The following is a 72,089-nucleotide window of genomic DNA, read 5'->3' as shown; positions in this document are numbered from 1 at the left end:
TGCTGACCGGCAGATCGGGTGGCTTGAAAAATCGCATGTGGTCGCCTCAGGTGCACGTCAAAAGTTGCAGAAAATACAATCACATCGTCCAAGTATACTAAACACGTTAGCCATTTGAGGCCTGAGAGTACCGTGTCCATTAGCCGCTAAAATGTTGCCGGTGCGGAGCACAAGCCGAAGGGAAGTGCCTTAAATTCACAGAGGCCCTCAGATGTCACGAATGCAGTTTTTTCTCGGTCTATTTCGTCAACTTCTATTTCCCGGTACCTGCTCCTTAAATTCATCGACGAGAAATAACGTGCATGTCGCAGTCTATCGACGGAATCGTCTATACGAGGTAGCGGGTAAACGTCTTTCTTGGTGATGTGATTGAGCTTGCGGTAATCAACGCAGAAACGTGGGCTGCCATCCTTTTTTTCTTATTAATACCACTGGTGACGTCCAAGGACTCATCGACGGCTGAATAACGTCGTCTTCAATCATTCTTTTTACCTGACTTTCTATTGCTTCACGTTCCCGTGGGGCCAACCGATACGGGTTCTGCCGTGTGGGCCTGGCTGTACCATCAGTGATAATTCGATGTTTGGTCAATGGTATTTGACCAACTCTCGACGTCGACGAGAAGCAGTCCTGAGACTGACGTACAAGCTCCAGGAGGCTTTGTTTCTGCGCAGGCAGCAAGCTTGGGCCAACATCGATGGATAGATCTGGAGGCACGGGAGGCAGGCTGGTGGAACCACCTTGCTCTACAGTGAAGCATTCTGTGGCCTGACAACTCTTCGACGTACGCGAGTGTCATACCTCTTGTAAGATGCCGGCGCTCATGGGTAAAGCTTGTTACGAGAACTTCTGTGCGTCCACAGTTAATGTTGACGACACGTCTTGCAATGGATATGCCATGGCTGAATAGCAGTGCCAGAATTTGTTCGGCGACAGCGTCGGAGTTGCTCGGTATGTCGCATGTCACCGGCTAAAGGGAGCAGGAGTGCGGTGGGATGGTCATGTCATCATCGGCGACGCGTAAAGGTCTACGTCGCTACTATGTAGAGAGTACAACTGAACCTGGGCCCATACTAAACGTGACCGACTTGTCCGGAATGTTTATAACGGCACCGTATTCACGCAGTAAATCCATTCTCAAGATCAGGTGTTTGCAGCACTCCGGCAAAACGACAAATATAGCAATGGAGGCCGAGGCACCGATATTAATTCTAGCGGTAACTTTGCCTGTGGGTGTCATCAACTGGCATCCTGCAGTTCTTAAGTGGGGACCCGTCCACGAAGTCTTGACTTTCTTAAGGCAATCGGCGAGTTTTGGGCTTATTATAGAGAAGTCCGCGCCAGTATCAACTAGCGCTATCACTGGGCGTCCGTCTATGTAAACGGCGAGGTCGGTGCTAACAATTTCCATTGGAGTCGGCGACGTCGTATCGTCCGGTCGTGCTGATGGCGTTGGGGGTATTGCAGCATCTCGACGGGCGGCAGCCTTCCCCTCAGCGGTCGCTGCTCTTAGTCTCCCCGACGAGGACTACGGGACCTGCCCCGGACTACATCGGCGTAACTGCGACGGTGCGGTGAAGTGCACGGTGCAGGTGACGGAGAGCGGAGTCGACGATACGGCGAAGCAAATGGCTGTGCTGGCGTGGATACGCTGGTATCGCATTGGTTGTCCCAACGAGCGCGATGGAAGGTGGTTGCAAATGCCTGGTATCCAGGGTCACGATACGGGCAAAAACGGTAAATATGGCTGGCTTCCCCGCAATGGAAGCAAAGTGAACGTCGGCCGACGGAGCGCCACAAGTCCATCTTGCGAACAAGTGGTCGACTAACGGGCGGCCTTTGCGACCAAGTTGTAGTAGTCGGCGCAGGGTAGTAGGACGGCGTTTCCACGGCCGCATTAAGCTGTGGGGTCGGCGACGGCGGCGGGTGAAACGGAGGGGGTTAACTACTCGTAAGCACGAGGCAGGGATGACGAGCTGTGCGGCGCTGGGGTTGGATGACGGACGGCCGACGCGTAGTTTGTAGACCGCTGGTCTGGTAGCGATTCGGACCAAGAAAACGCTTGCCTGATTTCTTGCCGTACAACCTCTACGACAGAAGCCACCGAAGGTTCTTGCGGAGTCACCACAAGGTTGCGAAGCCCCTCCCGAACGACCTCGTGGATGAGCTCACGCAGGGAACACTCACTGCCGGCAGTCAGTGCGCTGATAGAGTCGTTGCTCGGTCGGTCGTGCTGGCGGCACCGTTGTTGAAGGGCTCGCTTGATCGTAATAGCCTCCTTGATGAACTCCACAACAGTTGTAGTTTCTGTAGTTTACAACTACAAATCTGTAGTTTTTCGCCCGAAAAGAAAAACCCGTTACGATGGCCTAAACCTCACTTTTGGTTTATCTACAGTTGATATCGTACCTGTAGTAAAAAGCCTGGGTGTTCTTTTACAAGAAAACGTACTTTGGAATACAGAGACGGAACATATTCACTCTAAGCTCTCTCGCGCCGTTGGCATTTTATCGCGCCTGCAGTTTCTCTTGCTGCTAGATGTAAAACTCCTGTTATAGAATTCCCTTTTCTTATCAACATTGACCTACTGCCACGTTGTGTGGGCTACCACTACAGTTTCTAACTTATCTAAAATACACAGCTACAAAAGAACATGTGCGAATAATTACAAACGTACCAGGTGACTTACATAATAAACACAATTTTTATGTCATACTTACTCCCACAAGACATAAACTACTTAGCACACTGAAATGGTGTGTAATTATTGCATTATTACAAGAAATATATTCTTTGCTGGTATTGTATGATGGCTCTGCTGTGTGAGATGTGTTGTCTGTGCTGCTGTTGCATTGCAAACGGCGTGCAAGCCTTGGTCAAGCTTCAAGATGGCTTTTTGCTTGCACACCCACATCGTCAACTTTGTAAACTGTCTTCTCTCTTAGTGCTGAAAGAAAGTGACTTGACTTGAAATATGCAGCGCAATACCAGGAACGGACACCGAAACAAGACGCAGACGAAGTACAACACAGAGGTAAACGATTTCCGTTGGTATGTGCTACGCTGTCGAGCAAGGACAAGGTGGAGTGCGGGACACTATATTATAGCACTCGCGGCTGCCAAGAGCGATATTCCTGGGAACACATCCTTCACAGCGGCGGTGACCCTTGCGACGATGCCGCCACCCGTCCCGTTGGCCAGGGACGAAGCAGCTCAGCTTGCCGCAGCGTTCTGCCACACTCCGTGCCTTGTCGACGACCTCGGAGAGGACGTTGCTCCCAGCGCGTTGGTAGAATGCATTTGGCAAGCTGTCTTCAGCGTGTCTTGCGGCGTCGGCGCTCTGATAAGACTCGCCAAAATGCCAGGCCCCCCACGTGCCCGGATGTGATGTGTCTGCGAGACGCAAAATTTTGACCACGAGCGTGTATGTCTCCAACATTGCAGGGGCCGCTGGCGGAGAGTGCGTGCCAGGAAATTATACTGCTCGATGAAACGTTCGTCACAATTTGCACACCGAAACTGCTGAAATTGCTGCTTTCTGCACTCACTGCGTAGTTCGTGTCTAACAAATTGGAGCGTCGGGAATGCTGCTATTTTCTTATACCGGGTGATTTATTTTAACGTTAACCGAACTTTGTTTTTAAAAATATCGCCAGTTGCACGTAGCACGAATCTGCTTATTCAGCTGCGTTACTCGAAGAAGTGGACATTACATACACTAAAAATCAAAATGTATAACTGATTAACTAATATAGTTTCACTAGTCAACTCTTGAACTATACTTTAGCGCACATAATGTAATATACGAATTGAAGCGTGTGATCTTACGCGCTCATGCACTTGCAACTTAGCACTAGTTTTAATATAGGCGCTCAAACTTGCGGTAAAAATGCACTGTTGTTCCCCTTGCTCGCTTTATTCTAGCGGACAAACATGGGGCTGTCCGTTTCCCTTCCGTATATATAGAAGCCTATGTATGGACAGCAGACGGGAATTCCACTTTATTTACAACTTCACTGTGGACGACGTAAGTACGAAAAGTTAGATGAAACTCGGCGTAAAGTTAGAGTCGTTTTAGTGGCTAATTTTGATATAATGTTTTTGATAGTTTTGATAAAACAAGAGTTACAGCCGTTTTCTGTAACCATACATGGCCGTCTACGGAGGGAGTATACTCCCTCCGTAGACGGCCATGTATTGACAGCAGACTGGAATTCTGTATAACGTTTACAACTTCACTGTGAACTACCTAATTATGACAAGTAAATTAAACTAGGCGTAATGATAGAGTCGTCTTAGCGGCTTATTTCAGTATCATTTTTTTCTCAACATACCTACATTAGATTGAGAGCTACAGAGCATTCACGAGAAACTGGAGACGAAAATGTTTTCGTGTCTACGCGGCGCATGGACGGACGGACATCGACCACCAGCATCGCTGTAAAACGTGTATGCCTGAAACCGTAATTTTCGGGCATTTACCGCTTCGAATACAAGTCAACATTTGGGCTGTTCGTACCTGCTTGATTGGCAGCTCGGAAACCGTTTGTATTGGCTGTATTTATCTCGGGGGATACAACTGAAGGTTAAACACGTGAGTGACTAGTTCACTGTACTCCTGCCTTACACTGTCACTGTATCTGCTTCGAAATATTTATACGTATTGAAGTACCCCGACAGTTTCAGCACTTAGAAGGCTCCTAACTGTTTAATGCGTTAGCATTCTTAGGGCAACTCACGGACTTTGCGGGGGCTATCTACCTACCTATGTAGGTATGTACGTACTGTACATACCATTTCACAGCCTGAGTCCTCTCTCTGGCGTAATCTTCCTTCGTGTAATTGTCGCATACTTGGCTATCACTAACTGCAGCCTCTCTCTCTTCTTTTTCCGTGAGTCCGAGTATAAGCGCTGCCGCGCTCTTTGCCAACTGAAGCTAATCTAAGTCAATCTAAAAACTTTGGCTCTAGCCCGCTCCTGGAACAGGCAACTGTCCTCCCTGAAACGCTGCTTTCCGCAGATGACGACAGGTAGCGACAGAAGTTTAGCTTGCGCCGTCGCGTCAGCAGCTCGATATCCATAAGCGCAGACAAACTTGCACTTTTTTCTTAGAAACCAAGCAATTAACTGTGCCAAGTGTTATACTAAACGAAGTCGACGCCGAAATGTGATGGTTCTGCAAAATTTGAGCAAGAACAGTGCAGCGGCGAGCGCAAAATGTTTTTTTTTTTTTTTTGAACACGCGCAGCCAAATATTCAGGACCCTGTACACCGAAAGGTATATATAGGTTGTGCTGTATTTGTTACAGCGAACACGCTAGTCCGGTCGGTGTCTTTCACTTCTTCAGTTAGTGCATTTACACTATCTGATAACTTATCTATTACAAGCATGTCTTGAATATGTCCTGAATTTGTACCATTTTATTTACCGCGAAGTGCTTTAGCCATCTGTTATCCTCTTCGCGCCACGCAATTAGTAAAGCTGGTTTATTTCACCATAATGTTCTTTCCTTCAATTATTGTTCCTGTTCTTTAATATATTCCACCAACAAGAAGCGGGTGTGAAGAGACACGATATTAGTAAAACTTCCTTACGCAGCTTCATGTTGCAGATCGGCGGCTCTATATGAAAAAATTACGTGTTACTTTAGAAAACAGTGTTGCAGGCAACAGTTAACCTGGCTACAGTTCCATTTAGTACCAGCCACCAAGAGCGATGGGCGCACCAAAGCAAATAAAGGCATCAAATTGTACTGTACCGACTTTCTGCAACAAAAAATGAGCGTACGCCAGCGACCGCGCAACGAACGGATGTCCGCTAGCAGACGACGCACTTCATGACAGCAAAACTGAAGACGCCGTTCTGTAGAATCCATGCCTCAAATATACATACGTGGCAAAATGGTATCAATATAAATTTGCACTTGAAATAAAGCACCATTCTAAAAGCGTACATGCGCAATCGGTCTCAGCGCCCGCAGCGAAAGTACGTTGAACATTCCGCGGAGCGTGTCTGCGACGCAATTCGCTCGCGGCGCCCTCGCACAATTTTTCTTCACGCGGTGCCTCAGCGGGACACTCTATCGGACTATATCAGTGATTGAGAAAGATTTTTCCTGTTGCTTTTCTCCACCGCAGATTCTACTCCCTGTGTCCGAAGAATGCGAGCGATGGGCACATAATGTATTAACTATTAAGGTCTACCTGTTTTTGACAAATGGCACCATAACGTTAGTTAACATTTAAATTAGTTTAGTTTTTTTGTGGAGAGGTGGGAGGACGAACAGTAAACTGCAAGATTCTGCACTATTTTCTGTGCTTTTATTTCACATTTCAATTGGTTATACGTCTTCTCGGTGTTCGCTCGCCGCTTCTTAGCTTGGTTACTGCGGGGTGGAGCAGTTTTATTAAAATAAAGTTTCTCTCTTTTTCTCTCTCTCTCTCTCCCGTCCGCTCCGCGCGCTCCGCGGAACTTGGTGCCGTGTAGGTGCTTGCGAAGATGTCGGCGACCCTTGCCTTCAAAGAGAACTTTGACTCTGAGAAAGCAAAAGGTAACTGGGCGAAGCCAAGCTTTAGCTTTCTTATACTGGCACTTTTCGCTACCTTGCACGAACTGAAGTTCTTGTCCTTCAATGCAACGCAGGTGCCCTGGAAGACATTCTAGCTGCGTTTGACCAACCTGAGAACTTTGCCAGACTTCAAGATGCAAAGGATCTTGCCGGAAATGACATGCTCAAGCACATGCAGATTGTTTTCCCACTTTTAACACAAATAGAAATGACTGTCATCGAAAGCTACGGCTTCACACGCGACGGAGAAGGTACTGTAGATATGATGGCACACGTCGCTATGCCGTAGGTTTGCTGTTCCTAGCACGAAAGCGTAAATATCGGTTGCAATGCTTTGAGCATCATTTGATCGTACCTTGAGCATGCTTCGATACAGACATTTAACCCGGGAGCTGTTATAAAATGTAACGCAATTTGTTCTCTAATGCGAGTGGGACATAACGTCTGTTTACTTTTCTCTGTTAGGTGTGTTGCAGTTCGCCCAAATAATCAAGCAAATGGAAAGGGAGCATCCTGAAATTGCACGGCTGAATGCGGAGCTCCGAGCACATTTCATCCCTCCGATGGTACCGCCGTCGTTGCCTGACAACTGATAACTTTTTTACAAAGCAGGGACCGTATTTTCTAACGAGCGGTTTCATTATTGGCTGACGACGCCGTGCCACCGATCGCTGGCAATGGCCACTCGGTGCGACGCACGATATTGGAAAATGAAATGGAACGTTCCAAGATACGGGCTGGTTTGCCTACAGTCGCCATTCAAGTTAGTGCAATGAAAGTTCAGTTTTATCATGTATCCATGCCGCCAGGCAGCCTGTTTATTATCCCTTTTTTTTCTTTTTAGAGTAAACAATGTTCACCAGTCATAAATGAGACTGCCTGCATTGCGTGATCGGGTGTCTCAAAACAGACTGCCTGCTCTTACCTGAATTATTCTGCTTCTGCCGCCAATTGCCGAGACCCGCGTTAACAATAATTCTCCCTTAAAACCAACTGCCTATGTCGCGGCTCGCAAGGAGCTGTGCACTACGTTGCGTCTGCTAGCGTACGGTTTGTTCAAGAAACATCGGTTCATTCAATAAACGTCGCTTCATTTTTAAAGTACTGTAAATGATACATAATCATGTTGTTGATGTAGCTCTTCTAGTTGGTGAAATTTTTGAAAAAACAAATGTTTTTTTAATGTATGGTGTGCCATTCAAGATGCTATAAAATATTTGTTAAAATAAAGAGTGACACGTACAGTGACACAAACTGTGTGTCGGAATGGTAAACATGTTTATAAAAAAGACTGGTGGGCGTCGCCATGCTCAATGCTGTGCTGTGGCAAGTGCCTGCTGGTTGTGTTAAAGCAAGTGCGAAGGAGCAGCTGGCACAAGCCAGCTGCTCCTTGCAGCTTCCTTTATTACATGTGGCTTATACAGCTTACTTTAATACATCCTCTATGCAGCTATTCCAGTTCAGAGAGCATGCCTCTTCAGTGCTGTAAAACAATGAGCACAGCATTTTTGCAGACAAAACCGGCTCACTTGCATGACCATCATGGTTACATACACCAGAGCCCAGAATATCACTGGGCCTAACAGGTTCCACACATGTACATGTAGACATATACAAAAGAGCAAATTTCAGTAAATTAATTTTTAAACATCTAATGGAAAAATTGTCTCCACTATTGCACCACTGCCTATGACCGACCAAAACCGACCGACCCGGCTTGGGTCAGCTGACTGGGTGCACTTCTAAGCTGAACTGCTGAACGCAAGACTACTTTTATAATTAAATGTACAGGGGCAGGAATGCGCGTATATCTATTCATGCGTTCACCATTGTCATGAGGCCATGTGTCTGACCTGGAAAAACAATTTCAACAATGGCTTGTACAGACTATACAAGACAGTAGCTGCACAATGTACAGCTACAAGCAACTCTGTACTATTTTATATGGCAGTGTAATGTGCATAAAGGGACCACACAGCTCTTGTCTCAGCACAACTGATTTTACCTCAGATCCCTTCTGTCCAACTAAACAAATTTAGGAGAATATTTGTTTATATTAGACACGACTCCCAAACCTTCACTGATATTCTTTGGAACTAATTGAAATGGTTTTCCCTGGCCCATGTCCTTTTAAACCTTTCCTTTGCCTTACCAGTGACATTAGCTGAAGCTTTTGTCACCTTTCACCAAACGTTTGCTGCTCAACATATGCCGACAGATTTAATGTATGAACATTGAGGCAAACACTTGATGTCATGCCCTAATCCAGTGAGGGTTTTTTAACAAAGTGAATAGTTTCCTACAGGAATGGCGCATGAGCTTTTCTGCTAAAAACTTTACTGTTCTACCATTCACAGTACAATGCCTGAAGGACTTTAAGATCGCTGTAATCGTAACCAAAAAGATAGGTTAATGAGGCTCCATGCTCGGCATATAACACTGTAGTCTAGGCTGTTCTCTCGATTTGTAAGACTATAAACGAACTAAATAAGAGTTTGTTGTATTTTATACCTCTTTCTTTGTATACAGTGGTGCCTTGCTGAGTGAACGCTCCACTCAGTGAAAATTTCTCGGAGCGAACCAGGCTCACTCGTTCTCAACTTGCAGAGAAAACCTAGTTTCTCTTAATAGACTAGACGCATTGTGCACAGGCATGTGTGCATGTTTTCTGGGCCTCCGTGTTCCTAGGCCACCATTTTCCCTCACCTAGCCTCACCTTCAGAAATGTGCTACAGAGAGGCAAAAGTCTGAGGGTCACTTCCATCCTTGATGTTTAAAGAATGCCAGGACCGAGAAAGTTCTTCACAGCAGTGTCTTCTGCCTCATCTAGCCGACATTGGTGAAAACATTAGCGTAAATAGTTCCCTTTCGTCCACCATCTCTCTCTGGATCTCTCACATCGTCCATCTCTGATAAATACACTGTATAATTTTTTTCCCTCCAATGTGTTGCAATATTTTCTGCCTTTTTGCATGATTAGCAAAAATCCAGGAACAAACTAAATAGGCTTCCCACAGCAAAGAATGAGAAAACATGCCCCACAGAATGAATGTCTCGCAGAACAAACCTGCTCTTGGTACGAATTAAGTACTTTCTCTGTAGCTCCACTGTACCTTCATTTCATTCTGCTTTGCTCTGTAGATCTTTTGTCCTGTAAAAATATCTTTTTTGTTGAAATTTCAACTATGAGAATCGTTTCCAAGTCCTCTTAACTGCACTGCCGAAGGTTGCTGAAGGACGTCCTTAGCAATCTTGTCTTGATAGTTATGTGCTGGATGTAGTAAAACATAATCACTTTCTTGGTTTTGTTCTCAATCAGTGCAGAGCATGAATCCAACACTTTGAAACATTAGAATGGAAAAATTTGTTCAGATTCTGAGATGTCTGGCTGAAATGTTGTGTAAGCTTCATGCATAGCCTGGTGAAGCTCAATTTCACTTTAAAGGATCGATTTCACTGCTAGTACTTTATAGGCTAGGGCGTTGCGCTGCTAAGCATGAGGTCATGGGGCCAAATCCCAGCCACGGTGGCCGTATTTCGATAGGGGCGAAATGCAAAAATGCCCCCATGCCGTGCATTGGGTGGACGTTGAAGAGCACCGGGTTGTCAAAATTAATCCAGAGTTTCCCCACTATGGCGTGCCTCATAATAAGATCGTGATTTTGGCACATAAAACCCTAGAATTAAATTTTTTTATTACTTTATATAATGTGTCATGCTTAAGAACAGTAGTGCTTCCTCAGTTTGCCTTGAAGTTATGAAGGCAACATCAAGCACACTACTCATTGCAAAAGTGTGAGAGCCTCCAGTGGCCATGCAGAGGGAGAGACATTACAACACTTTTTTCAAATATTTGCTTAGCATAAACACAATCTGCTCTCAGAGGAGCTGCCACTAGAAGTGGCTGTGATCTACATTCACGAGTAGTCAAGTACACTCAAGCACTTCTACAATGAAACGACCTGTATAATGAAAGATTAATTCTGTCCCGGTTCTATGGTGAAGTGTGCGATGCACAACATTTACAATGAAGTGACCTTATAACATATAATTTCGGGGGTCCCATGCACTTTGTGATAAAGGTGTGTGACTATACAAAGCAACTTCCATTTTTGAACTCTATGTTGACGCACTACCAGCACGAATCTATTCAGAACTAAGTGTTTTGTAAACATAGAAAGACGAAAAAAATTCAAAGTTTCACCATTCATGGTACAGAGAGCGAGAACTCTTGAATGAAATGCAAAGATTTCTGCTGGCATGTGTATAGTTGCCTACATGCTACTCTACACGGAGCATTTTAATGGCGCACAGTTAATTGTGCAGCCAGCATCCTGGCAAGAAATGATACACATGACTCGTGCACCAAGGAGATTTCAGCACGTGCTTTCGTTATTTGCAATTAGCAGTACAACACACGTTTAAGCTCTGTCAAGTGACTGCATGTACCACCACAGAACTGTACGCAATTTTGGAAGCTAGCATGTTTACTACCACGAGTCAACGTCCAGAGATGGGTGGTGTGTAGGGTAATAGCTTGCATTTGAACTTTTCTGCAGCATACAAAGTGCATACAGTAAAATCATCCTTAAAATTACATTTCTGTGGGTCCTCAATCACACTGGCATATTTCAAAATAAAAGAGCAGACAAACTGGTCAAGCATGTACACAAGCATGGAGAATAATACACATTCTTGCTTTTTACTCTTGATATTAGGAACATAATACAACAATTTCTTGTGAAAAGATATGCAGCATGATTCAAAGAAGAGGACAGAGGATCTATCCAGTATTCCCCAGACCCTGGACTGAAATTCAGTGAATTATGAAAGATTTTATTAGCGTGGACATGTGTTTAAAATTATAAGGGACAATTTTACGTATAGCGACACTGTCATTGTTTTGCCTTTCCTTTCAGTCTCTCTCCTTGTCAGTATGTTTAGTACCCCTGACGCACAGGCAAAAGTAAACTCCTTTGCAGTAAGCCCCTTTTGTTACTCTGAAGGACCCTTTGCAGAAAGGAGTTGTGCCGATTACACACGGCACTGCACTAACTTCTTTAGGTGGATCCTCAGATGAACGCTGGGGAAAAAAAAAAAAAAAAAAAAAGTTACCGCTTTTTGTTAGAGCAGCAAGAGAGAAAACATTTTTAAAAAGCTCCGTATGTACACTACATTTAGCGATTGTAGAGCCGAAAAACATTTCTTTTCCATCGTCGATGACTTATAATGCACATATTCATTTATTTCCTTCACATTTTTTGCGCTTTTGCTATGCACGCTGTTTATTATGGTGCTGCCATGGTACTGCCCACATTTCTGCTGTCCTTTTTCACGTTTGTGTTGCGATACGAGCGACGTGATGTGCACGTTTGAGAGTATAGCTAAAGTAAATCTTCACTGTTCCACAAATCACATTACCACTAAAAATGAAAACATTTTTGCAAGGTAAAAACAAAAATACTTATGGGGCACTGTAGTTTTGTGACAGGTTTCTTTCTGTTGACGAGTTGTGCACGCTGTGCGCGAGAGTAATGCCCTTTCCACTCTAAAAGTAGATGCGCGATCTCCTTTCCCGAAAAAGAACTTCTTGCTGTGAGGGAGACACTCCTTTATCGTGTTTCACTGTACTTGAACACCTTTCCGGTAGATGTCCCCTTACCTAAAAGACTTTATAGAGTGCCCGTGTGTCAGGGGTATTAGTGTTTGCAGATGCTTAAGTGTCCTTTTCATAATTTATGTTTTATTTTTTTTTCAAAGCAAATTGCACCTCAGTAAGTGAAGTAGAGTAGCCAGAAGCATGGTGCTTTGGACCTGTCCTGGTGAATCCCGGTTAACCCTGCCTACCTTAGTCAAAGTTTTACCATTAGGCATCTTCACAATAACCAAGCTGACACTACCATAAGCCAGCTAATATGGCCTGCAGAATGGCATTTCTACTGTGTGCACCAAAATGAATTCCATAGCAACCTGTTAGATGAAGGAAGATTCACAAAAGGAAAAAGGGCTAGTATGAAGCTACAAATGAAGCCCACAAAGGTGCCCCAGGTAGCTTCATGCTACAGTGGATGCCAACCTTCATGACTTCACCTCCAACCTTCATGACGATGCTAACCTGTAACCACTGAATTTTCTATTCACAAGAATTCATGAGTACTGGTGAAAGTAGCACAGTTTTATTTTCTTGTTTACAAGTTTCGAACGCAACAGCAGGTGCAACATTTTAGCTTAATTCCTTGATGTGCAATTCTTTATTGTGATGCAAAAAAAAAAAGAATACATCAACCTTTTCATGGGCCAAATGCCTAACCAGTGACCTTTTATAGTGATGGCTGTGATGGGCTCACTCTCCTAGTTGTTTTGTTATTCACCAGTGTCCATCACAGGAATCCCAAGGCACCTTTTGAGAAGATATGAAGGAAAATATCTGCAGTGCTCCAATAGGATTTGTACTTCAGAACCTCAGATCCATCTTCCAGAATCACAGTAGACATAAAAAATGAAAAATTATATATTAGAGTACACAATGTCACTCAGGTGGCCAGGCTGTTTCAGCTAAACCACTGGATCATTCACCCGAATTTCACAGACAAGTGGCATTTGGCAGTAAGATTTGTTTGGTACTATTACTAATTATGGGAGCTACACCCTGATGTTCTGTCCAGAATAATTTGAAAATACATTGTTGCAAAAATAACTAATTGGTGCATTAGTGGTACCATCTCTCACAGCCATCCAAACCCGAGAAAAAATTTTGCTCTTGTCTACACATGATGCACATTTCCTACTGAAACTCAACAGTGTACATTAGACTGCCTTGCTAAAGCGCCCTCACCAGATTTGGGCATTGCATACAGACAACAACAATGCATAAATCATGTGCTCATGATTGTGTCTGTAAAGTTTCAAAGCACTGCACGGCAAAAAAAATAGCTGAAATTATTGACGAAAACCTGTGCGGCCTTTCTCTTAAGAGAGCTTTGCTTCCTGCTGGACAATCAAGGTCACATGCATAAACGCATCTTGATCAAGCACACTTCCCACAATGTTACCGAATATGGCACGTGACCAGTATATCAATCCAATGCAGGACGTGCAAAACTGCCATTGGAGATGCACCGTGGAGCAGATTTGAACCTGATGCAGTCCCTTAGTTCCAGTATGGGAGGAAGCAGGGAAGGAATGTTGGAGACACCATAGTATTTCATACATAGCAGGCAATGCCGCGGAAGCTGTGCAAGTGGTGCAGTCATACAGGTCTCACTTTGCGCCTTTTACAGCGCAGTCCTTTTTGATCTGCAAAGTTTTCTGTGGAAGACCCATCTCATATATGTTATACCTACAATTCGTGGGCACAAGTTTACTACAAATCACAAATGTACTTTGTACAAATGCACTTATGCACATTTGTGCTTCCAGTATGGGCAATATACTATATTTTAGTTGCAAGTACAGGTGATGCACTATGACCACTAGTCAGAGAAGTGTGTCCCCCAACTTGATTGCTGGTAAATAGGTTCAGATCTGCGGTGTCTTTCATGTAATAAGGCATGCTTCGCAACATAAAATTTATAAGACTTAATTTACAACAATATTAGCTCTGTGCCACCAGGTGGCTGTGACGTGCAGGCTGCTCATGCTTACACCTCCGCCCATCCATTAAAATGCCCAGCTCGCCTGCGTTTACTGGAATACCAGACACGCTTGGCACTGTGACAGAATGCTCTCAACATAAGCTACTTGCAGGGGCGTAGCCAGTGGCGGGAAGGGCTCATGGGGCTCCAGCCCCCAGCCCCCCCCCACCAAATTTTTTGTGCTGTGATGCACCGCCGACCAAACAACCCCCGGTGTCGGAAATCATTCTGGATTTTGTCTAGAATGTATTTTTCACGCTTGAAAAGACATTTCAGCGCAAAGATTGTGAACTCGGGCTGGATTTAGTGGCAACGCCCATGCATCTGGAGTCGCATAGCGCAAAGATCCCCATCCGAGCACAAAGTTTTAAGGGCGCTTTGATGGCGAGCGCGCTCGTCGTGGCATCTCGCAGAGGCTGCGGTATCTACGGACCGCATGGATTCCAATTCCGAAACTTTATGGGTATAAAGATCACCTAAACTTTTGATGTGAAAGGTGCATTGACATTTACAAAGTCGTGCTTTACATTTTCAATTCCGGACCTTTGCGAGTTAAATGTTCTTATAAACATTTGATGCCAAAGCTGCGTTGACTTTTCTAAAGTCGTACATTGGACCATACGATGAGACAAGCCAAATCAACATACTATCACACAAGTTGACAAAGCCTACAGCAAGGTCCGATGAGACGAAGTGTTGTGATAGTTCATTTGTGCCATCATGTCACAGAAAAGAAATCAGCATTTTTTTCACCTGCGCCAAAGCATCCATGTCAAGACACTAAAGCCAGCAAAGGTAACCGTGTTCTTATTTATTTTTTCTACTTTGACTTTTATTCGCGAAGACACATTGAGCCTCTTCAATTTTGTTCTCGCTACCCGCGGGCTGCCAGAGGCAGCCAGAGGTCATGCGTTTTTCACGTGTTGCCCTGACAACCACGTGATGCACTTTGGTGCGCATTCATTTTTCTCTGGCCGAGTGGATTTTGGCCTTGGAGAGTTTTGGATGCTTTCTGGCTAGCAGATGGCAAAAAGAAGCAATGGTCGCTCGCCACCATCATTGTGGGAACTCGACAGATTACAACGCGTTCGCTTGAAGGCATCACCATCATTTCAATCTTATCGCAATGTTTACGGAAAGTCTTTTACCTCGCTAGTGTAGGATAACGAGCAGCATTCATATGGTTAGTTCTCTCTGGGCCAAACGTCTCAGGTTTTCTTCAATATTCCTTGGGTAGCTAAATTGGTGCCCCAAGTAGGCATTCAATTGTGGCCAACATGCTTTCCTTTGCGTTTCTTCATTTCGATGCCTCCAACCCACACAGTGACGCAGCGAATTTTCGCGTGGTGAAAGATTCTTTTACTTCTTTTGCGAAAAGTAATGGGCCACGGAACTTTTCAGTTGCCAGATACTCTTATTATGTTATTGCGATAGCAATTATATGCACACTCAAGGTGCATACCTGTAGTCGCCGTCATGTCCCGTATGAAGTCCAAGGGCGATAACATCGACAGCGCGTGCCGCATGCTATATGTGTCAGTGAAAGTGCAGGGGGGGGGGGGGGGGTGAGCCGACGTTGGTGGGTCAGTCTTGTGTGCGCAACAGAGAAAAGCGGGGAGGAAGCGCGCCGCCTTCTGTGATCTGTGATTGCACAACGTTTATTTGTCTTGTTTGACGCATTATACAGGGTGTTTTAGCTAACTTTAACCAGAGTTTTGACCACCTGGTGATTTTTAACGTGCACCTAAATCTAAGTACACGGATGTTTTTGCATTTCGCCCCCATCAAAATGCGGCTGCCGTGGCCAGGATTCGATCCCGCAACCTCGTGCTCAGCAGTCCAACACCAAAAGTCAAGAGGGTTGAGGTCGGGTGACCTTGCAGGCCACAGGACAGATTGTTTTTCCCTATCCATTGCCCTGAGAAGGTAACATCAAGCCATGCTCGTGCTTGACTGCAGCTGTGGGCTGGGGCCCCATCATGCTGATACCATATTGCGTCAAGCTGGGCTGGTGGCATGTTGCAGCAGAAGTCTGCAACTGGCCCTTTGAGGAACTCACTCTTGCCGGCCAGAGTGTTGGTCAATAACACTGGGCCAATGACTGTGCTATCGTATATTCTGCACCAAATGTTAAAAGACCACTGATATTGGTGGCGGGATATTCCTAGCCAGTGCAGATTTTGCTCACTGCAGTAGTGTGCGTTGTGGATATTTACTTGGTAACTTCGGGAAAAGTTTGCCTGGTCAGTTCAGAAACCTTGGTGAAAAAGTCAGAATCCTGCTCCTCCTGAATCAAAATCCAACTCGCAAAGTCGAGTCTCTTTTGGAGATCCTCCAAAAGAGACTCCCAAAAGGACCTCCTCCAAGAGACTCCCAACGCCTACGTCGCTGCCCTGTAGCCTTTTAAGCGGCAGCGTGCCTATGGCTGTTTGTGTGTGGAACATTGGGGAGCAGTGCAATCACGACGCGCAAGCAGGCATGTCACTTGGTGTTTTGTATTTCGCAGGCACCATCAGTAAGCTGAAATACACTAATATTTAAAGATGTGTAGAAAGACAGAAACTGTTTATTCGGACGTTTTGCAAACCGTTCTGCGATTTTTTAATTAAAATTTTTTTCCCAGCTTCGTTGCTTCAGAAGTTAGTTAATCACTCTTGACAAATTATCATATTAATCAAAGTACAGAAATACCGCGACACACTGCATACCAAAGTGAACATGCATTTGGTCGCGTCTTAGAGTGCATCGGCATATGTTTAACTCTGGCTAAAGTTAGCTGAAACACCCTGTATACAGCGACTTTTGCTTAGATACGTAGATTTATTGGATACTTATATGTATATTTAAATATCTTGTTGCGAGGTTTTCTGGATACATGCAGTGAACTTTGTTTCCAGCTTTTATCTTCGCATTTGTGTATTCCATTGTACTTCGCATTTCTAATGTATATTTTGCAGAACTGCTGCTTTTTATATGTGATCTCTGTGGCGACTACAATTTCAGTACAATTACAATACACAACCGGTGACAGCTGCTCCTGTGCAGTAAATTGGAACAAAGGACAGAGTCACTGAGATTTTTCCCTGGCCGTTGCATATGTACAAAAATGTAAACAAGGTTCGTGAATGACAAAGTTTCATTGAAATATTTGTCCTCAACTTGTTCATTTCACGGCCTTTACATTTATCATATCAGCGGTATGCACTGCTTTGCTGGTTTCGCACTGATATAATTCTAAAGTTCGTGTGATATTTTCTTTCTTATTAGACAAAAAAAATTGAAGCATTGATATCCGTTATTTCTGGCACAATTTTTGGGACATAAGAATACATTCTTTTATGAAAACATACATATTTTACTTGTCTTGACAGTGCATAGAGTCCAAGAATTCGTTTGCAGCATCTTTGGCAATGGCAATGCAGTCAATGCAGCTAATATTCATGTATTTGATCCCTCAGCAAATTCTGCGAGGAGGCCAAGCTCCAACGTGTTGCCCGATGCTGTCACTCTATGTGAAAAAAATTAAAGAAGAAACTACTCTATCCAGATTGAATAATAAGGAGCACTGTTTATTTTATTCAAAAACAGAGTAGAAGGGAGAGGTAGCAAAATGCACAGCAAATAAAATGTCATCGAAAAAAAAATTGCAAATAGAGTGGGACATTCTCAAATACGAATAAAAAGCAGGTGCATACAGAAGCAAATATTTTCGAATAAGAGATATTTCTATCGAGTAAGCTCAGTGTTACAAGCCTCGACCTAACTTGGTCACAATTGACATGCTCTCTCAACAGCTTGTAAGTCAACCTCGACTGTTGTGCCATACTCTCAGCCCGCGTACGACATCTCGCTGTTGTTTCACTGCTTTAAAGAGTTTAGTTTGGTTTGGATGAGGGACACCTGCATCTCGGCATAAGCCAACAGTTTGTTTTTTGAGCTCAAGCTGCTTCAAAACGGCGGTAGCACGCTACCTTTCCTGTTCACTCCTCAATGCGTCAGTCTGTTCTGTTCTCGTCCTTCCACCACTCGTTTGCTCCATGGACCATTTGAAGCATCTTCTTGGTCAGTTGCAGTCAACGTCCAAATTTTCGAACTGCCTAGGGGGCACGAAGACGTCCCGAAATTCGGCCAGTTGGAAACAATGAATGAATGTCTTTTACTGCCCTTAAAGGTTCAAATCGCCATGGGCACATTCGAGAAAGCCCCGAAGGCCTGTCGGTACATGTATTGGGCATATCGGTGCTCGTACTGTGACAGGAGATACCGGGTGCACGCGTGTATAATTAAGGAATACATACTGTGTCCCGTGGCAATAGCCTCTTCCCATGCTTATGTTTTACCGCAATACTTTTGCGTATGGTTCACCAAGTAACATTTATGTATGGAGAACCGGCATTTGCAACGCACTGTGCTTACCGAGCTTCAAAGCCAATCGCGAGGACCACAAAGGCGGAGTCAGCGCCATTGCTGACAGCGGTGAATTTTTTCAATGAAAAACACGGCACCCAATGGCAAGAAGCTTAATAGAGAACGTCGAAGCAGCTATGTCTAGCGTTGCCGCAGTGGTGGCTACGGCTGCCAGCGGATCTGCGTGCGAGAGCGCCAGTTCGAGGCGGCAAGGTAATGAAAACGGCAGCGGTGGTGGCCTTGACTAATGCCGTATCAGACCTGCGGTCACGGCAAAAAGTCGGGAAAATGGGACGGCGAAGGGTTCTTGCGTCCGAAATTTCAGAAGTTCTGATATTGACTCTATGGGGTACGTGGTGGTGCCACGAAGCCATCCGAATTTTGGGCATCCGGAAAGTCTGTCGTTAACTGCACACTGGCAACTCCTCCAGCCGACGGCAGGGCGTCAAAGACGATTCGTTACGATTCCTGTCTGTTACTCGAGCCAGCATTAACGCGACTTTCATTCCCTTTCAAGAAAATGACAACCAATTTCCTCTGATAGAAGCACAAATTCCCCCAAGGTTTTCCAGACTGCTCAAAATCCCTGAGAATTCCCGGTTTGTAGACACCCTGAATTTGCACCGTCGGACACAAGAAAAAAATTCATGGCAAATGTCTTATGTGCATTCCAAATGACAAATGTGCTTTGATATGCTTTGCCGCACTAGACAAAATGTGTGTTATGCCCAATAACAATGCTAGACGCTCGACAAGAGACTATGCGTTTTGTGAACGGCGCCAAGATGAGATGCCTCCGTATGGTGCGTCGCAAGGGTAGTGATGGTGGTGAAAAACAATGTTTGTACCATCCTGTACACTCGCTTTCGTTGTGAGGCAGTTTGTTGGCTTCCTGTGTGTCGTGTGGCATCTGCGAATAGATAAGAGTCGATTTGGCGTAAAACCGAAGCTTTTGTCGCGATACCTGACCGACCTTTCAAAGCACTACCAATTAGGCCTAACGGCCAAGGCAGTGTGCCATGGCAAAAACTGGCTCATGGCCGATGTGACCGGCAAGCTTTCCACAAGCAGTCATGGAAAGCCTGCCGCTCTAGTATGTTCGTATGAGTGGATAACATGGTGATCAGCTCCGAGGTCATGAAAACGTGTTTTTGACAACTATCGAAGCAAACTACAGCATTCGTGCATAGAGATTGACAGATTTAAAGTTATGAACTGCATGTGCAAATGCGTAAATCTGCGTGCTGGAATACGCGTATTTGATACAATCTCGTGCCTTGCAGTGGCTAATCCTATATCTTTGCATATAGACACTCCTTTCATCGCCATTTCCTTTGTTGGCGTCAAGTATAGGAATTGTTTCGAGTGACCCTTGTATCAAGACAGGCCTGCCTAATAATCAGATTGTGGTTTCGCCACGTAAGAACTCCAAAATTAAATTTTCTTTTGTACTGAAACAAACAAACTGAGCGCCGTGGTAAGGCAGCGTGCAATGCATCAACCTCAGCTGAGCATCACACTAACTATACTAAATACTGAGTAGCTAATCAAGCTGCGAACTGAATTATTTGAATGTTCACAAATCGATTCGTATAGTTGAGTACTCTGAATGTCCGATTTTTCGGACTCCCTACACTCTTAAGCAAAAGTACGCCCTTTTGCAACACAACGATAATCGTCATCTGACTTTTCCACATTTCCTTTCTTTAACGCAGCGAGCCCGGTACTTCCAAGTCGCAAACGGCATGCCTGTGATCAGCATGACAGCATTCTCGACAGGAAAGTAGCGAGCGCAGTGTTTTCAAGGAAGGAAACGCAAGCAAGACAGATGACGATTATTTTTGTGTGGCAAATATACACCCCAAAGGGTGTACCTTTGTTTAAGAGTGTAGGGGCCACGAAAACATCCGAAAGAATGAATGCACGCCTTTTACTGGCCCCAGGGCTCAAATCGCCGCAGGCACATCCAAAATAGCTCCGAGGGCCTGCCAGTACACGTATTAGGCGTATAGGTGCTTGTACTGCGACAGGAGATGGCGAATGCACACATGTATAATTAAGGAATACATACTGTGTTTCGTGACAATTGCCTCTCCCAATTTTTGGTATACTTCACTGCAATACTGCGTGTATGCTTTACCGTATACTCTGCTGTATTAAGGCGAAGCTGACTTTTGGAAACTGGCATTATGCAACATGCCGTACCTTCCGAGCTTCGAAGCCATTTGTAAGGACTAGAAAGGCGGCACCATTGCTAACAGTGGCTAATTGTTTCATTGAAAAACACGGCGCCAAACTGCGAGAAGCTTGGTAATAAACGTCGAAGGAACTAAGCCTAGCGTTGCCACGGTGGTGGCTATGTTGCCAGCGGATCTGTGTGCAAGATAATGAAAATTGCGGAGGCAGTGGCTTCGATCAATGCCATTTCGGACCTGCGGTCATGGCAAGAAGTCTGGAAAATCGAACAGCAAATTCGTACCGTGGCAGTGCCGCGAAAGCGTCCAAAAAAATCGGTCGTTGACTGGAAACATTGCATGGCCGTGATAACGCGAAAATACCGCACTTTCGCGCAGTTGGGGCAAATCGCACTTGAGTGGGCGCAGCCAGGAGCAGGTAAGTGGAATTGTAGCAAAATGGCGCAGTTGGACCACCACTGACTTTGTGTCAGCGCCACTAGATGGCATAGCATGCCTAGAGGGAAGCGCGAGAGAAGCCCGACAGGGCACACACACTTTATATATGACGTGTCTCAGTGGTGACCTTACGGTGTGTCACTACATTGCTTGAATGCTAATAGCATTAACGTTGACATTCACAGTGACATGAGTTCTGCTGAAATTTTCTTTATATTGGAAAACACTGTCAATTGCCAACCATGGATAGAAGTATCGTCCAATATGCATTGCAAGTCAGTCTCCATACTTTCACAGAAAACACCACCACATAAAGGCTTAATTCCACACTAAAAATGTAAAGAAAAATATTTATTCATATAATGACACTGAGATCATGTTTCCTCTTACATATGTAGCAGGATTAATGTATAAGGATATCAACCTGCTTATTACTATCACACAACACAAATGAACACACGAACAAGATCATGAGAAATATGTAATGGACATGCTTTTTGTAAAAACAGCATTTTTTTTCAATTAAGAACACACCTTACAATACAAAAAATAACACGCTTAAATTTAAAACAGTTTTGCAATGTGACTGAGTAGATTAATATGCTTCAATGTGTACTTGGCACATCAGTAAATGCTTTAAAAGACATGACAAGTTGACTGGAGAATACTTTACAGAGTAAAGAGTACTTTGGACTTTTTCAGATATTGCACTAAAAAAAAGGGGGGGGGGGGGAAGAGAAAAGGATTGAAAAAATACTCCTTCAGGCTGCACCTCAAAGTGCAATAATTATCACAGTTAGAAACAGTGAAAATATGTGTGCTGTACGAGGTTACTTTCTGGCCCTCTCTTTTTCAAATTTTACCTTAACAAGATATGTCATCTTCACCTGGTCAGTATTGTACACAATATACTCATTATACAAAAGGGAGGTATTTAACTGTTGACGCCGTATCAGCTTCCCACACGCCAGCTTGACTCCATTTGACCTGCAAAGACAAAACAATAGCCTACACTTAATGTTCATGCTCACAGAAAAACAGGAAGGTGTATGCTAACTGCAAGCACAGTAGAATCCCATTAATATGACACCAGTTGTCACATTTTGCCTGACTGCAAAATGTGCTACATGTTAGTGTAGTCGGAGCACAAGACCTACACATATTTCATGCAATGAACTAAAGAAGGCTAGAAGGAAAACAGAAGAACTGAAGAAATGGTCTAGAAATGGATAATTCCATTCCAGCTGTCTCAACCTTGTTGCTCGGCTATCTACGATTTCTGTTGGAAAATTTTAGATCCTTCAGTAAAGCACAAAGTCATTTCATGAAATATATTTTGTGAAGAAAATTTATCACCAGCTTGAGCACCATGAAAAGTTTCTCATGAGGCACAAAAGTGTGTCGTAAAAGGCATTGCCAAAAGTGGCAGTTTCATCCAAATGGCAAAGCATTGATAGCAAATGGCAAAGTATTTGAAAACTACATGAAGTAAGGTTTGTAGTTTTACTGACCATACAAATTGCAGTAAACATTAGTTTACGAGTTAAATGAACAAGCATGGTGTTACACACTTCATCATCATCATCATCAGCCTAGTTACGCCCACTGCAGGGCAAAGGCCTCTCCCATACTTCTCCAACTGCCCCGGTCATGTACTAATTGTGGCCATGTTGTCCCTGCAAACGTCTTAATGTCATCTGCCCACCTAACTTTCTGCCGCCCCCTGCTACGCTTCCCTTCCCTTGGAATCCAGTCCGTAGCTCTTAGTGACCATCGGTTATCTTCCCTCCTCATTACATGTCCGGCCCATGCCCATTTCTTTTTCTTGATTTCAACTAAGATGTCGTTTACCCGCGTTTGTTGCCTCACCCAATCTGCTCTTTTCTTATCCCTTAGCGTTACACCCATCATTCTTCTTTCCATACCCCGTTGCGTCGTCCTCAATTTCAGCAGAACCCTTTTCGTAAGCCTCCAGGTTTCTGCCCCATATGTGAGTACTGGTAACACACAGCTGTTGTACACTTTCCTTTTGAGGGATAGTGGCAACCTACTGTTCATGATTTGAGAATGCCTGCCAAACGCACCCCAACCCATTCTTATTCTTCTGGTTATTTCAGTCTCATGATCATGATCCGTGGTCACTACCTGCCCTAAGTAGATGTAATCCCTTACCACTTCCAGTGTTTCGCTACCTATCGTAAACTGCTGTTCTCTTCCGAGACTGTTAAACAGTACTTTAGTTTTCTGCAGATTAATTTTCAGACCCACCCTTCTGCTTTGCCTCTCCAGGTCAGTGAGCATGCATTGCAATTGGTCTCCTGAGTTACTAAGCAAGGCAATATCATCAGCGAATCGCAAGTTGCTAAGGTACTCTCCATCAACTTTTATCCCCAATTCTTCCCACTCCAGGCCTCTGAATACCTCCTGTAAACATGCTGTGAATAGCATTGGAGATATCGTATCTCCCTGTCTGACGCCTTTCTTTATAGGGATTTTGTTGCTTTCTTTGTGGAGGACTACGGTGGCTGTGGAGCCGCTATAGATATCTTCCAGTATTTTTACATATGGCTCATCTACACCCTGATTCCGTAATGCCTCCATGACTGCTGAGGTTTCGACTGAATCAAACGCTTTCTCGTAATCAATGAAAGGTATATATAAGGGTTGGTTATATTCTGCACATTTCTGTATCACTTGATTGATAGTGTGAATATGGTCTATTGTTGAGTAGCCTTTACGGAATCCTGCCTGGTCCTTTGGTTGACAGAAGTCTAAGGTGTTCCTCATTCTATTTGCGATTACCTTAGTAAATACTTTGTAGGCAACGGACAGTAAGCTGATCGGTCTATAATTTTTCAAGTCTTTGGCGTCCCCTTTCTTATGGATTAGGATTATGTTAGCGTTCTTCCAAGATTCCGGTACGCTCGAGGTTATGAGGCATTGCGTATACAGGGTGGCCAGTTTCTCTAGAACAATCTGACCACCATCCTTCAACAAATCTGCTGTTACCTGATCCTCCCCAGCTGCCTTCCCCCTTTGCATAGCTCCTAAGGCTTTCTTTACTTCTTCTGGCGTTACCTGTGGGATTTCGAATTCCTCTAGGCTATTTTCTCTTCCACTATCGTCGTGGGTGCCACTGGTACTGTATAAATCTCTATAGAACTCCTCAGCCACTTGAACTATCTCATCCATATTAGTAACGATATTGGCGGCTTTGTCTCTTAACGCACACATCTGATTCTTGCCTATTCCTAGTTTCTTCTTCACTGTTTTTAGGCTTCCTCCGTTCCTGAGAGCCTCTTCAATTCTATCCATATTATAGTTCCTGATGTCCGCTGTCTTACGCTTGTTGATTAACTTAGAAAGTTCTGCCAGTTCTATTCTAGCTGTAGGATTAGAAGCTTTCATACACTGGCGTTTCTTGATCAGATCTTTCGTCTCCTGCGATTGCTTACTGGTTTCCTGTCTAACGGCGTTACCACCGACTTCTATCAATACACGCCATTTTAGGTGTATGGCTGCACTTAACGTTCAAGAAAAATGTCTTGCTCTCATAATGAAGTAATGTGGTTTCATTGCGATAAAAATTATATGGGAACTCTAGGTGAATTTTTGCCGCTGCCAGTAGTGTGAGGCTTCATATAAAGTCCACGTGCGATATCCTATCGTGTACCGTATGCTGTGGGTGCGAAGTAAAATGTGGGGGTGAGCCAAGAAGGATGGTAGCTTGATGAGTACTTAGTGTTCCGGGTCATGTAATAAAGTGTGTGCAAGTGTGTTCGATTCGGTTCGATACAACAATCGAACACACTTGCACACACTTTATTACATGACCCGGAACACTAAGTACTCATCAAGCTACCATCCTTCTTGGCTCACCCCCACGTTTTACTTCGCACCCACAGCATACGGTACACGATAGGATATCGCACGTGGACTTTATATGAAGCCTCACACTACTGGCAGCGGCAAAAATTCACCTAGAGTTCCCATATAATTTTTATCGCAATGAAACCACATTACTTCATTATGAGAGCAAGACATTTTTCTTGAACGTTAAGTGCAGCCATACACCTAAAATGGCGTGTATTGATTATGAACTACAGTCGCACACACTTATAAAAATATTCAAGTGCGACGAAAATTCCATTGTTATAACCGATAATTGTTATAACTGGGTTGCATTAAAAAAAAATCAGGATGGGGGATGGCGTAGCTGTTCTGAGAAAACTATAATAGCAAGTAGGCCAGTTATCCCCACCACTTTCCTCCATACGGCTTCTGTGTTGACTCGTTTAACTGTTTTAACTCTGCTTACCGCACGCTGATCACATATTATTAGCGAACCGCGGCTGTCAGCGTTAAATAATGGCACTGCTATAAAAACTGCAAAGAAGGGTCATGGGCGGCAAGTGGCATACAAGCTCTGCCAAGGCATTGCTCTAGTGGCCCCAAAAGGCGCCTTTTAAAAAATGCGGGAAGGTTGCCGTGGCAGCATCTCGGCTTGAGAAATCCAGAAGAAATGCTGGAGCAAGATCGCCACAAGCACCTCACCACGTACTTCTCACTGGCTTGCTTTACGCAAAGCTTGCCGACATCCTTCTCCAAGGCATCCAGGTGCTCCACGTAGTGAAATGGAAGGTCCTTCGCGAAAACAAGACCATGAGAGACTGAATCACCTACACGACCTCCCGCAGGGACAATGTTGAGGCAGCCTGCCTTACCACGTCGTGGCTGCCACTGTCGCTATCCAATGCAAGCATCTTTGCAACCATCGATCATCAGTTAGAAGCACTTCGTTTCCAAATCTATAGCAGTGCGCTTTCTTTTCACCGGCAACAACGTGCATCACGATTGACACTGGGACTTGCGCTCCTTTACGACAACGCCCCTATCATGTGTCACGTGTGGAGCGTCGTGTAATTACGGAGCAAGTTGACGACATGATTCAGCAGAGAGTCGCACCTTCTTGCAGCCCTTGGTCCTCTCTTGTTGTACTGGTCAAAAAGAAAGATGGCTCTATTAGGTTCTGTGTGGACAACTGGCGCCTCAACAAGATTACTCGCAAAGACATCTATACTTTTCCTCGAATAGACGACGCCCTCAATTGCCTTCAAGGTGCCGAATTTTTTTCTTCTCTCGACTTGTGATAGGGATATTGGCAGGTCTTTATGGCGGAGTTTGATCTTCCGAAGACGGCATTCATTACACCGGATGGTCTATATGAATTTACAGTGATGCCTTTCGGACTTTGCAATGTGCCTGCAACATTCAAGCATATGATGGATGGCATTTTACGCGGTCTGAAATGGAAGATATGTCTTTGCTATCTCGATGACGTGACCTGGACAAACTACGTGTTGTTGCCGAGTTTCTGAAGTCTTTTACCATCAAAGAGCTTAGAAGCTTTGTCGGCTTGGCCTCCTAGTTTCGTCTCTTCGTACGAAATTTTGCCTTAATCATAGCTCCGCATACGAAGCTCCTTGCCGACCCCAGCGACCTTTCTCATTGGACACCGGCCTGTGACAACGCCTTTGCGACACTGCGCCGCCTACTTACTTCGCCACCCGTGCTATGCCATTATGACCCTGCTGTGCCAACTGAAATACAAACAGACGCCAGTGGTACCGGCCTTGGTGCAGTTTTTGCGCAACGCAAGCCTGGCTTCCCTGAGTATGTTGTGGCATATGCAAGATGTGCCTTCACCAAGGCGGAAGCAAATTATTTGGTCACTGAAAAAGAGTCCCTTCGCAATTGTATGAGCACTAGGAAAATTTTGCCCCTATTGGTACGGCAGGCCTTTCAACGATGTAACAGACCATGACGCACTCTGACAAGGTAAATACATTTATTTTTTTCCTCTCAAAACAAAGCACAGAATGAGAGAGGACTGAAAGGAAAAAGCTCCCAAATACAGCTTGAGGACCCCCTACGCCCCACAGAGCAGCAGTGTGGTATACACAACAGAATTCAAAATCACAATACCCGCAATCTATTGCATAATTGTAATTTAACACGTAATCTATTACATTATTGTGATTTTACACAATTAACACAATTACACAATTTCTCGTCAATTCCCACTGCACAATTCTAACACCAACGTAGACAAAAATACAGATAGATAGAATTCATTCAAGTCCCTTACAATGCAAAAGGATAGAAAGTTGGGCGAGTTGGTATGGTAACAAGATCTTGGATTGTAGCGCGAAGTTTAATAGAAATTTAGTTGAGAGTTAGCGCTTGTCCTGTCTGCTCCTTTCTGTGTCCATGTCACTTCGCGCTACAATCCAAGGTCATGTTCCCTTACAATGCATTGTCAAACAGTTACATGCTGTTATATTTATAGCGCTGTCCTGTCCCTGTCTTTTTCAATTGCGCTAAAGGCCTTGCCATTTTGAGTTATACAGGTGAGCTATTTGGTCGAAGGCTCAAAAAGATTTATCAATTCCATGAAGGTTTGTGTTGAAAGCGACCTAAGAGAAAAACGATTATCTTCGAGAACATTTAGGTACCTCGGCAGATTGTATGATAAATATTGTGTGCAGTATTTGGTGCGACTTAACGGTAAGGTGCATGACAGAGTGACATACATCATATGTAGGTTCATGACATACTAGCTGAAACATTGTTGGCATAAGGCTATTGTTCGTTGCTACAGCAATTTTGTAAATGCAAAGCAGTTTGAACACATACAAGGTAGTTAGTCTTAAAATATTGAACTGCCTGAAATATTGTCTGGTGCGAGCATTCCACAGTACATTAGCTATCAGTCTTATTGCACACTTTTGTGCAATAAGAAGGCGCTGTTTATTGTGCTCTGTCATCGTAGCCCAAGCTGTGTGGCAATAAGTAATCACTGGCGCTATATATGAATTATAAATGAGGAGTTTAACCTGTGTGGGAAGGGTTAACCTATGTTTACATAACACGCCATTTAACCTGTTCATTTTAACACGAATATTTTCAATTTGTAGGTCCAAGATAGTGTCTCAGAGAATACAACACCAAGAGATTCTATACTGGGTACAATATCAATCTTGCAATGACCTAATAATAGTTCGATATCACCACTTACTACTTTATTTTTTGTCCTATATATCACAGCCTTTGTTTTATTCGTATTAACTTTAAAACAACTTTTATTACACCAGTAACGCAAATATTCCAAAATTGGTTGCCACGGAGGGATAACTCAGCTAGTGTGTTTCCTGTGGCGAGCATTGCAATATCATCAGCGTAAGCTACGAGATGAACCGGAAAGGGGGTATGAAAAATGTCATTTATATACACTAAAAGCAACAAAGGCCCTGAAATCCTTCCCTGAGGTACACCAGACAAGATTGGCTCAACATCTGATGAGGTTTCATTTAAACACAAAATGTGTTTATGGTACTTTAGGTAAGACTGTATTAAAGCAAGACTTATGCCCCTAATGCCATAGTGACCGAGTTTCTGAAATAATAGAAAGTGGTCAATTAGATCAAATGCTTTGGATAAGTCTATATATACCCCGAGAACAAGAAGCTTTTCTTCAAAGGCGGCAATTATAATTTATTTTTGTCTAGTCAATGCCATTTCAGTGGATCTCTGTTTTCTAAATCCAAACTGGTAGTCAGAAAGAACAGAATGCTTACTTAGAAAGTTATTCAACCTGCAACGAATAATTCTTTCTAATGCTTTAGACAGTACTGGAAGAATCGATATCGGTCTGTAATTGGAAAAGTCAGAAACAGAACCACTTTTTTGTATGGCAACAACCTTTGCAATATGCATTTGTTTTGGGAAGATGCCGGTACTTATACAAAGGTTATAAATATATACTAGTGTCGGGGCTAATAAGTCTATCACAAATTTAAATGGTTGGATTTGAAAACCATATTTATCCTTAGATTTACTTGACTGGAGGTTTCAAAACACTAATATTATTTCTGTTTCAGTAGTTGGAAACATGAATAAGGTTTCGCACAGGCATAACCGAAAGGAACATCTGGTGCGACACACAGCGATTTTGTAATATTAATGAAAAACCTATTAAACTGATTGGAAAGTTCCTTCCCGCATAGAACTTCGCCTTCTTTTTCAATGAAAGGACGGCGTGACCGGAAGTTAAGCAAGCGACTTAGTTGGCCCCATTGGTCTCGGGCACTGTTTCTCCAGGTGGGGTCAAAAAGATTGCTAATGTATTCCAATTTCGCCCTCTTCAGTTCTCGGTTTAACTGATTATGGTATTTTTATATGAGTCTAACTTTGCAGGGTCTCAAGATTTAATGAACTGTGTAACTAACTTGTCTTAACTTAATGTAACTAATTAGTTCTGCTGTTATCCATGGTTTTCTATTTTTGCATTTTCTTGCGTGCTGCAGAGGAAAAGAAGTGTCGTAAATAGCTTTCATTTATCAATACATAAATAGGTCATTTATTGATAAGACATATTTCCAGTCAGTGGCGGAAATCGTGTTCCGAAAGCTGCTCAAGGTGTTCAGATCAACGCGGCGATACTTGAAATCATGCGGTCTACGAGTGCTATCTGATCTAACATTAACGAAAGTGAACGTTCGGAGGTAATCACTGATGTCACGGGCGACGGTCCCTGCATCTATGTTAGACTTATCTGCATTTGTGATGATAACGCTGATATGCGCTGGTTGGCTGCACGTTGCTGGTTGGCTTCCCTAAAAGATCCCTCTGGTCGCCTCGGTCATTGGCCTCTTCGTATACAAGAATTCGACACTCATGTTGTTTGGCGATCCAGGCGCAAGCATTCTGACGCAGATGCGCTCTCTCGATCACCCGTGAAATCCAACGAGAAGCGCACCTTCAGAGGTCGACTTTTTCCTGAATGCTCTCACCATCACAGACATACCTTCAGAACAGCGCAAAGACACGTGAATTGCATCCCTCTTGCAAGTTCTCGGCGCCTCTTCACCCGCTAGCCAACCCCGTGCCCTTCGTCGACTAGCCATGCATTTTGCAATATGCGATGCACTTTTGTAGCGCCACAACTACCAGAATGACGGACATAAATGGCTACTAGTTGGCTACTACTTGCGGGCCGATGTGTATGCCTACTTCCATGCTGATCCGCAACTGCCCAAGCTGAGGGGGCTGAGCATGTATCAGCGGCTCCGCCAACACTACTACTGGCGTAGGATGTACACATTTGTCCATAAATATATTCAGTCCTGTTCTGCATGTCAACAACAGAAGACATTTAACCATACACCCAGTCGGCTGCAGCCTCTATCATATCCAGCCTTCCCTTTCAAACGCATTGGCATCAACCTTTATGGACCGCTTCCGTGCTCTGTTGCTGGCAATTGCTGGGTAATTGTCGCAGTCGACCATCTCGCATGATACGCAGAAACAGCTCTACTCCCTTGCAGGTGGTGCTCATGACATCGCTTCCTTCATATTGCATCGTTTCATACTCCGTCATGGTGCACCACGGGAACTGCTGAGCGACAGAGGCCAAGTGTTTTTGTCCAGCGTCATACAAGTGCTCCTCCACTCGTGCTATATCGTTCACCGATCATCTACAGCCTACCACCCTGAAACTAATGGCCTCACAGAATGTTTCAACCACACGCTGGAGGAGATGCTTTCGATGTACTATATTGATTCTGACCATTCTAAACGGGACGTCGTTCTCACCTTCGTGCCTTACGCATATAACACCGTGACACAGTCCACAACTGGTTTTTCCCCATTTTTTCTTTTATATGTCATGAACCGTCCTTAACTTGACACAATTTTACAGTACTGCCCGGACGCCTCTGAATTCGGTCCAATTTCCGACGTCGCACAGCATGCAGAAGAGTATGGTCAGCTGGCCCACTCGTTCACGTCCGACAGCCAAGCCCTCCAGAAAGGTCGGCACGACAATGATCAGCATGTGCAGAGTTTTGCCATTGTATTTCTCGTGTCTCAGACTACCATTCCACTCTCCTGGCCTCACTCCCAAGTTTGCTGCCAAGTACCACGGGCCACACCGCGTCATCAAGTGCGGTCTCCCGTCACTTATGTCATTGAACCGGTCAACCCCTCCTCGGACAAGTGCCGCCTTGGTCGCGACACAGTTCACATCAGCCACCTCAAGCTGCATCACGACCCTCTCATCCTTTCACCGCCTTGAGTCGCCACGATGGCTCCTCTTCACCACCGGACTTATTGTAATGAAGAAGAAGAACAGGAAGCAAGCAGGAGAGGGGCGCTATCATCAATGTAGGACGCGAGCGCAGATCACGAGCTGTTGGCGCCTACACCGTTGTTCCCTTGGGACTGTGTTGGTTTTTCACCTGTCGCTTGCCGTCAATAAATCCCCTTATCACAAATTATTACTTTCAATCATGTTTCTTCAGATGCTTCTTTGAAGTTTCACATAAGAATTGTCAAAAAATGTCTGAACGGTTATTACTGCTTTACCTCCATTCAACACCAGTGATCAGGCTATAATGTTGTGCATCATGGCATACATTGCGACTACATCTTGAAATAAAATGTTACAACATAATAGCACCAAAAATTAGAATATTTCCTGTGGTAACGGAAGAGTCAGAAACACAAACAATGTTCCATGACAAAGGCCCCATTACACTCTTAATATGCTTCACCGCACAACAACACGTCTGTATTCCGGCGAAGCTGACTTTGAGGAAACAGCAAAACAACTGCACCGTGACATGGTTATCAGGACTGACGATCACAAACTTCCAGCATTTTGCACTTCCAAATTTGCCTCTGCACCGCAAACCTACATGACTACCGATTCAAATACAACATAATATGTGGGAACATTACAGGATGGTGACATATCAAATGAGAACATAATACGTAGGAGTAAATAGGCTTTAGGTTAGGACTGCGAAAACACTACAAAACAGCCGGGAAAATGCAACTGCAGGACATGTGTCTACAGGGTTCCATTGCACTATGAACAAATAAATAAATAAAAGAAGTCAGCAATGTAACTTTTTATTTACTTTATATTGCTGAACTTCACATGTATCCAGCAACGGTGAATGTGACTGGTTTGGTGTTACATTGCTTTTAATAATAACTTCTCTTCATTTACCACTGTTTATCCTTACTTTATAAATTTACTGGAGAGGTAAAATAGCACAACAGGGTATATTATGTAAATTCTCCTGAAACTATTCATATCCTGCAGCAATGGCCACCACACATGATACTTTGATGGGTTAAACTTTAAAGGAATAAAACATATAAACAGTAAACTACATTTAATGTGCCAAATTACCTACACTAATCTTCAATATTCAGTCATCTACAACTGCTCCTGCAACAGTAAGCAAGTAATCATGCTTGTACAAACTCAGTTGTAGTGTTCAATCTACTACCGCAGTCACTTCATAGCCTAACACTTTGAAGGGCAAAGACAAATATGCAGCACCGTGGAATACACCCCAAATGTTCTATGCCTATTTACGGTGCCGTATGTATGTTTGAAGAACGCACCAATTTTTAACTCTCTGCTGCCCAGCAAGTGCTGCCACATTGTGTGGATACAATAATTTTTTTTCCCTCCATTGTCTCTTGGTTTTAATCCCATGGCTTGTTTACACCGACACGTCTGCGACCGCTCACGCATCTGCATAGGCGCACAGCAGTTGGTTGGTTTTGTCTCGCGGGATGTTTCCGTTTGTTGCGCCTGCAAAAACTGATACCTGGTTTCTAATCCCTCAAAGGGTCAACACTACATGCTCGCTCGTTTATTGCTCACAGATAATTGCTCACAGCACCTGCATGTTCACAAGCAGGCGCTGCTTGTGCCACCGTGTAGAAACGAGGCTGCCATGTCTGCGTTTCTCTTCTTGAGACTCGCTAAAACTGACTGCCCCTCGTTGGCAATGGGAGAAAGGATTACTGCAAGTTTCTGATTCGTTTGGTTTTTCCGATGGGCGCACAACCATAGTTTTCTTGCATGTGCTCACATACACGGTTCCATTGTACTATGGTCATGCGCACCGGTTGCTCTTCTGCATGTTAGTAGAGCGGCTATTCCTTCAATGCAGGCTACTGCCCAAGTGCCAAATTAGAATGTATCTATTCCACTGTATCTACTTTTTAAATTCTTACTATAAGCATTTATGCAAGCTCCTCTGTATTCATGAATAAACAATGCATGTTTACCAAGGGGAAATATTTTTTTGCCACTTTCTGGTCACTGTACAAAAATCGCAGTGCTTTTTTTTTTCGAAATATGTAACCTTGAAGATTTTAAATCTGCAATAAAAAAAAAATCGACCCCGGGGGGGGGGGGTTCAATTTGGCAAAAAAGAAATTACCTTCAAAGGCTTAACATGCAGAGAAGCTGCAAATGGCACTTGTTTCTCCACAACTGGTCTACAGGCAGGTACACATAAACCTACAACCTACAGTGCACATACATGTATAAACCAAGTTGCTAAACCATTAAGAAGTTCCACAAAACGGAATGTGCAAGTAAAGAAAGAGAAAATAAAGCGACTTACATAAGGGCATAACCAGCCATCTCTGGAATGTGTGCACCAATGCCCATTACACTGTTGATTCCAGGTGGCAACTTGTCATATGTCTTGGAGTGCGTTTCTGCCTTGACAGTTCCCAGGGATACCTGCATTTTTAGAAAAACTAGACAATGTAGCACATGATTAACTGTGACATTGCAGAGTGAATGTGTGCAAGACAACACACACATGAGTGTAACGTTCCTAGTTAAAGGACACAATAGACATAAAGCATTGCTATGGAACTGGCGTCCATCTTGTCTACCTTTATCATAACTTCATTCTCTTCTCCTGTACCCAGGTTTCTGTGCTTCTTCATCTTCTATTCGAAGGATCATACCGCTTCAGTGAGTATGTATAAGTTCAAGACGTTGAAACAAACTTGTTTTTCAGCATGGACATGTGCATCCTTTCTTTTTTGCAGCAATTATATCTCAGAGCAAGTACCAATTAGGTCAACAAGTTCTTCTGGAGAATCAATGGTATTTCTTCAGAACAGTTTAAAATTGTGATAGCATCATTCACAACTGCGCGGCACCAAATGTTCTGAAGCATCTAAAATTCATCAGCACCGAGTGTAGGCTGCAAATATGCAACAGTGGTTGTCTCACAAAAGTAATATGGAGATAGCATTGCTAATTTAAGCTCTAAAGCACTAATTACTTAGGATACCTTTTTTGGAAATACCTTTTAAAAGGATAGTATTGAGTTAAGTTCTCTGGAGGATTACACTTATGAAATACCAAACAAATCAGTCTTATCGTAAGACCAGAGGCCTGGCAAGTGAGACGAGATGCAAAATCAAAACATGGGTGACAAAAGCTCAAGTGAGAACAACACTAAATCAAATTTCGACTGGTAAAGTATTCTTTCAAATCTCATAAGTGCAACAATCAGCAAATGGCTTGCGCGTAAAGGCGGCACTCGAGAAGCCACCATCTATCTTGCCTCACCCTTGCACACTTTCACTCACACCTAAAGCGCAAAGTGTGTGCAGCGCGATAGGATCTTATTGCACTTGACTTCATACAGAACATGATGTGGCTCCACTTAGGCGGTTGCATTTGTCACGCCACATGCGATTTCAGGGGTGCGTTTACAAGCAGCCAATTGCAATTCAACCATGTGAACATCTGCATCCACGGAAGTGTCCATTTATTGTCCCGGCATTCCTTTGCCGTGGAGGCGAAATGTCATTCTATTGAAATCGCATACAAACACACTTCATTAAATTGAGGTTCTAAATACATGGTGTTCTATGGACAAGAGGTTATGAAAAGTTAAACTTCATTATATTGATAATTTCGTTATACTGAAGTTCATTATATCAAGGTTTAACTCTATTAGACTGGCTCAGAAAGTCGCAAAAATGGGAAGCGTCATGAACTAGCAATGAAACCTTGGTACATGAGATGTATGCAATCAGATTACTGTACGTAGGGCGGCTGTTAAGTTCTCCATACCTAGTTAAAAATTGCAGTCTTTCTATTACAGACACTTGCGCTTTACGCGTATTAGAAGCAAAAGAAACTCACACTAACAAGCAACACTGCGTTTGCAGCAACAAGTGGAATGGCAGAGCTGTGGTATCACTCGTTGCGTGGCGGCGCACGAGTGCTTTTGTTCCCACGCCAGTTGCAATTGAGCATTTCAAGTTCTGTGTTCCCCTTGCAAGATACAAAATGCCATCAACCTATTGTGCTGTAAATGGGTGCCACCGTTTCATGAATAGCACCAATGGCATATCCTAGTGCTTCCCACAAATGAAAGTGTGCAATTACTATCGCGTTCACCTATCACTGTTTCCAGCATACAACTTCATGATCACAATCACAACTGCAGATAGAAAAATTCTGATAAAAAAGTTCCACAATGTGTGCTGTATTACCACTGCAGTATTGGAGACTGACCAATAATATCTCCATTGCACTAAAAAAGTCCCACAAAACTGGCTGTCAGTTCCTTCAAGAGCTTGAAACTAGGTATGTGGTGTCCATCCCTCTGTCAGTTTTTTTCTGTTAGGATGATGATCACAATGGCTGTTCGTGTCACTATCAAGCCATTGTAAACAGGTCAGCTCCTTATCCTGATCATCTCTCGCCATTGGGGAAATAAAAAAAAAAACTAGGGAGGACGCTTCAGCTTCACCTTTAAGAGTGGAATGTGAGAGCATTCCAATATCCCCCGACTGCTTCTCACGCTTCCCAGCAACTGCGGCTTATGTAACTGTAATGTTTACCAGGAAACATTAGCAGCGAACGCTATGCATGAAGGCAAGCTGTCCAGTAGAAATGTGGCTTCATGCGTGGGCCGCGATGCTGGTAAGCTCCCTAGATAAAACAAGTTTGAAGGCAGCGACACTCATTATACTTTGCGGCGTCCTTCTCACTCTCGCACTAGCTCTCTTTTCTACTTAATCAGAGTCTGTGATTGGTGCATTACTTGCATATGATGTGCTAAATGGCTAGAGGTAGTATTTAATATATTGCAAAAGGTTCAAAACTAGTGCGCAAGCACTAATTAATGTCCTTAGATTTTCTGCTAGAAAAAAATATCTAGAGACGTCAGCGCTAATAATCTTGTCGGATTTTTGCCGGAAGGCACAGTCGTAGCCAAGACATAGAATGGCATTTCAAAGTGTGCTACGGCAGCTGACATAAAAAAGTACACGGCACTGTAATAATCCGCACGAGAAGCTCCTTGCAGCTCTGTGGAAGCTACTGGCGCCTTGGACATATAGGAAGGCGAACACATCAAAATGTTTTCGTCCGAGTTTTGTTGCCTGCTATCGACACCTGTAACGTCCCAAGTGTCCGCAGCCGCATCGTTGCACAATACGCAAATGGGGCGTGGTAGCAGACATGCGAATTATATTCACCTTTTGCAAGCATCTGCATTCCCATACCTTGCAACCTTGGCTCTGCTAAACACTGCTTATGAGATAAAGTATACTTCACTGAAGACAAGTTTTTCTTAGAGTGAAATGCTGCCTGCGTCGGAGCCCCAAAACAGCTGTATGACCTGACCAGCTGTCGGAGCGAACACGCAGCCAGATGCCCGCATCGGTGATACACCCCAAACAACAAATGTTTTGGTGCTGTAACAAGAGGTTGCGTTTACTCGAATCCTGGGGCTTTCTTTGAGTTACAGTACATTTTTTCTCAGCAGTTCCTTCAGGCTTACTTAGCTGACAATAGGGGGCTAACGTCCTTCTGAATATGCTAGCCCATGCCTGATCATCTGCTCGGTACCTAGTTGGCGTTTGCTCCTTGCAGTCATCGTGTACTGTACAAGATAGAGTAGAAAATAATATGTTCCGCATGGTCAACACATCAGCGCTAAAGCTGTGGTGCCATCAGCTAGATGAAATTCAAACCTCTTTTATACCTCGACATCGTGTCTGTAGGCCTAACAACGTCAAAACAAAGAGTTGATCGCAATAACGACAAATCATACCTAATGTCCTGCCCTCAGCATGAAGTAAGGCTAAGCGATGGCTGATTTCATCTTTTATTTCTTGCGGAGTGGAGAGCAAGTAACAAGTGTGAATTTGGATTGAAGGGGGCGCATGCAAGGGTGCATACGAGGCACCATGGCTAGTGGTGTAAAAAATAAAACATGCCCAACGTTGCTAGTTGGACAGCATGCATTACGCTTCTTCTTATACTATAGCTTATATTTTGAACTAAGCAATTGCTTATTGTATGTGTGATTTACTTCTATAAAAACATACATATTTATATATTTGGTGCGACAACTCACACCGAACATTTTCTTTTTTATTCACGCCCTCATTAATTTTAACCCTTCTTGTGGGCACTCCAGTGCAGTTTGGGGAAGAGGAAATTAGCAGGAAAGGAGGAGTGGCGCTACCTTGAAAACTTTTATCTAGGGACCTTACGATGTGGCAGAGGGGAGCGCCATCTAGAGGTGTTTTACAAGGAACCAGCTGCGCTGCTTTATGGCCTCTGAGCTGTGCGCGCACTGTCTGTTACACGGAAACTATAGTGCAATTATAGTGCGGAAATTATAGTGCTGCTATGGCCACCAAGAGTTGTGTGCGCCGGTGCGCACAAATCTTGGTGGCCATAGCTGCTTTATGAATGGTAGAAATGCTGGAAAAGGGGTTCGTGGTTGAGTTTCCGCGTAACAGAATTATACTTCCTCGCATCTTTAAAATTACAAACCGATGCTGTTAAAGGGAACACTCAAATGTGCATATCTCACTTTACTGGTGCCCTAGCTGCAAGTGGCTGCAGACGCTATGCTAATGCACTGCACAGGCATGTCGAAAGGAGTCAGAGCTACCAACCACAAGTTATTTGCTGCCAATTTAACCCTTTCGCTGTCGGACCTTTGTGGCCGTTACGCACCCCCAGTGTCGGCTTGGTTTCAGGGAACGAGCATAACAGGGAATGAACATAGCAATTTATTTTTGATTATGATTGGTATACAAATAACGTAGTCAATGCTATATGCACATTTCAGTGTTCTGCAGCTGCTGTTAGTAAACATCATCATCATCAGCAGCCTGACTATAAAATCCGTTCAACATCCGAATCTGACGATGCGGAACCCTCTTCCTCGCATGCGCCTCTGTCCGAGTCCGAATCCGAGCTCGGCTCGTATTCTAAGTCAGAATTGAGCCACCGCACCAATGAGCAGACGAAGGTCCCGCGCGCTCAGCCATCCGAAAGTAACCGCGCGCTGGGAGGATGCGCTTTCAGTCGCCCGCACAACGGAGAGAAATGGGACGTTGCGTGATCAAGAAGACAGAGGGAGATGGAAAAAGGCTAAACAAAGTTCGAAGGGCTTTACGTTTACTGCTGCAAGCCGGAAGCGAGGGTTCGGCGAGAGAGCGAAAGCAGCAATCGAGTCACTCTTTTCAAAGAGGCAACGTCACGTGCGCCTGAACTTGACGCGACGTAGCAGACACACCAGCAGAAGAAAAATAAAAACCTTCAAACCAGCGGAGATGGCAGAACAACCCTTGAACCCATAACCACACGCGCGCGACGCATGATCCAGCGAACGCGGAGCCACCGCGCCACTCAGCAAAGAGAAAGTGGGGAGTGGCAGTCGCACCGTACTCTTCAATACATGGATTAACACAGGTCGGGGAGAATATACGAACTCGTAGAAAGAGTCAACAGATGGCATGGCCAATTCAGGTGCGCCAGCTTTGCGCTCAGGCGCGAAATTTTGAACGCACGATAGAGAACGTACCGGTACGTCAGTGACACCGTATGGGGAAGCGCGATGACGTACCGGTACGTCCGTGACAGTGAAAGGGTTAAACAATCATACTCTTGTGAGGGAAGGAAATCGGCACATACTCTCCAATCTGTACATGCCGTGAAAACACGACATGCTGGTGAGCTCATGTGGAAGCTTTAGTGCCATGCCACTACCTATTTTTCATATTCTTCACAGCTTATTTCACTATTGCAGTAGCATAATTTGTTAATACTTCAACTAAATTCTACTCTTTACAGTCTCTTTAACCTTTTCCGTACAGCAGGAAGTGGCAAAAGTACATGAAAGTTCCCAGAGATTTAAAAAAAAATGTGGCTTTATGACGACTATACTCATCAACGGTAGAAAAAGTGTTAAAATTGCTGCAGCAGCTCCTCAGATACTACTATGATTCTGGCACACTCTAAAAACAGTTCCACCCTTTGGGATGTATATTTGTCACACAACAATAATTGTCATCTGTCTTGCTTGCGTTTCCTTTCTTGAAAACGCTGCGCTCATTACTTTCCTGTCGAGAATGCTCTGTCATGCTGATAAGTACCGGGCTTACAGCGTTAAAAAAGGAAATGCAGGCAAGACAGATGACAATTATCATTGTGTGGCAAATATACACCCCAAAGGGTGCAAGTGTTCTTAGATTGCAGCATGTAACTGTTAGTCAATAAAGTCATTGCAATAAAGCCGGATAACCAGTGCTGTAAAATATATTTAAAACTTTCATTGCTCCCCCATAAAACAGCCAAAATACAGAAAGACAGTACCATGAAATCGGCAGTGTCGCACAGACTTTATCAAGTTGCAACTTAGAAAAAAACAGTGGAAGTTTTGAGCCCCTTTCTGTCAAAAGAAATGCAAATAGACTAGGAGAAACAAACTAGTGCAAGACTTTAGACTTAGAAATAAAGTAGTATTGAAGGACATATTGAAGTACTGGAGGAAGTACAGTAAAAGCTCGTTATTCAAATTCCGCGGGGATGCTACAAAACTTGAATTATACAAAATTCGAACTAATGAAAGTCAGAAAGAACATCACTTGGCTAAGGCGTATATATAGTCCGACGTAGCGTGAACACGCGCACGCACATGCTCCGTCACGTTGGCGAGAAGAACGTCTACAGTTCAAAACCACGGCGCAGCCAACGTAACCGGACGCGGCCAATGCGGCCCGACATAGAGGTGGCTCTTGCTATATCCGAGTGTTCATCGCGCCGACTGCGTCGGCCCATAATACATTGCGCGTAATGAAAAATGGGCGCCCATGCCTCTTCGCCACAGTCGCAGACAGCTGTTCTATGTGTTCAAAGCGGCACACAGGTTAGAGATTGTTGTGTGCATGCTCCAAAGAGAACAGCCGATGATGCACATGTGGAAGCCTGGAGGGGACGCAGGGCCGCCAACTCAAGATAAATTTTCCAGATTAAGGTAAATTTCACGTCTATATTGGGAATAAGGGGAATCTTGCTAATTTAATGGAAATTTTGGGCTCATAGCTGGAATTTTATAGACAATTTATGCTTTTTTTTCTCGAGATAACATTTGAATATCAGCGGCTTCGGCTACTTTTGGGTTATTCCCTCCAGCCGTTTGGCCGTTTGTTGTGTGATCATCTGGCAACACTGGAGCATTCAAGCAACTTTTCTCAGCAAAAATTTGAAAAAGAAAGTTATTAAAGCAATACTGTGTTCTGATAAGGTGCATTACACCAAGCCTAAAATGGGGTTTCATTATCAGTTTGGAGATCCCGGTAACACTTCACCTTGCCAATTTGCTTCGGCCACGGTTTCAGCCTGCAGAACTAATTTTTGCGAAATTTACGCGAGGTGCGAAGGCTATGTAATAATATTTCTCATCGTAAAAATGGAAGTGATGAATAAAACAATTAATATTTTGTATTTTTTGCCCAAATCATTAGCAAAATTTGTTACTGGGCTAGCTGATTCATGCTTAACAACTGAATAATGGTAAGCGCAATTTTAAGCTTCTGTGTCTATCTTCTGTCCCGTCTTGTAATTGCGCTTACCAGTATTTACTTGTTAAACACAAAAGTAACATGCACCAGTCTTTATAACAAGAAAAATTTAGCATGCCTCCAATTCTTACAATCAGTAAAAGATGTACCTGCAGGGTTTACCTACACTGACTGGAAATTTTTTACTCTTTACGTCTATCTTTGTCACTCTCAGACAGTTCATTACCACTATAGGCCACATGTCGTCCTCCAAGCAGTCCACAGTTTGATATTCAGCACATCCTGAACGACTCTGCGACTGTCACAAATGGTATGGTGACCCATGCCTAGTTCCCTTTTATGAGCTTGTGGTGCGAGTAGGGATGGCCAATGAATTTTTTAATCGATTAACAATTAACAATTAATCATTCATCATTTTAGCCTTTAATATATCAGTCAACATTTTTGCCAGGCACTTTTAAAGAGGTCGAAACACAGTTATCTACTTCTATAGGACCTTATTTTAATGTTTAAGAAGTGGAACCAAGTTTGAAACACAAACGTTTGATAAAGGATAATCTTTAATTTGTTAAAGACTAAATATAGTTGGCACTAGTGGCTTTTGAAAAGATAAACACTATATGTTATAAAATGACACTTCGTGCAGAATTAAATAAGATACATGACACTAGTGAACCCCTGCACAGAGAAAGGTGAAGTCCAACTGAAATGTGCAAGAAATTGCAATGTGCTCATGGAAAAAGGAAATTACTGGTTTAGGATATTAAATCACATGCTCTTTTCTACAGAGCAAAGGAATGTCAATTGGCTGGGATGTTTGGGTGAATCCGACATCTTCTTTGAATGGCCACACCACCAGCATGCAAGAATAGATGATTCGACGCTACAGACTTTCTGAAAGCAACATGAACTCCATCACTGTCAAATACATACTCCAAACTGGCACATACGCTGTGCCACGTTTTTAGTGGAATGGGAGTGGCACGACGATCAATGACTGCATTATTATAATATGCCTTGGACTGCGAGGGCATTTCAAGTTTGCAGCTTCGGGTGGCATGGGCAGTGTGGGGGAAAATAGGGGAAGCACTCGACACGGCATCACTCAGGACTCGAAAAAACAGACTGCAGTCGCTCTACCAGAGCCGCACAGTCACTGCCCATGCACCGCCATTCCAGTAGGATTTCAAAATTTTCGCACCACTCCTATCAAATTCTCAAAAATGATTAGTCGAATAAGTCTATCAATTAAGTTGATTAAATGAACGGTGGACATAGATGAAAATTAGTTTTGCAGGATACATTTAATCGACTAATCATTCGATATCACCAACCTTAGGTGTGAGGCATGCAAAACTCCAACATTTAAAACACATGTGGCTCTATTGTAGCTTGCTGAGCAAGTAAAATAACTTTTCTTTTAAACGAGCCTCAATGATGGAAGCTGCACACTGTCATCACCAACCTAGCAATAACTTGTCTTCATTTTACGATGACACAAGCTCTGACACTAGGCTATTGCAAATAGCCTACTTATGGGTTTACTTGAAACTCTCGCATGGCCAGGCCATAAATTGGAGTTTTCAGCAGAAGATAGCTTATCTACGATGCATCTACTGTCTCCTAGTGCTGCCAAACCAATGTTACAGCCATTACAGTTGGGCACGTGTGGGCTGGTCTGTGTTTTATGACCAAATTCAGGGTGAAATTACCATATAGTGCGGAATATAGGTCGAGGTTTCTTCAAAAAAATATTACTAAAAGGTCACCCCTCGAGTTATATACCGGCCCTTGGCACAACCTGAATAGTCGTCTGGCAACATGTAGGAGCGCAGACCTTTCGGAATTCGCATTGTTATCACCTCCTTGGTGACCGACGCGGCCCAACGTTAACGCGGCCTACGCAGTTGGGCCGATGCCATCTTCCCTTTTCGTGCAGCAATCGTTCCTGGTGTTGCTAATTTCCCGACAACCCGCAAAATGAGTACGAGTACTCGACGTCAGTTCACCGCGGCGTTTAAAAAGAAAGTCATCGAATATGCTGAAATGCATGGGAACATGTCTGCCCAGCGGCAATTTGGCGTCTCGGAAAAAAGCATCCGGTACTGGCAAATGCAGAAAGTCAAGCTTTCTGCCTGCAACACGCGAAAGACGTCCTTTCACGGGCACCGCGTGGTGCACTCGGAGCTCGAAGACAAGGTGGCGGATTTTGTCCACGAGCATCGTGCCAGATCTTTGCCAGTGACAGCGGAACTCATCTGCATCAAAGCTATCGAGATTGCCCGAGAATCCGGACTGCCCAAGGAACAATTCAAGGGCTCCATTTGCTCAGTTCGTCGCTTCATGCGACGCAAGGAATTCGGATTTCGACAGCGCACATCAATCTGCCAGAAGCTGTCAGAGGCATACGAGGACAAGCTGGCCGAATTCCAGCGCTATGTTATCCGTCTCCGGCAGCAGCATGGCTACATGTTGGGACAGATCGGCAACGCTGATGAAACGCCGGTGTGGTTCGACATGCCATTGCCACCACAGTGTGCGAATGCGGCACAAATGAAGTAAAGCTTCTTTGTACGGGGTACAAGCATTCGCACTTCACAGCAATGCTTGCGCTTACTGCAGATGGCAGAAAGTTGCCCCCATACATAATCTTCAAGAGGAAGACAATGCCGAAAGAGGCTTTCCCGCGGGATGTTGTCGTTTGCGTGAATGAAAAGGGCTATATGGACAAGGCCCTCATGCTCAATTGGATCAAGACCGTCTGGAATCGGCGACCCGGCGCACTCCTGCGGTGTCCGAGCATGCTCATCTTGGATGCCTTTCACAGGCACTTGACAGCAGGTGTGAAGCAGGCACTCCGTGACAGGAGGACGGAGCTCTCGTCATTCCTGGAGGCATGACGTCAACACTTCAGCCACTGGACGTCATGCTCAACAAGCCTTTAAAGACCGTGTCCATGAACAGTCTAATCAGTGGATGGCCAGCGACAACCCGACGACCCCAACCGGCCAACTGCGTAGGCCGCCTCTCGCCCCTGTGGCCACATAGGTGTCGCAGGCTTGGCGCTCGCTGCCCGACGATATGGTGGTGCGGGCATTCAAGAAGTGTTGCATTAGCAACTCCTTCAACAGCACTGAGGATGACATGTTGTGGGACGCAGCCACTGAAAAGCAGTCGTCTTCGGATGAGAGTTCAGACAGCTCAAACAAATGAGCAGGTGACGAGTCTGGCAGCACCACTAAATAAAACGAAGTTCTGTGACTTATAATTTTTATGTTGACTTCCTTGCTTCAATGTAAGGGGGTCGACCTATATTCCGCATTATACGGTACGAAAGGCTTGGCTCATATAGATGTATAGATGCCGGCCAGGACTTCAGTCAGAACAGAATTAGTCTAAAGTACAGTCAAACCTCGATACATTGAACACAGATATATTGAATTATTGCGCATATCAAACACTTTCTATATCACCTGGAAAATCGCCTGCATTTTTTATTTCGAACGGGGTTGGACATTAAAATATATCGAACTCCGCCACCCCAAACCACGTCCGCTCTGTTGACAGGCGGTGAGCTTTCCCGCAACACCCTCGAAGATAGCGGGAGCGCGATGGGCACTCCCAACTGCTGCGCACTATAGCTGCACACATCGATCGCACCGAGGGTGCCATTTGAATGTAGCAGCGTACGCACGCAGCGGCTTGGCTAGTTCGACGTCAACGACACATTGAATTTGCTGCACTGGCTCCTCCTGGGTGCCGCGCTCTCCGCCTGCTGCGCCTCACGAGGACTGGCGGCTTGCATACACAAAGATGCGCGACAGTGCGCACTCACTGGGCTCACTCATGGACACCTTGGCATACGCCACTTAACACTTTGTTATTGACACTGTTTCAAAATGCTTCGATTGACGGACGTGGAGATCGTAGCAGAAGTAGCGGCCAAATGAAGTTGCTGCTGAGGTTGATCCTGCAAGCACTGATGTTGCCCCGCTCCCACTTTAACTGAGGCTGTAGCTGGTTTGGCCCTTCTATGCCACTACTGCGGCACAATAGAGGGCACTGGCCTATCGCTTGTGGATTGTTTAGACTATGTTGAGGACTCCTCGTGTTAAAGCTCGCAGCTGCCAATAAGAAGCAGGCTACACTGCTGCAGTACTATTAGCCAAATAAATGAATACTTTGTGTGAAGCTTTAAGTTAATATTTACTGTGCCACGATTGGGGCGCGATCAGGGATCGTTGTTTTGAGCATGCATTTGGTTGTGCCGCATGCGATTGGCCTAGGCCATGTCGACTTCACGCGGCTGACAATCGGCACAGCCTAAGTTAATTGGACGCGGCGCAACCGAACTCGCGCTCTGAACAACGATCCCCGATCGCGCCCTTGGTTCATTGATTGATTTGCGGAAGTTTTTTATGCGTTCTTTACATTATTTTATATACCAAATTCTGGCTATATCGAACTATTTCACGATCACCACACTGTTCGATATAACAAGGTTCGACTGTAATTAAAAATCTGCATTTCCTTTTTTCCTCTTTTTTGTGCAAAATCATGTCTATATCCATGTATCATAGACATCTAGCAAATGACATAAAATTATCAAACAAAGACAAAATGTTAATGAGTTGCCCTTTTGTTCGTCACCCAGCACAAAACCTTGGTTGCAATTACCAGAGTGCACCATTTGTGCAGTTCTGCCAGTGAGGTGTGGCTGAAGAAAAGGTAACTGCTGTGGTGCTAAACAATATTTTTGATGCTTAGAGCTGGAAGGTTGTTCACCTCGCAAAGAAGCAGCAGCCCTTCTTCCAGTGGTTCCCGGAGACAATAGTTTGCACTCTTGCTGACACAGTCAGCAAAGTAGACACCTTTGCCAAACATGTAGCCATTGACCGGGACATGAGGAGGGGCAATGCACAGTCCTTTGCTCAGAATGCCTGCGATGTTTGAGCACCGTGAGCCGTGCCACAGCATTATGTGGTTTCCAACAGAGACAAAGTTCTCGTTGTAGGATGTCTTCTCGATTCGAAACACATGCTGCAAAACAATCCGGAAGCCAACATGCGTTGATCCATGGGTGTTCTTAATGGCCAGCTGAATGAGCTGAAAAATAAAGAGGGAAATGAAATATAACGCTTCATTTTATGTCTTCATTTATATGCCACACTAAGAGCGAAATTCAGACTAATAGAGCATTAGGGAAGAACTGGGTAACATTATATGCTGTAGTGGGCCATAGCTTTGCTTTACTTCATAGACAATACTGCAGTAGCACTCACTGCATACAGAGACAATAAAAATAAATAAAATGCATGCAGCAACGTTTTGTGTCATCTCAGAGAATGTGCACACAAGCGCAAGACATACTGCTATAACAAAACATCTACATTTGTATATCTATACCAGAAATGTGAAAGAAGTAACACAGTCAGTGCAGATATCATTGAGCGGTCGCCCTTTCACGGAGAACTGAAGTCAGACGTAAACATATCGCCTCCATTGTTTCAAACTTCTTTTACAGAATGCCATGTTGTCGAACGGTGCGTGAACAGCCAATGAGACTGTGGCTTGCTAAAAGGGACAAAGTTTATTGTGCTCTTGCTGCCACAGTGGTAGGATAAAAGAAGTGCATATACGGTGTGGGGTTTTACATAGAAACGGCCATGGAGCTTCACCAGTTGCCCAGATAGCCACAAACATCCAATAGATGTACCGGATTGTTCCAAACATCCAGCAAAAAAGGGGATGTCCTATGGACATCCTTTGCATGAACATAGATCTAAGGGACGTAAAATGGCATCAAAGTTTTTTTTTGGATGTCCAATGAACATCCATTTAGTTCGTTCATCAGATGTACAGCAGATAAAATTTTGTATGTCCATGGAACGTCTCTAAAAACAGTACTTAAGATGTACATTGCACAAAGTTTTAAATGTCCATGAAACGTCCATAAAGTTTGTACTTTAGACGTGCATTGTAGGCCCCCCAAAGCTTTCGCATTGTCTACACACGCTTCTATGATTCTGACGTGGACGAAGCTGCGCAGTTGGAGCATGTAGTTTGGTGCGACGATTGCACGGTATCTTCAGTGAACATATAATGGATCTCTCTAAGAAAAGTTTACACCCTTTGAGTCGTATCTTGCCACACAACAATAAACATACTTCAATATGTCCTTCAATACTACTTGATTTCTAAGCCTAAAGTCCTGTACTAGTTTGTTTCTCCTAGTCTATTTGCATTTCTTTTGACAGAAAGAGGCTGAAACTTCCACTCTTTTTTTCTGTCTAAGTTGTAACTTTGATAAAGTCGGTGCGACACTGCCGATTTCATGGTACTGGCTTTCGGTATTTTGGCTGTTTTATGGGGGAGCAATGAAAGTTTTAAACATATTTTACAGCACTGGTTATCCGGCTTTATTGCAATGATTTTATTGACTAACAGTTACATGCTGCACTCTAAAAACACTTGCACCCTTTGGGGTGTATATTTGCCACACAATGATAATCGTCTTCTGTCTTGCCCGCATTTCCTTTTTTAGCGTAGTGAGCCCAGTACTTCCCAGTAATTAACGGCATGCGCGCGCGTTATCAGCATGAGGTAGCATTGCTGACAGGAAAGTAGCAGGCACGGCATTTTTAAGAAAGGAAACGCAAGCCTGGCAGATGACCATTATTGTTGTGTGGCAGATAAACACCCCAAAGGGTATAACTTTTTTTAGAGTGATGTCCATAGACACCCCCCCCCCCCCCTTTTTTTTGCCATTAATGACTTCTTTAGTTTCGACTCTGGACAAGTAATCGAAAAAAAAAAAAAAAAAAAAACAAGGTACAGCATGTTTGGGAATGAACTGACATATATAGTAGAAAAAAACTGCATGAAAATTATATCCAGGCACTCTACTTTTGTTGAGCACCACCACACTTTTTTAAACAGTGGCAAACTTCCCGTGTGGAAGTTATTGCGTGGCCTCCGACACTTGACACTCCATCTCGGAGGCCATGTGCGTCGAAAGCATGCTCGAAAGCAAGAAGCCGGAAGCACGCCACAAATTTTGCACTAAATGAAAAATGGTGTTTAAGGACGTCAGAAAAGTTAAATGATTTAAAGAGATATTATGCAGCATTACTGTCTAATTATTAGTTATTCTCACAGTATCATGCCTTTCATACGTCACCATAAGCACAGCAATTGCAATGACACAGCAAGCAAGCATATACGGGCACTGTGAGCTTGTGTTCCAGTGCTGGTGCTGAGCTGTGCTGCTCTATCCTCTGCTCCCTGAAGGGCTGCAGAAGATAGCAAGATAGCGCCAACCTTTCCAGTCTCACAACGAACCACTTTTAGGTTGTGGTGCTGATGCTGTGACACTTCATTTCTTATTCTTGCATTGTCTGTCTGCATGGTCGCCAGCAGGCACATGGTTTTCAAGGTATGTCGGCAGTTTGTTTTTGTACTTCCTTCTCTTTTATGCCGGTAATGAGTGCTTAGCACGGGCCAGAAGAGCTGACGCACAACGCAAACGCCCAGTGGTTTCGGCAGTACCCTTCAAGTCATGTTGGTAGGGTTTCTTCTTGGAATACCGTATTTACTCGCATAATGATCGCACTTTTTTGTCAGAAAAACTGACGCAAATTCAGGGGTGCGATCATTACGCAGGTTAAATTTCCCGCAAAAAAGAAAAATTTTTTTTTTCGTCCCACGTTTGCTGTGGGATGTGGGTGCGGGACACCAAAATAAAAATGGCGGCCGGCGGAGCAAGCCGAACGCGCCGAACGCGATTTTTTTTTCTTCTCGTGAGTACATTACGTGCATTGAAACAGTTTCTTCCGTATCAGTAATGAATAATATCGTTAATATCAGCAAGTTTGCGGCAATAACGTAGCCATGTCCACTTTGAGGGGGCAGAAACAGATGGGCACGCTTAGCTGCCAGTGACATAGAAACACATGGCGGGCATGCTGCGGAAACTGCGGCATCTGTCTTCACTAATATCATAATACCACACGTCTGCGCTAAGGGTGGGTGAATATCTTAGCTGTGTTACAAGCGTTGGCGTATAAATAAGGTACACTTTTAACGTATCAGTGTAAACGTGGCTACTATCATTGCCGCTCGCGATTTGTAGCGTGCCCACGAGTGCAGATGAGAAGAATCGAAAGGCGCCTTTTTTTTTGTTGTTGTTGCTGACCACAACCATTATAAAGCCTACACATAATAAAGGCAAGTTTGGTTGTACCTCTTTTAGTCATGGAAGTGCGGAAAGTGATGAAAGTAATGAAATGAGGAATCTACTTAAGAATGTTTGGTGCGTGCAGACCGCTTGGCTTGTCTTGATGAGTCGTTCGCGTAGCATTCGACAGATGGTAAGCGCGCTCATTATTAGCTAGACTCGGCACACGACACATCGCTGCGGCAAGTTCGGGGTGCGATCATTACACGGGAAATTTAAAAAAATCGAATTTTGACGACAAAATTCAGGGGTGCGATCATTACGCGAGTGCGAGCATTATGTGAGTAAATACGGTATATAGCTTTGCAGTGCTCTACTGCTTGCAAGGACAAATTTTATTGTCAGTGGTACTATTTAAGCAGATGCCTTAGATCTGCCTGCGTGATAAAGATCCTATAGGTGTGGATTTATACTCTGGGATTTTAACCTAATCACTTAATTTAGAGAAGCTGAAAACCGGTTACTTTAGGCGTCTTAAGTTACCTTGCATGTATTACCCACTCATTCAGAAATGTGCCTTAACTTGAAGCCCATGCTTGATTTGGTCGCGATAAATCCCGATGTAAACGCGCCAAAGGGGAGACAGTGAGTGTCTTTGGCACGTTCTCACCTGTCGTTATAGTGAATGTCAAGCATGGGCTTCAAGTAAGGGTGCATATCTGATTGCGGGGTAGGTAATAAGCGATGTGTTTGCATAGTTGTAAAAGATTCTGTCCTCTTTTTCAGGTTTAGGATGCTCAAGCCGGCCAGCAAGAGAGTGGTCTTCCAAGTACGATTTGCCCTCCAGCCCTGCATAGCATCGTACCGTGTTGCCTTTAGGAGTGCTTACAAATTTTCTTCCTCTTTTGAAGCTGGTAGTGGTCTAACTTCTAATCACGATAATAACTACAAGGCTAAACCTATCTTCAGAGTATAAAAATAATGTTCCCTTTGAAGTGGCAGCCTTAAGATGAGCACTCACTGTAACATGTTTCCTTGGTAGTACTGCTGCGGGGGCCAATGCAATTAACCACTGCTGCTATGTTAAGCGCAGTGTATGAACACTGACCAGATAATGCTACAGGGATGTAGATTAAAAATTAAATTATGGGGTTTTACGTGCCAAAACCACTTTCTGATTATGAGGCACGCCGTAGTGGAGGACTCCGGAAATTTCGACCACCTGGGGTTCTTTAACGTGCACCTAAATCTAAGTACACAGGGATGTAGATGTAGCAGCTCGTTTTCAGCATCAGCTGAATCAATGCTTTGGCCTTTGGTGGCACCTGATTGCATTTTAAGTAGTGCTGTATGTTTTCAAAAATGTGACAAATATAGAATCCTATATAGAATATAGAAATAGTACCACTGAATGAAATTTCTCCTTGCAAGCAGTAGAGCACAGTGAAGCTTTATATAATGCGCAAAAAGACTGACTGTTCAAGAACACGTGAAAGTTCATGCCTTGTGCCTATAAATGATACAAGCACATAATACTGCATGCTATACACAGGAGCTATGTAAATGTACAGAGGTGCATCAAAGTGCACAAAAGATCACTTAGCTCCACAGACAGCCCTTACTACAAAAGACCTCCACTGGCAGACAGAACAAAAGCGATGCATGAACGGTGACTACCTCAAAACATCAAGCACCACTATCGAAAACATGTGCCAGAACCACTGAAACCATTGTGCCGTTGTGCACAAAACCTGCAGACCGCAAGAAGCACAATAGAAGAAAGACCAAGACGAGTATGAGAAGCTGAACTGAAACACCGGACAAAGGGAGACAGACAAGAACATCGCTTGTCTATCGCCATTCGTTTCGGGTTGCAGTTCAGCTGTTGCAAACTCGTCTTAGCCATTGGCTCAGTTTAATACTATTCCGACAAGAAACACTGCCGACACTCCTTGAAGGGTACTGCCGAAACTGTTGTGCATTTGCGTTGTGCATCAGCTCTTCAGCCCATGCTAAGCACTCATTACCGGCATAAAAGTGAAGAAAGCAAAAACAAACTGCCGATATACCTTCAAAAACATGTGCCTACTGATGACCGGACACCACTGCAGACATGCCAAGAATAAGAAATGAAGTGTCATAGCATCAGCACCGCAACCTAAGAGTGGTTCGTTGTGAGAACGGAAAGGCTGGCGCTAACTTGCTATCTTCTGCAGTGCACCAGAGCACAGCTCAGCGCCAGCACCGAAACTCTACCAAAACACAAGCTGGCACATGCCCGTATACGTTTGCTTGATGGTTGCGCTTATCGCGACGTAAGACAGGCACGCGACTGTGAGAATAATTGATAATTGGACAATAATGCTTCGTAAAATCTCTTTAAATTATGTCACTTTTCTAACGTCCTTAAACATCATTTAGTGCAATATTTATGGCATGCTTCGGGATCCTTGCGTTCGACACACATGGCCTCCAAGACTAAGTGTAAAGTATCGGAGGCCACACAATAACTTGCGCACGTGAGAGTTGTCACCATTTTAAAACGTTTGGTGGTGCTCAGTAAAAGTAGAGTCCCTTCATATAATTTCTATGTGTTTCTTTTTCTGCTATATATCAGTTAATTGCTTAATGTACTGTACAGTAAAACCTTGTTAATTCGGCCCCCGTTAATTCGGACACGCTGGCTGGTCCCGTCAAATATGTACATAACCCTATGGCATGAAACTCCCGCTAATTCGGACATATTTCGTCGTACTTCGGTTAATTCGGACAGTTCGCGGAGCTCAGAGGCACATGAGGCATATAGGATCGGGTGGCACTAGAGGGTGTTCAAATCACACCGCCAGCAATGGCGTCTCCAATTAGCGTGGGGCAATCTCAAAGGCCATGCTTGCATGTGCTGGGAGTGCCGAAAGGCCGGAAATACGTCAAGGCCACCATGTTTACTTTATTGCTACATAATAGACAAACCTACGTCAAAAAAAAATTAGGCGGCAATGACGTACATCTGGCTTTGTAGTCGCTTTTGGCGCTTGACACTACCTCTGCATCGCTATGGTTATCGGCACGGCAGTTATTGGTCTATGCTAGCAACCCTAATCTATACATACATGTTTTTTTCTTTGTACACATGTATTGCTTGCTGTCCGCCGCTTCCGACGTTGTCTTTTGCTTTGCAGTTGTGCGGTTGCGGAGTTGTGCAGTTTTTTTTCGTTGTTGTTTTTATCGTGTTTACCGGTTTGCGTAAGGTGCGTGTGCGAGGACGGCGGAATTATTTTGTGTGTGTGTGTTAAATTTTGTTTGCGCTTTCCTTTTTTCCACTTATACTTTCTTTTTTCTGGACATTGTGCTTGTACCCATCACTTTGTTGCCGTGTCTAGCCGCGCCACGCAAGCCATGCCACCATGTGCTCTCGTGCCCCACCGAAGCAGGTGAAGTATGAGGTGAAGGATTTGGCAGCGAAAGTAGAAATATTGAAAGCCATGAAAGTAGGGGTGCCTCGGCAGGTAATAATAAATAAATGCAATGTGAAGAGAAGCACGCTCAGCACGTACAGTCAAACCCGGCTATATCAAACTCGCAAAAAAACGCCTATCAGTTCGATATAGAGCATAATTCGATATAAGCCTGCTAAATAATTGGATGTCATAAAAGCACGTACCATTTATAAAATCACTTTATTAACGAAACTAGCTTAGTTTGGCATAAATTAGTCCTGCATTTTCTTCTGCTTGGGCAATTTCGCTGCCTGCGACGCACGCACTTCCCCACGTTGTCTAAGAAGTCGGAGCAGCTGAGGCCGCAACCTTCCGCATTCGCGCAGAAGCGCCGGACTAATGCGAGTGCACCAATCACTACGGAGGATATGGGCAAAGGACCGTAGTTGCTTTCCTCAATGTGCCTACTGTCATTTGTGCTCGGTACGATGTCGGCGATGTAGTCTTCGTTTCCGGGCTCTACCGTGGTCGCGACAGCATCATCTGCACTCACAAACTCGTCCACCATTGATTCGAATGTCCCGGAAATTTTGTCAGCTAGCTCCAAACTTCGGCAACACCGGCAACGGCTTCGTCGCATTCATCAGAATTTACAGTCCTCACCGAGCACGCGGAAACCGGCACGTATGAAGAACCCCTCGTACACGGCCGTGCGTATGCGTCGGGCGCCATGGGCACCGGGTTGCGAGTCTGGCCACTTTAGCCCTAATCGTGCCGAGAGTGCTCCTCGGAATCTTGCACGCTGCGGGGACATCCAACTTCTCATCGCGTTCGACGCGATTTATGATTTCGAGCTTCACGACGAAAGGCGAATTCTGCCGCTTCATCACGGCAACACTGCGGGAGAAGGCCCACAAGGCGCAAACACAATAAACCAGAGAAGCAGCCAGACAACTCGCACTTTCGCCATCTTGCACGAAGAGAGCACGAGAGCTTCTGATTGGCTGTCTGAGCAAGCGCTGTAGGCGGGCCAGGATCATCTTTTGCTGGGGAGTGTCGCTAGATAGTGATCTAAAGAAAGGAAGGACGCTTGATTCTGCAACCCGTGTGGGAGCACGGCGAAGCGTCGTCAGGGGAGAGGGGTGGCAAGTGAAAGATGATAGAAAAAGAGGGAGGATGGTGGCCTAATAGACTCCACTATGCGCGACACGGGGAGTGTCGACGGCTCGCCCGAACAGCCCGAGATAGCGCGGTCACGGTAGGGAGAGCGGTTGGATGAAGCCGCGCCGCCGGGTTTCCCCGCGAACCGCGAGGGAAAGCCAACCTCTGGGGGCACTTTTCCGCCGCTTGACGTTCGATATATCGGGAGTCACTGCAATATTTGTTCGATGTAAGCGTAATTTTTGCTATATATACTCATTGTAACTATACTGTGACCAGAAATTGTTCGATATATAGAATAATTCGATGTAAACGGGTTCGATATAGTCGGGTTCGACTGTACGTGAAAAATGAAGTGGAGACTCTTCAGGCGTACGCCAGCGACAAGTTCGCTGACAACAGGAAGAGACTGCGAAAGGCAGTGCACCCGAAACTCGAAGAAGCGTTGTTAAGATGAATTGCCGATTCGCGCGATGTACAGCTGCTTTTGAGTGGCCCCCTTATCTGTGCGCCGGCCGAAAAGTACGTGTTGAAGCTCAGCATTGAAGACTTCAAGGCATCAGACGGCTGGATGGACCAATTCAAGTAAAGACACGGCCTGGTCTACCGAAGCGTATGCAGTGAGAAAGGGGCTGGTGAATGAAGGCGTTGTCGAAGATTTTAGGGTCGGATTACCTGCACGCCAAGCTAATTATGATGCCTGTGACATTTTTAACGCAGATGAGACAGCCCTCTTCTACAAAGCCCTGCCGGATAAAACCATCACATTTAAGGGGGATCGTTGCGTTGGCAGTAAACGACGCAAGGACAGAATAACAGTTTTGCTGGCTGCCAACATGACTGGCACAGGGCAGCTACCACTATTGATAATCGGCAAAGCAGAAAAGCCGAGATGCTTCAAAAGCATAAAGAAACTTCCCGTAGACTATCGCTCGAATCGAAAGGCGTGGATGACCTCAGCGATATTTCAGGCCTGGCTGCATGAACAGGACCACCGCTTTTGTGCAAAATCGCGCAGCGTGCTAATTGTTCTAGATAACTGCAGTGCGCACAATAATGTATCGGGGCTGACAAACATATAGCTGCTTTTTTTTCCGCCTAACACAACGGCTTCCCTGCAGCCTCTGGATCAGGGAATTATTCAGTATGTGAAAGGCCGATACAGAAAACAAGTGCTTGAGCGCATGTTGCTCTGTATGGAGGCAAAGAAAAAATATAATGTAACTCTGCTCAGTGCAGTGCATACGGTGGCGCATGTGCGGAGCAACGCGCCGCCTGCAGTAATTGCGAACTGCTTCTGACACAGTGGCTTTGTCCGTGATGGTGATTCTTTGGAAGCCGGGGATGCGGATGTTAACCAAAACGCCGAGGAAGATGACAGTCGCTTCGACAGACTTCTGCCTCCGAACGTCCCGCTGGACGAATACATCCACATTGATAGTGACGCTGCCGCTGCCGGTTGCCTCAACGACGATGAGATACTGGATGTACTAGGCGACGAACAGCCCGACTCTGATAGCGAAAATGCGCCCGTCATGGATGCGTGTGAAGTGCTGCGCTGCACTGCTAAAGAGGCCAATGATGCCCTTAAAGTTCTGGAGGACATCTGTGTTGTTTCTCCGAACAGTCTGCGCAGACTGCACCACCTACAACAACTCTGAAAAATTGTGCTTTCCGTGCAAATTTCTCGCTCGCAACAAGCAACAATAACCAGTTATTTCATGAAGGTATGTTGATGTTTTAGGCATTTTTTTAGTTATTACTGTCGAAACCTCGTTAATTCTACATTCGGTTAATTCGGACATATTTTCCAATCTTGTGAAATCCGAATGAACGAGGTTTTACGGTACCTTGTTTTCCGATTACTTTTCCAAAGTTGGAAACAAAGAAGTCTACAAAAACTCAGAATCTGCAACACGAAAGTTTTGGATGCCATGTACATTCTTCTTTCGCTTCGCCCACTGTTTGTGCATTTTGTTCTACTGAAAAAACTACATTTCATGCGCCAACATTGATTTTATGAAGTAAAACAGATCGATCGACGTCCAGCAAAAGAATGGGACGTCATATGGACATCCATTACATGTGAACTGATGATACAGCGTAATACAATCGCACGAACTATATGCACCAACTGCATAGCATCGTCCATATCATCATAGAAGGGCGTATACAATGCGAAAGCTTTGGAGGGCCTACAATGCACGCTTAAAGGGACACTAAAGGTTACTATTAAGTCAACGTGGACTGTTGAAATACCATCCCAGAAACCTCGAAACGCTTGTTTCGTGCCAAGGAGAGATTTATTTTAAGAGAAAATGCGTTCTGAAGCGTCCGCGTACCTCTAGCGCAGTTCAAATCGCCCGCCCTCCGATCGAGGAGTACTGACATCATGGTCTCATAGTGACGTTGCGCCATCGGTGAGTAGAACGGCGTCCGCAGACGGCGCTACGGCTTTTCTGCGCAAAACGCAAACGCGCGGCCAGAAACAGAGCCAAGACAGAGCCGACAGCAGAGCGAAAGCGGGAGTATGGTGGCTAGCGGAAGGAGAAACGCGCGACCATGGGGCTCTTGAATTGCCCAGGGGGCGCTGCGAGAAAGGTGCTAAAAAGCGCCCTCTGTCCTAAAATGGGTCGTACCAAGCTCGGTCGTCTGCTTTGGAAAGCACGTTTACAATATGGACCCGCCACTTTCGGTTGTGTTGTAGCACGGCCTGCTGCGTATATCGGGCGCCGAAGATTTTTTCAGGGGTGGCACGCTGCGTAAAGGCAAGAAATTATGCAGTGCCGAATACGTGTACGCCGTTCAAGAATTAGGCGGCGAAGTTTTAGCACGGTGTCAATCGCAAGTGAAGCGAGTCGCGTACGAAGTGGAACTACAGGTAAGGTTTGCACGCTAGCTGCTAGATTCAGGTGCACAAACGCGAGGAAATGCGTGCTATAAATGAATCCACAGCAGCGATAAGCAGACATCATGCGTACGGAACTGCTCGAGCACACGACGGTACGCGCCGCGATGTACGAACTGCTCGAGCGCACGATCGTACGCGCCGCGACGGCAGCGGTCTTTCAACATGCCGCCAAACGGCGGGCCTCCTGCAATCTTTGTTGACTGCATGCCGCTAAACTGATGCAATGGATATGAGCTCACACGTACGTGCGAGTCGTGCTGTAGTGCGAGCTTGTGCGCTGCTCGCTTGATGTAACTTTTAATGACAGCGCTCGAACATCAATGTGCTGCAATCAATACTGCCTTGCTGCACTGTGTCAATGTGCTAGCTTGAGATCAAGGATGAGCGCATTTAACTCTCTTAACCTGTGCTGCTCGTAGTGGAGTAGTGAATTGTCATCGAATGAGCCCGACCATTTGTGCTCATTTGCACATACTTCACCACTTCGCATCGGTCGAATTGTTAATTGTCGCTGTGGCCGGGTCCCGAATCGTGAATTACCAGCCATGCCTGCTGCTATGTCGGTCTGCTGTCGGGACTGTAGGTGCAAAAGACCTAAATTTCGAACGCAGATAATCAAGCAAGCTTCAAGACAGGCGCAGCAGTCAGCATGGCACGAAGTTTCGCTTACTCAGCGCGCCCGACGCGCCACTACGTGAGGGCTTGAAGGAAAACGGTAGAATCTGATGTTGGGATTCAGGCCTTCTTGTTCATGGCAGCCCAAGACGCAGAAGTAATGACGGTGACGCCTTTTCGAGGCTGGGCTAGGTCTCTCCGGATCGGCATCACCGATTCCTTCTGCTCCCAGCATTACGTCCCACGGCACACGGAGAGTCCGTTTTCATTAAACTATAGGCTGCGGCGAGCTCGCAGCATGGTCGGCGTGGTCTGCGAGAAGTGACGAGCCTTTTCGCACTCGCAACAGGGCATAAAAAAGTGCGAATCGACGCAAAACTCGGCCTAGAAACGTGCTTCGCCACAGCCAGGGCTCAATACGACCCAAGCTGGTACGACCCAGATGTCGTTTCCCGCACCGCCACCAGGCGCCGCTACTATACCTCAAACTCCAGCGCAAGACGCCCATAAGCTGGTACTTCATTCTATGACGCAAACTTCGATGCTCGTAGCAATGGACCCTGACACCGACAGATAGGCTCGCGATGGTGGGCTCAACTTCAGCGATTTGAGCACTGACGAGCGTGACGTGCTGCTGAGGGCTCGCGCTGCCGGCGTCGTTGCGTACTACGACGGCGGCCTCGACACCGGCTCTGCGGAGCGGGAAAGCAACGAGGGCTTCCCATGACATCACATGGACGTGGCATTCTCGCTGCTTGTTCCAAATGAAAGTTTCGCGAGCCAGCAGAACCCTCACAGCATGACGCGATAACCAAACTACTGAAACTCCAAAGCGTGCGCGGCGCAGAGTCGAGCGAAAACGAAACCTTTCGAACACCCATATTACTGAAGGGTAACGTCAAAATGTTATTTTTTCTTAGAATCGAATAGACGTAGACAAGAAGCATTTTTTTTCGTCTTATAATCGAATGACATGATATTTTTAATACGAGTAGTTGAGTATTAGTAACACAAATTATGAGGAATGCTTTCGTCATCGGGCTAGTACCGAAATGTCGCTGGGGGGTCTCAAATTGTGTCATGCATTTACCTCAATTTCTCAGTTACTAAAGCTCTGTTCGCGATTATATTGACACCTTAGACGTTCTAGAACATTGCTCTACCACTTGAGTTTCTGGTAACCTTTAGTGTCCCTTTAAACTACAAACTTTATGGAGGTGCAATGTAGGCCTGATGTACTGTTTTAGAGACATTCTATGGACATCCAACATTTCGTCCGGTGCGCTGTACGTCTGATGAATGAACTAAATGGATGTTCAATGGACATTCAAAACTTTGATGCCATTTACGTTCCTTAGATTTATGTGCATTTAAAGGATGTCCATAGGACGTACCCTTTTTTGCTGGGTGTTTTGATCAATCCGGCACATCTACTGGATGTTTGTGGCTATCTGGGTGGGTGCTACATGTATTTTTATTTCTAGGTAAAAACCAGAAAAAAATTTCCACTTATGCTCCTGTCTCTTTTATGAGAAAACATTGCACAATGATCTCGTTTATGGCCTAGAACTCCCAATATTAAGTTTCCACAACCCACCGAATCTAGGAAGAAGCTCACACTTGCGTTCTTATCTGACCACACTGGTTACAAATGAAGCAGGTTGCTGCTTCGCGATGAAAATTGTTTCTATATTGATTCTAATCAGCGGTACAATATCAACAGTTAGTAGGATTATTTCCTTAAATTTTTGTGCATGTGCTTTACGCAGCCTGGTTCAGATATTAAACCATGAATCACAGCTAAGCAATACGCTTCATCGGAGCACTCGCACAACTTCACGGAACACACTGAAACATTTTAGATTGTCACTCTCGGATGTGGTGCTTGACATAATTATGAAATTCAGTGCTTTACATTACTGCATAACAAACACAGAGTGAATTAAATTGTTTTTATTCACCTTTAAAATATTCTGCAAGAAACTGTACAGCAAACTCCTCTACCTCGCACTGAAGTGACTTAATGTCCGCTAGTAAAAAGTTCAGTAATAAACAAGGTGGAGCATGCATTGAGCATAGCATTCAAACTGCACATTGCCCAATCATGTTTAGGATGCCAGAGAGGTGAGAAGCTATTGCATCTAGACAAAAAAGAAGTTCTTGTTTGAATCAGGCAGTAACATGCGCCACCCTGCCAAGTTTGCTTCAGTTATTAGTGCTCGTACAGTGCAGGAAAAAAAGAGAAAGTGCAGCATCCATCTCTGCAATATACACACATTTTCCATAAATGCTTGTGCGGCCGTTGGTAGCACTTGCATGTCAGAGAAAGGTCTATTTACATTTGCATAGACATCTTGTGGCTACTTTTTAAGTAAGCAATCTGACCAAAAAAAAATCTCAGCTTCGGCTGAATATATTCTTCGATAAGCATACTGAAGAGCATGCAGAAGGCCCCAAGCAACTTTTTTTCGGTTCTAATATGGCAGTCAGTAAAGTTAAACCTTAATATGACAAAGCCAGTAAAATCGGCAATTTACTTCATTATACTGAAATATAATCTTTTATGCAAATAAGTACAGCTGCTGATGGATATTTCTTACATGGAAGAGGCTGCAAAATATTCGGAATTATCAGGCAACTGGAAAAAGCAAGCTTGAAGGAGCAAAAAACAGTATTTTGTTGAACTTGAGTCAGTGACAAAGGATATGGTTTCATGCCGTGTCGACAATATTTTTACATCGGTGATACGAAGATATGCCAGCCACGCTTTTGTGTCTACCCTGCCACCGCAGCTGATAGTGTCGCCCACAGTGGGACGACACCACCATGAAAAGCGCCGGCAGTGGGGAGCGAATGTTTTGTCTGCCTGTCGCTTCAATGTGTATCCGCAACCCAAGACGCAACTACAACCTCTAGCACTAACTGTATGGTAAAACAGCGCACAATGCCATGCCATGTAAGCTCGCCCAGCTCAGACTTTCCATACGTGGAAGATTGCGTCTAGATCAGGATGTGTGGGCTGCGTATACACTCAGCCACACTGATAGCCATGGGTTTGGCCACGACTAAGCTAGAAAAGGAGACGTATGCCAACTTGCCTCTCCCTCCCTGTTTGCCACTTTCACTCGCACCCTAAGCATACAGCGCACAAGGCGCAATAGCATTTCATCGCACTTGGAGTGCATACTGAACATGATACTGCTCCACTTCGGTGGTCGCTCTCGGTTGCGCACACAATTTGAAAGGTTCGTTCACAAGCAGCCACATGCAATTCAACTATTTGACTATCTGCGTCTGTGGAAGTTTCCATTTGTTGTCTCGGTATTTCTTCGCAGCAGCAGTGAAAAGACGCTTCAGTGCATCTTCGAAACTCGAGATTACGTAAAATTCAGCATTAAGCACGCAGCAAGACAGTACAGATGATACCACTGCCGTCTCAGTACGCATATTCTTTACACGCATGACAGATAACCTCCAAAACGGCGCGTAAGCTGCATTGCGCTCAGCCGTGCTGACAGCTATGTGTAGCCATAACCGTGCTAGAAAATAAGATGCCACACCAACCTGCTCCCCCCTTCCCCTTGCGTGTGCTTAATTGCGTTATCGCAAACTTGCTCCCCTACCCCCCTTTCCCCTTGCTCTCGCAGGAAGACAGCTCTCAAGTCACTATCATTAGTGGCTCACCCTCGCATGCTTTCACTCACATCCAAATCACACAGCATACAAGGCAGTAGAGTATCTTATCGCACTTGCAGTTTATATCAACCATGACGCTACTACACTTCGGCAGTCCCTCTCGGTTGTGCAACAAGCGATTTCAGAGGTGCGTTCGCAAGCAGCTGTTTGTAATCCACTATTTGACCATCTGCATATGTGGAAGTTTTCATTTTTGTCTCGGTATTTCTTCGTGGCAGCAGTGAAATTTTGTTACATTAAAATCGTATATAAGCACACTTCATTTTACTGAGGTTTTAAATCTATGGATAAGAAGCTATAAAAAGTTAATTGCTTCATTATATTGAGAACTTTGTTGTACTGAAGTCATTATATCAAGGTTTAACTGTAACACAAGCTTCCTAAAATGCAGGATAAAATCACCGCGCCCGCTGTCGCTGTGGAGAAGCGATGTCACATGATCCAACTTTCTATGCACGAACTGCAACACCAGCGCTTATAGTGGCTTAGCAGCACAAATTAATATACTGAAGCACATGGAAGGCATCATTTGAAATTAGAGCTGTAAACCGCTGCAAGATCCCATATGACCGCTTGGTGTGTCACATCTACAAGTGCACATAGCATGGCAACGCTTCAGAATCGCAAGCATGGTACAATCATGCTTAAAATGCACTGTGTACATATTGAGGCACTCTCAAAAAGACATGTGCAGTCACGTGTAAAGTGGATTCAGAAGATGCAGAAAAATAGATGTATGGGCGTCTGCACTGGCAACACCATTGTTTTAAAAATATGAACTTTCTTTTTAGTTGTTTCTGTCAACCTAATCCCTAGACATTGGTGCAGTATATTTGAAATGGTACACTTTGCTTCCACACCTGAAATGCAAGTTTTCTCAATCAAGACATAGAGTCATACATTAGTGGACGCAACAAAGCTCAGAGAAACATTTGAAATTTTTGCTCTCTTCTGCTGATGTCCGTTCTCAACAACGATGAGTATACAAGAAATGTGTTACAGGTTTTTCAACAGGCAGAATCTAACAGCTTGAACCTAAACTGCTGTATAATGTTGCCTGACATTTACAGCAATAGTTCTTGCAACTCAAACTGAGGTGCTTTGCATGCATGGCATAAATAATAGTGGCACATTATTTCGCAAGAGAGCACACAGCAAGAACTTTTTCACCATAAAATACCTTGTAATCAGTTTCTGTGGAGTCCAATTCAGTCAATTCACAGTTGAGTGATCTGTAAAGACGGTCGATGGGGCTCAGATTCCCAGTCAGAAGTTCCTTCTTTAGAAGTTCCAAGGATGTCTGGATACCCTCCAAAGCCTGAAATATGTATCCTAGCATAAGTTTAATCTTTTAATCACAGTAGATAAGTCCTCCATAAAAGCCAAGTTCAGGCATATACGCTTCCAGCCAACACTAATTTTCAGTGAAACAACTTTACTGTAAGAATTTTAACTTTTGTTTTCCTGGGTTAAAGCAATACTAGAACCTGCCCATAGTGAATGTACAGTGACCTGCATTTTTATTTCAACTTAAAAAAAGAAAAAAAAAGACTTGGCACATACTTCTGCTTTGTTCCCACTCGAATTTCACAACATGATTGCTTTTTTTCATCTGCATCATTCAATAAAACACTTCCATCATTGTTTGATGATGATGATGACGATGATGCATGGTGTTTTTTTGGCGCAAGGGGCCATCATTGTTTGCCTTGTTCGTCTCGACATTTAGTACCCAACAGGCAGCGAAACCAGTTCACATATCTTCAAAAGCTTGCTTTCGTGATGGCAAAGTGCACACAGGATGTAGGTTCCCCTTTCCCCAACACTTTGGTGAACTAGACAAGCAAAAATGAATTGCTTCATTGAACAATGCAGACGAAAAATGTCATCTTGTTGCAAAATTTCAGTGAAAAATGGAAGCAATAAACAAAATCTTTCGAGTTATTAGACTAAAAAACACAGGTCACTGTACAAACCATTACTAAAGGAATCCACATCAACAGACTCCCAGCTCACCCCTGCCCCTTGAGGCCACAAAAAGTGCATGCGAGCAGCCATGCAAGTGCACGAGAGCTGTGACAGATGAGAAGGGAGAACGATGAGCGGGGAGCATGGCTTGGCATCTGGCTTGGCTAGTGAGCTGCAGCCAGGTAAAAAGTAATTGCAAGTGATACTGCCAATGCTGCTCCGTTGCCTCTATCCTGATAGTATTTCCAAAGTCGAGATAAGAGGTGAAAAACACACGGGTTGAAACCACAGCTGGAAAAAAATTTCGACTTGACCAATATTTTGAGATACTGGATTTGGAGTTGAGGGTTTACTGTTATGCAAAAAAAAAAGGTAGAATTTCAATATAACGAAATTCTGATATGACAAAGTGACAATTTTACCGATTTATGCACGAGGACACTTCACTAACACTGTGCAATAATGTGCGAGTGGTCACTGTGTAATACACCTCTGCATCTGCTCACACCTGGCTGAAGTGGTAATGAAAGAGTAGCCACTCAACAATTAGAACACTAGTAGTGCCATTGCAACTGTCCACTTTGTGAAGGTGTACTATAGCATCCGACTGGAACTGAGCATTAGCCACTATTTGTCTTGTGCACCTACCTCCAGCAGTATCATTTTCTCTTGCACATGTTCATTTGTACAAATCATCTCAGGCCTTTGCCTTCGCCTGGAAAAAGCAGACTCTTATTATAACATGCATTATTACAACTGTGACTTTTATCACTCCTCTGGGTTCACTTTCAACTGAAATAACCACACATACGTAAATGAATGAGGAACACAGGTGTAGAATTCGCTACAGGCGTCCATGAGTTGACTTTTAGGGCACTTCTTGTTAATGCAATCTTCAACTTTGTGAAGTGCCTCATAGCCTGCTTGAATCTGCTCCTTCGTGAGCCTGCCTGTAACACAACACATACGAAGCAAACCAATGCACTAGAGGTTGTAAAAACACATACCTCGTGTGCCTTTAGCAAACATGGACATAGGACTTACCTAGGGGCATTTTTACCACATCAAACTTCAGGTCAATAAGAGTTTGTTTCATTGTCTTCACATCGCATATGAGATGCACGAGTTTCTGAAAAATTTATAACACAGTAAGCCAGCTGTACCTGCTTGTGATTGGAATAATAAGCATAGATTAAAATGGTCACCCAACCTGCAAGCTGGGTGCGAGCTTGCTTTTTTCAATATTCTTGGAAATATCCGCAACAAGACTGTCAATATGGTCTCCATGGGACTCCTTAAAATGCAAGTTTTTTCAGTGTAAATCTTCGACCTTCCAGCTGCGACACAAATGTACTTACAGGATGACTGTAGTCCATTTTGAGCATGTCGTACTTCCCCTTGTGTTTTGTGAATTTCATTTTAGTGGCCCATACTGGCCACTCGTTGCCAGTTTTCAAGTGGAATCTAAATTTAGAAAGAACATTATGTTGTCATTGCTACAAATTACAAAAATTTCACATAAAGTTCTCATCCAAACAGTGAATTAAATACGAAAAGCCACTAACTTTTCTTCAAACAGCAACTTTGCTTTCAGGATGTCATTCTCACAGCAGACCAATTTTGATGCTCCCTTTTCTCCAACACGGCCCCAGCGAAACCATACGTAGTAATAGTCGTTGTACACATCCTCTACCAGCTGCATATTATAAAATTTGTTCCGATTCATTTGGAGGCATGACTGGTTCAGTACAACATTATAGAAGACCCCACAGTCACCATAGATGGTTGGCGCAACCAATTGTTCTGCACACAGTGGATCCACAGAGGGAAGTTGTTTTCGAACTGGTGCACTGGTTCCTGCGGCTGTTTTCTGGCAAGTGGTCTCTTCCTTTGCAGTTCTTTTCTTGCCTGCTCAGATATAAAATAAAATAGAGAAGAACACAGGAGGAAGATTAACCAGCTGGTTTTCAGCACTGCATAAACATAGAAACGTGAAAGAGCAAAAAAGCATACATTGCAAAAAACCATCATTAACAAACTGCGTTTTGTTGCAAAAACGCAAATACACTACACCACAGAAAAAGCACAGGAGTGAATTATCAAAGCCAGAAAATGTGCAGAGAACACTTAGACTGATGTCACCTACATATTGCAGTGTACCAATGTGAGTCTTTGCAACAAAATGGTTGTTTTGTTAGTCACCACCTGTGTTGCCTGCCTTCACCTGCATTTTTGTGCTGTTCATATAAGGCATTGTAAAATACTCCAACATAATGCGTTTATTGTGAAAACTTATTTATTTATACATATACCTAGTAGTTTCCAGGGTTTATAAAATTATGTGAGAAGGGTTGTACAGAACAAAAGCGTGTATATTGTACATAGCACAGAAAATACTGAATTTGAGCAAATGTACACAAATTTAGTATAAGGAAACTGAAAACAATTTCTTGAAAACAGAAGTACCGTGTTTACTTAAATGTACACTGATACTTTTCTTAAAAAATAATTTTTTAATGTTGGGGGTCATATAGTAGATCTGATGCTACAGATCGGGGAAGAAGCTACACCTGCTAAATGCAGTCGTCACGCCTCCATTCGTCACACCCGCCAGCAGCCCAAATTGGCCTGTCCGTGCCGGAGTGAAGGTCGGTGCAAGGCTACGACTTTGCACGCCTGTTAATAGCCCAAATTGGCACGACCACACCGGGGATCGGAGTCAGCGTGCGTTACTCCTGCCTTCTTGACACTCAGGGAGGGGCGTACATTTCTGACCGGGCGCACCGAAAGGGGCAACCAGCTCACCGACGCCGGGATTGGTCTCCTGACGCCGGATTGGTGCAAACCAGGAACAATGACGATGCAGGCATAAAAAGCGGATCCAGATGGCTGAGAGGGGACGCTCAGAAACAGTGTGACTCGGACATGCTAAGACACTACCATAGTATGCTCCAATAGTTGGAGCCATTTTGTATTCTCAATCATGTAACCTTTTTGAACATATTGCTTTTTCTTAATTCTCTTAAAACGTTGTTCAGAACCTTTTCTCCCGGCACCTGGCACGGCACCACCAATGGAAACTTCGTTGGCCGCACGGATCCCCGACTACGCAATAGTGGCAGTCAACGGTGAGATTGACCTTACGGAACTTGGGACGCTCTGGACAATCGCAACAGTGCGTAGAGCATCGCAGCTTAAAAATGAGGAGCAGCTGCTGTTAGGTCAATCAAAGCTCACAGAATTAGAAGCACAGGAACTGGTAAAATACAAGGGAATGAAAAATGGCAGCATCCAAGAACAACAAAGAAAGAAACGCAAGCGTGACAATGTCCCAACGACCCTGAGAAGCGATTCTCAAAGTCATAATCTTGAATCCGAACCAACCGATTGTCCTGAAGTAACTAGCAAAAAAAAAAGCACAAGACAATGGGCAATGCCTCAAATGTCATTGACTTGTCGAGTAGCCCATTGTCCAGAGCACAACGAAATCTCCTTTCAAAAGGTCAAACCTTTTGTCCGGCATCCGGAAGGATGAACAGAGTTTCAAGTGTTCCAAGATTTCAATGATTTCGCGAGAAATTTACACCCAAGGGAGTACTTCTATGATCGTACCACTGCAGAGGGGAGTTGTGATCAGCTAGATGGACTCTCCGATAAATCATGGACACCTGGTGAGGCACACAATAAATATCTGGACATGTACATTTGCGCGATTCAACAAGACATTAGAAAAGAGTATGAGAGGCATCGTACCATCTGCAGCAACCTTTCAAAAGAGGACGAGGAAGCGCTGCGAGCCTTGCATGACGATCAAACAATTGTCATTAGGCCAGCGGACAAAGGTAGTGCAGGGGTGGTACTTGACCAGACTGTTTACATAGCCGAAGGTTTTCATCAACTGGACAACTCTTACTAAAAATTCACAAAATAAACAATCTCGGCCAGCCTATCGTTTCCAGCAATGGAACAGTAATTGAGAAAATATTCAGCTTTATTGACATTCTCATTAAGGAAATTCCATCTTCATTCCCCTCGTACATTAAAGACACAAATCACTTCCTTCGGAAGGTATCAAACCTGGTAGTACCGGCGGGAGGCTACTTAATCACTATGGATGTTGCATCTTTGTACACCAGCATACCCCACGCTGAGGGCATAGATTTTATAGTTTCAGCCTACGCTGGTTCCAGCCAATTAGAGAAAGATACAGTTGAGACTCTTCTGAATTTAGTACTGAAATATAATCACTTAGAGTTCAATAACAAGCATTATCTGCAAATCAGCAGAACCGCCATCGGAACAAAGATGGTGCCAAATTACGCAAATATATTTATGGCATCGTTAGAAATCCCCTTCCTCACAAATTCGGCCATAAAACCAATATTTTACAAGAGATTCCTGGATGACATTTTCCTTGTGTAGGCCGACAGTGAACAATGTCTCTTGCACTTCATTTCCAATTTGAATTCTCTGCGCCAGTCAATTTGCTTTATGCACAACTTCTCCCAAGATAGTATTCACTTCCTCGATGTCACTTTGTCACTGAGTGGCAGTCACACTTCCACGTCCCTATACAAAAAGCCAACAAATCATCGGCAATATCTGCATTTCTATAATAGCCACCCAATCACTGCAAAACACTGCAAAACAAGCATCCCCTACTTCCAAGTCCACAGATACAGGAGAATCTGTTCTGAATCTGCACAATTTGAGAGACACACAGAGGAACTGAAATCCGCTCTTGTAGGCCAAAAATATCCTCCACAAATAGTCGACAATGCCATTGAACAGCTTAGATTGAGTACATGTAATGGGAGAAAGGGTGAGCAATACACTACCAGTGCTCCACAGGTCAATGCCATTCTCAACCAACATTTTAACATCATGAAACAGAGCATCCGACTTGCTACTATCTTCAAGCGGCCGCCTCATGTGGCATATAGAAGAAACAAAAATTTAAGGGATTTGTTAGTCAGGGCGAGGACACAGATGCCCGATGCACCCAAGGGTTGTCGCCCATGTGGGAAGCTTCGTTGCAAGGTTTGTCATCACATGACAACAACAGACACAGCTGAGGCATCGAACTCGTCCTTTGTATATAAAATTAACAAAAATCTTGACTGTGATTCCAGTAACGTCGTGTACAAAATTCGATGCGAGGTGTGTAAGCAGGAATATATTGGACAAACAGAGACCCCTTTTTGCCTGCGGTTAAACAATCACCGCGAGCATGTGAAAAGTTTCCAGAATTTACCCTTCTCCAGGCACGTTCCGCTGCCAGATCACTCCTTTGAATGTGTGAACGTCGTGCTCTTGGAGTCTGGTTTCCAACACACCCGTGCACGCAGTGTATTGGAATCGAGAGAGAATCATTTTTCATCCATAAATTTGGAATGTACGGTAAAGGAATTAACGAGTCCGGGACAGTTGACGTGCCTCCGGGATATGCAGTAAGAGTGCATGGGGAGTGCGAATACACGTTGTCTACTCGAAAATTGAGACGCTGGCCATTGCTTGCTGCTCCCTCTGCGTGCGCCTGGCGAGTGGAAAACTAATAAATCCAGTTTCCTCTGCCCTGCCACACAAAGATATTTTAAAATTTTTTACAAAAAATGAATCCCTTTTCATCCCATGCTCATATTGAACGATGAACCATTTGTGCCATATGAAGATACCTTTAACTATTTAAAAGCCACAGGAACCCTACAAGAACTGTAGCACATTTCATGTTCTTATATTTTTACTTGGCCATCTACACCATTTTACCACATTTGAACAAATAAGCTCATTCGAAAGGTAGTGACTACAGTGACTGGGCCGTCACTATAACGATGTCGGTATTGGAGGCGAGCATAGTTTCACACAACTACGGGGGGCGAGGGCTTACAGAGTCACCCTCTGTCGGAAGCGCCTCTCTTGCGTAGTCTGAGGGATAACGCGACGCACCCCTCATAGGTTTGGCTATCGGCGCTAAATAAGGATACTATGCGGGAGCCCTCGTAGACACTTTTGCAAGTACTTTCGAAATGGCAGAAGTATTCTACCTTTAAAATAATCGTGGACAAACATAAAGCACAGAATGGTTTACAGACACTATCTCTTTACCTACTACGTGCAGTAAGCTGGGACACTGCGCGCGGTCGCCGCAATCGATTCCCCCAAATCGGTTTCTTGCATGAAAGGTAGGCAATAGCTGAGAGAAAACTGTGAAATATGTCCTTATAGTGAGCTATCTGTGTAACCAAATGGAGCAAATCAGAATGAAGCTTCAATGCAGCGATCGCACGGGTTTGCGGTGACCGACTGCGCGTCTGCATGCATGTCGGCGCACAATGTTTCGCTTTCGCTGTGAGAGCGTTTTCGCACCGTGCCGTGAGCTTTATGCCGCAGTATATGAGCATTTGACCGTACGCAAGCAATCATTGTTACATGGGTACTATACGAGCTGTTCAAAAATAATTTCGTTATAGCTAGGCTTCGACGTCTACGGCAACTTGTGATGTGCCGTCGCGACGATTCAGTCTTTTTTTTTTTTCTTTTTTGCTGAAGTCTTGGAAGCTTCAATGTAATTATTTCTCAAGTTGCATCGCGCTGTATGTTTGTCGGTCTTCTAAGCGAGCAATTACCAGCTGCTTCTTTCTATTAATCCAGTACAATATTCATTGTCTGGTGCTACACAAGCATGAACATATGCCATGCCTTTTTTTAATGTGCTTTTTACAGTTCCCTTTCCATTCTAGTGAACTTTTTTTCTCTCTTTATTATTACCATCATAGGTGTTGCAGTACATTTGCAAAAGACTGTTGGACCCAATAGCCGCAGGCTAGAGGATGGGTCCGGATATGTGAAATATAATAGACATTCGGTACAAGCATAGGGGGATCAATACAGGGGATGAATGCAACACATTAGCATGTTAAAAACAGAAAATAAATTTACGGCATGCATAGAAATTATTACCAGTTACATAAATTATCAAACCACAAACAACAGAACCCCAAGCAAGAATACAGGCACAAGATCAGTGGTTTATAGCTAATAAATGGCGCTTGGCCGAAATTTTGTGTTTCTTATTATGGAGGGTATGTTGTTCCATGTCTTAACTCCAACACATTCAAGTAGTCTTGTGCCATATACACATTATGTTCAGGAGCCAGGTTGAAATTTCCAGTGGCAGTACTTCTGGTAGCAGGTGATGATGAAAAAAATATGGACACAGGGAAAGCACGATTACGTTTCACAACACTGTTTACGTGGCTAGCTGTTTTATGCTCACGCATAAGATCGATGGCAATATGTTAAGTTGATTAAACAGTAACCTGCTGGGTGTATCGGTTTTTAAGTGAGTCATGATTCTTAATGCCCGCTTTTGTACAACCAAATGGAGCATAACGGAGTGAAGCTTCAATGCAGTCGGGCCCCGTCACTGCAGCGTAGATGTTAAAGTGCCGGGCCCCGTCACTGTAGTCATTACCAATTCGAAAAACATGTGCGTGGCGCATTATAGCCTGCACGGCTGCTGCGCCATTAAAACCCCAGATCATCATCATTAATGCAATGGTGCAACTCATTTGGGGGATCAGCCATGAATCGGCAGTACTAGCGTTCGAGAAAGTAAGATTATCGGCAGGTATGATTACCAGATCTTTTTCGGCGTTCGAGGCGTCCATCGGAATGGAAAATAGGAAACTCGTCGTCGCTGTCACTGACAACGTGCACCGGTGGCAGATCGTCATCGCTGTCACGTTCTGAATCAGAGTTTATTGTAATAACCTCCTGCAACTTCCTGCATGATGGAAAAACAAGGTATTATACGACAGCTCCGTAATTATATGTTCATACTTAAATCACGAAAACTTCGTTTAGGCAGAGGAAGCGACACTCAGCATTTACCGAACAGGACAAGATTAGTCAGTGGTACGGCGTATGCACTAAAAGCGTTCCAGGCAAATACCGAGCCAGCGCACATGGAAAACAGCAATCACACTAAGCAAAACTGAGAGCTTACTGTGGAGTGTGGTGCGTCGGTCCAGCTTCTGAACGACGCTTCGGCATTGTGCAACCACGACGATCGAACACGACAACCAGTTGAGCAAACTTGAACAAAGACGGTGCCGACGACACTTCACGCCTCACTATAAAAGACGAACGCCAGAAGGCAGAAAATACAAGTTGGCACACGCGAGGATGGCGATAAAGTAATTTACTTTGCTTGCTTACACTCTAGTTACGTATTTTAGTTCGCATTCAGACACATTTGGCGTCATGTACTCACATTTTTACGCGCCATCGTTAGATGTTTTGCAAGTTTCGCGCGTTATCAGAGCCTCAGACTCAGACGTTCGTCTGAACAGTGTGAGCGCTTTTTCTACGGAGGCAAAGCGCGCACAAGTGAGAGCGCTTCTGTAAAGAGTCCCGCGTTTTCATCCATGTTAGTTTAAGCTGGGGACCGAAAAGAAATCATAAACACTTTGTTAGCAGCACTCAAATAAGGCAAAACACACAAGTGAATGTAAAACTTTACTTATTTTGCGGCTTTTCCCTTCCGCGTCTGGGCAAACGCGTAACCGTCGCACCGGCTGTCAAACGCTGGCGTACTACTTGGCGCGGTAACACATGTGCAGAAGCTCCGCCCCCGTCATAGCTCCGTGTTCCTCACTATAAAACTCTATGGGGTGGCGCACGGGGTGGCGCATGCTTTGCATGCTTTGCCGTCACCACGCTACACTGTAACCACGCTTCCATCGTGGCAGTGACGCGTGCGACGACGAAAAAAACTGTGGCGGCGCTGCGATCGAAGTGGATTGGACCGCATTAAGGTCGCGCCGTTGAAAACTGCTGGCGATATTTCTCGGAAGAGTCATTCGTACTACTTCGCACGCTATCATATCCGTTCAGACCGCTGAAACGGCGTTTATAGTTACATATGACATGCATCTATGCCTTAGGACAGATGCCTTTCTTTCTTTTCTTTATTTCAATTTTTTTTTTTATGACGCTCGGTGATTGCGCGTGCATAGCGGCCGCAGTGTCGGCTTTCATTTTACTGTGCTTTGGAGAACAAATATTTTTCTTATTCCTCAAGCAGCATGTATCTCTCGTGTGTATCTGAGTCTCTTCTCGAGTCTGATTTCTGAAAAAAACGTT

At 44.4% G+C, this 72,089-nt stretch overlaps 2 protein-coding genes across 3 annotated transcripts; one reads left to right on the top strand and one right to left on the bottom strand.

Annotated features, from left to right (window-relative positions):
- The first annotated feature begins 6,138 nt into the window (after nucleotides 1-6,138).
- Nucleotides 6,139-7,824, top strand: LOC126544824 (protein C10). Of its 2 annotated transcripts, none has more exons than XM_050192315.3 (4): nucleotides 6,139-6,231; nucleotides 6,489-6,552; nucleotides 6,645-6,821; nucleotides 7,036-7,824. In XM_050192315.3, the coding sequence occupies exons 2-4, from the start codon at nucleotides 6,501-6,503 to the stop codon at nucleotides 7,161-7,163; spliced, it is 357 nt and encodes a 118-aa protein (XP_050048272.1). In that variant the 5' UTR covers nucleotides 6,139-6,231; nucleotides 6,489-6,500; the 3' UTR covers nucleotides 7,164-7,824. The 2 variants fall into 2 exon arrangements, with proteins under 2 accessions (XP_050048272.1, XP_072142541.1); XM_072286440.1 differs by having other exon boundaries at nucleotides 6,166-6,184.
- A 13,756-nt stretch (nucleotides 7,825-21,580) lies between these two features.
- On the bottom strand, nucleotides 21,581-71,608 carry LOC126544823 (poly [ADP-ribose] polymerase 2-like). The gene is made up of 14 exons (XM_050192313.3): nucleotides 71,467-71,608; nucleotides 71,218-71,384; nucleotides 70,951-71,077; nucleotides 70,583-70,728; nucleotides 64,508-64,850; nucleotides 64,301-64,406; nucleotides 64,153-64,236; nucleotides 63,987-64,071; nucleotides 63,754-63,892; nucleotides 63,591-63,657; nucleotides 62,155-62,292; nucleotides 45,764-46,084; nucleotides 33,739-33,860; nucleotides 21,581-22,231 (listed from the first exon to the last, which is right to left on the bottom strand). The coding sequence occupies exons 3-14, from the start codon at nucleotides 70,995-70,997 to the stop codon at nucleotides 22,075-22,077; spliced, it is 1,755 nt and encodes a 584-aa protein (XP_050048270.1). The 5' UTR covers nucleotides 70,998-71,077; nucleotides 71,218-71,384; nucleotides 71,467-71,608; the 3' UTR covers nucleotides 21,581-22,074.
- Nucleotides 71,609-72,089: the final 481 nt, after the last annotated feature.

This window comes from Dermacentor andersoni, chromosome 1 (genome assembly GCF_023375885.2).
Source record: "Dermacentor andersoni chromosome 1, qqDerAnde1_hic_scaffold, whole genome shotgun sequence".
NCBI lineage: Eukaryota > Metazoa > Arthropoda > Arachnida > Ixodida > Ixodidae > Dermacentor > Dermacentor andersoni.
Note: the sequence above shows the minus strand (reverse complement) of the source record. Positions and strands in the feature narration are given on the sequence as shown.

Bases quoted from the DNA above. Each gene is read 5' to 3' on its own strand.
- LOC126544824 (XM_050192315.3), top strand. From the start codon at position 6,501: ATGTCGGCGACCCTTGCCTTCAAAGAGAACTTTGACTCTGAGAAAGCA. The intron at 6,553-6,644 runs GTAACTGGGCGA...AATGCAACGCAG, and splicing joins TGACTCTGAGAAAGCAAAAG to GTGCCCTGGAAGACATTCTA. The intron at 6,822-7,035 runs GTACTGTAGATA...TTTCTCTGTTAG, and splicing joins CTTCACACGCGACGGAGAAG to GTGTGTTGCAGTTCGCCCAA.
- LOC126544823 (XM_050192313.3), bottom strand. From the start codon at position 70,997: ATGCCGAAGCGTCGTTCAGAAGCTGGACCGACGCACCACACTCCACA. The intron at 64,072-64,152 runs GTTGGGTGACCA...TAAATTTTTCAG, and splicing joins AGCTCGCACCCAGCTTGCAG to AAACTCGTGCATCTCATATG. The intron at 46,085-62,154 runs GTATTTTATGGT...TTTATTTTTCAG, and splicing joins CCACAGAAACTGATTACAAG to CTCATTCAGCTGGCCATTAA.